Raw genomic sequence first — 60,715 nt, forward strand, 5'->3', positions numbered from 1 at the left:
CCTGCCCCTCTTCCAGAATATTCTCCCTGGAAGCAGACCTCAGAACTAGAGCACAGGTGGTCACACCCACTGCTACACTAACCACTCCCTGCCCCCCAGATCAAAACAGACAGGCCTAGCTTAAAGCATAGGCCTGCCTAAATTTACCTGTGCTGACAGTCTCCCTAGTAAAAATCCCATACTAGTACCTACCTATTAGTAGAGGGTGCTACACAATTTTAACTCGGGTTGCAGAGTTTGAGATCAATTCTTTAATTTTACCTTCCCTATTGACTTCAATACATTTAGCTAAAATAGCAAAATTTTGCCTAAATCTCTCATATTTTTATATATAAAATTGGTAAAGGTCTCTTTATACAGGTAAGTATAAATTATGACCAAGGTAATAGAAAACAGGAGGAGGAGCAGTAAAGGATAAGTAAAAAATTAAAACAAACCACAAATAAAATTCCCATTTCTCCGCCCTCACAGGTACACTTTAAACATAGACATGTGTTTTATGCTCACAAACACTCTGACAATTCTCCAGAAAAATCAATGCAGCATAACAGCAAGCAGCAAACAGCAACACATCTGCAACAAGAAGATAGTTAAGTGACTTCATTATATTGAGTAGTGTCCTAATGGCAACAACGCACACACACAGCTTCGAGTGTCTGCGGGAGCCTCACACTAGTCGTGTCCTGTCTTCCAAGACACACAACCCATAACTAATAGGATTGACTCTGTTTCATTAAATCCCCTTTATCTAGGCCAGATTGGTTTCCAACCCACGTACAAGCGTCTTACCCAACATCTATCATCGCCTGAGGAATGCAGTCAGCTAACAGCCATTGCCATACATCTCGCTGGCTGTGGAGGGCTCCAGGAGAACACCGTGAAGGAGATTAAAAGGTTTTTGGACACCCCGAGTTTTACGCTGTAATGTTGCGGCACTGTGGGGAATTACGTACCTTTTATGTTAAAAAAAATAATTAGTATATGTTTTACTAATGTTTAAATGAAAAATATTAGGTGCTTATATGCTATGTTAGCTTTTTTTGTATAATAACAGGTTTACATGCTAGAATGACTTTGGGGGGTTATTTACGAAAGGCAAATCCACTTTGGGGGTGCAGTCGCTGTGAATCCAAGGGGAACATGCAAGGAAAATTAAAAACAGCATTTTAGCTTGCACATGATTGGATGATAAAATCAGCAGAGCTTCCCCTCATTTCAGATCTACCCCTCAGTGACTGTACTTCCAAGTGCACTTGTAGTGCAAAGTGGATTTGCCTTTCGTAAAAAAAAAACCTTTGTAGAAAGGTGTTATTAGAACGAACTGTTGTTTTTTGGGTCCATGGAATGTCTTGTTGTGGAACATAAAGACAGATAGTCTCCTTGGCCTACAGTGAGATACACTACATTGTCAAAAGTATTGGGACACCTGCCTTTACACGCACATGAACTTTAATGGCATCCCACTCTTAGTCCGTAGGGTTCAATATTGAGTTGGCCCACCCTTTGCAGCTATAACAGCTTCAACTCTTCTGAAAAGGCTGTCCACAAGGTTTAGAAGTGTGTCTATGGGAATGTTTGACCATTCTTCCAGAAGCTCATTTGTGAGGTCAGGCACTGATGTGGATGAGAAGGCCTGGCTCGCAGTGTCTCTGCTCTAATTCATCCCAAAAGTGTTCTATCGAGTTGAGGTCAGGACTCTGTGCAGACCGGTCAAGTTCCTCCACCCCAAACTCCCTCATCCATGTCTTTATGGACCTTGCTTTGCGCACTGATCCAAATCATTTGGTGGAGGGGGGATTATGGTGAGGGGCTATTTTTCAGGGGTTGGGTTTGATCCCTTAGATCCAGTGAAGGAAACTCTTAAGGCATCAGCATACCAAGACATTTTGGACAATTTCATGCTCTCAACTTTGTTGAAACAGTTTGGGGATGGTCCCTTCCTCTTCCAACATTACTGTGCACCAGTGAACAAAGCAAGGTCCATAAAAACATGGATGAGCGAGTTTGGGGTGGAGGAAATTGACTGGCCTGCACAGAGTCCTGACCTCAACCCAGTAGAACACCCATGGGATGAGCAGAGACAGCGAACCAGGCCTTCTCATCCAACATCAGTGCTGACCTCACAAATGCGCTTCTGGAAGAATGGTCAAATATTTCCATAGACACACTCCTAAACCTTGTGGACAGCCTTCCCAGAAGAGTTGAAGCTGGTATAGCTGCAAAGGGTGGGCCAACTCAATATTGAACCCTACGGACTAAGACTGGGATGCCATTAAAGTTCATTTGTGTGTAAAGGCAGGCGCCCCAATACTTTTGACAATATAGTGTATTTGTGAGTCTGGGCCTCAGCCAAGCTGATCAGATGTTCCAAAATATCAGTAATGAATGTCTCTTGTAATTGTTGATCTTCTGCTTGTGCAAATTTGCAAATTTTCAAATGAATGAGTTAACATGTAAAATGTTTATGTTTACAAAGTCCTACATGGTACCTGTCCAGGATTGGACCAAAGCCTTCCCTTTTGACCAAGGGGTCAGATCCTTAGCTTGACACTTGCCTTGTCTAAAGACCTCTGCACACATCTATTGCTCTACTTTCTAAGCTTTACTTTCTCTTTGTAACTCTTCTCTTATAAATTAACTTTAAAACTTTTTACTAAGAGCAGAGGTCGTGATTTCCCTAATAATTTGAAAGGCCAGAGCATAACTTATCTCTTCACGGAAGCCTATCACACATCTAACAATTGAACTTTTATTCTTCCATTCCAAACTTTTCCATTAGCTCATCCCCCACAGTTATTACCTTTTGTACCACTTGCCCCTCCCTATTAGATTGTAAGCTCTTCTAAACAGGGCCCTCTTAACCATCTTGTATTTTATTGCATTGGAACTGTACCATCTCCTTTTAGATTGTAAAGCGCTATTGGTGCTATATAAATCCTGTATAATAATAATAATAACAACAATGAACAGCTGAACTCTAGGCAGATATAAAAGATGCAAATTAATGCAGCTCTGTTTTTAAATGATTAAAGCGGAGTTCCACCCAAAAGTGGAGCTTCTGCTTTAAGGCCACCTCCCCGGCTCCTGTTTGTGAAACTGAGCTTTTTTTTTGGGGGGGGGGCAGGTACCTGAATTTGACAGGTAAAAAGATAAAAAGTTGGATCTGCGCAATTGAATGTAGGTACAGATAAAATGTAGAATGCTGCCTCTACTGGTACCATTCCACCTGAGTGGAGTGTACTGAAATGAGAGTGAGAAAAATGTAGGTGTGGTGCTGTTCTGGCTGAGTGGGTAATTGATGGTGAGCCCACTTTGATAAGATAATTACCAGTAGAATGTGAATGAATCTGAATGGTGTTGCAGCCTCTGGTGGCTGTTTAGCAATGTGATTTCGATAAACAGAGACCATAATTCATTGTGTTACTAGTATTCCGTGTGTGACTTATCCCTGTGAATATGCTAATATTCAGTTTGTATATAAACATGTGCCCAATGTGACATGCCAAGCATAAATAAATCTGATAGAATGTGAATATGAATGTGTTTGAATGGTGTTACAGCCTCTGGTGGCTGTTTAGTGAAGTGGTTGCAGTGACCGAAAAATTAATTCTTAATATTTCTAGTATTCTATTGCGAATATGCTAGTATTCAATTCTCGTTATATATAAAAAAGGTGACTAATATAACATACAATGCATAAGTAAATCTGAAAAAAGTGCAAAATGCAAAAAAGAGCTTAGTGAAAAGAAATGTGCTAATTAGCGACAATAAGCTAGGTAACAAAGTGACTTGTGCTAAAACAAAATGACTTGTGCTGAAACAAAAAGCAAAGAACCAGTCCTTGTTGAGAAAACAATATTGAAGGTCTTATATGCAAAAATGAAAAAATGAAAAAATAAAAGAGGGGGATTAGTCCTTCCAAAATAGACAATATTGTTAAAAACAGATCTTCTTGTTCAAGTACTGGCTTGGTGATAGTGCTTCTTAATCATGCTCCTAATGTACATACACTCACCAGATAGCCTCACCGCTACAGGGGTATTGTGTGATCACAGTATTTGCCACTGTGTAGCAACTTTTGGCAGCTCACGAACTATAAAAATGTGAGTAACAACTCTGCTTATATGCAAAATAAAGCTTTTAAAAACGTTTTTACGCCATGGGCATCCCTTCTCTTCCACATGTTTACAATCCATAAGCAAAATTAAAGACACAAACCAGAGCTGCCAAAAGTTGCTACACAGTGGCAAATACTGTGATTGCGCAATACCCCTGTAGCGGTGAGGCTATCTGGTGAGTGTATGTACATTAGGAGCACGATTAAGAAGCACTATCACCAAGCCAGTACTTGAACAAGATCTGTTTTTAACAATATTGTCTATTTTTGAAGGACTAATCCCCCTCTTTTATTATTTCATTTTTGCATATAATAAGACCTTCAAAAGCAATATTGTTTTCTCAACAAGGACTGGTTCTTTGCTTTTTGTTTCAGCACAAGTCATTTTGTTTTAGCACAAGTCACTTTGTTAACTAGCTTATTGTTGCTAATTAGCACATTTCTTTTCACTAAGCACTTTTTTGCATTTTGCACTTTTTTCTGATTTACTTATGCATTGTATGTTATATTAGTCACCTTTTTTATATATAACGAGAATTGAATACTAGCATATTCGCAATAGAATACTAGAAATATTAAGAATTAATTTTCCGGTCACTGCAACCACTTCACTAAACAGCCGTCAGAGGCTGTAACACCATTCAAACACATTCATATTCACATTCTATCAGATTTATTTATGCTTGGCATGTCACATTGGGCATATGTTTATATACAAACTTAATATTAGCATATTCACAGGGATAAGTCACACACGGAATACTAGTAACACAATGAATTACGGTCTCTGTTTTTAGAAATCACATTGCTAAACAGCCACCAGAGGCTGCAACACCATTCAGATTCATTCACATTCTACTGGTAATTATCTTATCAAAGTGGGCTCACCATCAATTACCCACTCAGCCAGAACAGCGCCACACCTACATTTTTTTCACTCTCACCTGAATTTGACAGGAACCTGCTCCCACTTACGTTCCGGTCGCCTAGGCAACCCGAAGCAGAAGCTCTCCCTCCCAAAGCCTTCTGGGACACATGACAGGTCCTAGAAGACTTCGGGACCAGTCACAGACCATCGCGCCTCTTGCGCATGCGCAGTGGGCACCCAGCTGTGCAGCCTCGGAAGAGTATATGACGTCCTACGCAGACTGGATGGATCGGAAGTACAGGCTGTACTTCATAAAAAGGTAAGTTAGAAGAAATTTTTTTTTTTTTAACCAGCCAAAAACGAGTGGTGGAGAGGTGGTCTTTCATTTAAAACCACCTCTCAAAAGTAGGTGGAACTCTGCTTTAAGTACCTGAATTTGGCTTGGCTTCAGTCTCAGCAGAGCTTAGACTGGGATTTGAAGAAAAACCACAAGCAGCCAATCAGTTGTGCTGCAGTTCTCATGTGCTAACAAGTGACTTGCTGATAGGAGGAGGAAGCAGAGTGACAGAAATAAGCTTATCAGTGTGCTGTTTCTGCCAGTCAAGGCTGTGATGGGTGACATTGTATTGAGATACACTTACAGTAAAATGGTTGCAAACCCTTCCATATAGCCAGTAGAGCTGTACAATTCTGGCCAAAATGAGAATCACGTTTTTTTTGCTTAAAATAAAGATTACGATTCTTCCACGATTCCCATGGCGTAACATCATCTTTCACATTATACAAAAATATTGGGCTAACTTTACTGTTTAATTTTTTTTTTAAATTTATTACAGTGTATTTTTTTTCCACAAAAATTGCATTTGAAAGGCTGCTGCGCAAATACTGTGTGACATAAAATATTGCAACAACCACCATTTTATTCTCTAGGGTCTCTGCTAAAAACAAATATATAATGTTTGGGGGTTCTAAGTAATTTTCTAACAAAAAATACTGATTTTAACTTGAAACCAACATATGTCTTAAAAAGGTTTAATCTTTAAAGTGGACTTCCGCCTGCAAATAAAAAAAAAATTAAAAAAGTCAACAGCTACAAATACTTCAGCTGCTGACTTTTAAAATAAGGGCCTCACCAAAGCCGACCCATCCCTCGGCTCCGGGTGGAGGCGCCGGCATCTTCCGTAAGGGGATCAGGAAGTGAAGCCTTGTGGCTTCAGGACTTGTTTCCTACTGCGCTGCGCGTTCTGAATGGTCCCTGCTGCATTCCGGGACCTGTGTGTCCCAGAAGACAGCAGGGGGGACGAAGGAGGGGCCAGACATGGCGTAGTTCACCGCAGATTCTGTGGCGCTCTTTTGCCGGAAGTGGGAGCAAATACCTGGATTAGACAGGTATCTGCTCCCCCCTCAATTGTGCCAAATGTGACACCAGAGGAGGGGGGGGGATCCAATCAGCGGACGTTCCATTTCTGGGTGGAACTCCGCTTGAAAGTGGAGTTCTAGGCTTTTATTGTTTTTTAAAAGTCAGCAGCTACAAAAAGTTTAGATGCTGACTTTTAATAAACAGACACTCACCTGTCCCACGGTCCAGCAATGCGGCCACACAGAGCCCCACTCCTCTCCCCCTTTTATTCTCGGCATCTCCATTGAAACTGTGGGCACCCGGCCGTGACAGCTTGTGGTCTTGATTCTTAAAAGATTAATCGTGCAGCTCTAATACCCAGTAAAGTGACTGGCCTCAGGTAATACACAGCAATGAAACAAATCCTCCTACATAAGTTGTACCTGTTTATCTGCAGCCAACTCTGTTTAAATTGCTTAACTTATACAACTTGTCTGAGCAGTCAGAAAGCAGGGGGCAAGGAGCTGCCCCGCTGCAGAGCTCAGTGAGGAGAGCTGAGAGATGATTGGAGGGAACAGACACACCTTCCATTACACAGCACACAAGAACAGAGCTGAGGCTGTCAATCACAGGCTATGTGCTGGAGATCCCTCCTCTGTCACCTTTTTACCTCTTGGTGTCAGGAAAGTGACTCATGCTGATAACAGAGGAGGAAGAGCATTGCTGGCCACAACAACAAAAGAAAGTTTGGGGTGCCTATTTCAGATGACTGCAAAATAAGCAAATTGTGGGGCCAGGAGGTGGGAAAAGTGAAATAAATTGTGGGATGCATCACTAGAGAGATAACTACCAGGATGAAGGAGGTCCTGATTCCACTATATAGATCCTGCTAGATTACTTCAGGCTGGCCCCTTTTACAGGTATAGCTATGTAAAACATTACAAATAAGTGCCTATACTGTTAAAAATCCAGTAATCCACTGTCTCACCCTGCTCTGCACATGCTCAGTTGCTCTCTATTTTTAGGCACTGTGCTGAAAATGTAGGGGTCGATCTGCTGACAGCCTAAAGATTTACTGCTGCTCAGGGGCTCTGGGCTTCAGCAAAATGGCAGCCTCCAGCAAGAAGAAACAGTAACAATGCTGGAGGAAATTTACAGCACACTAATTTTGGTAGCAGAAATATTAATATGGAATGTAAGTTCTTTCTAATGAACATTATATTGATCAAGTTGTTATAGGTAAAGTTCCACTTTATTAACATTTGAGGGATCACCAGCAGGAGGTAGGAGGTCCCAACTCCTTTATATCGCTTTTTTAGTTATTACTAGAGTGATTATCAGCAAGGAGAAGGAGATCCTGATTTGATATAGATCTGTATTGATCACTAGAGGGATCCTCAGCAGGAAGAAGAAAGTTCTGATTCCTCTGTATAATATTTAGTTATCACTAGCGGTATTGGCAGCAGGAGGAAGGAGGTCCTGTATTCCCCTATATAGATCTATAATTATCAAGAGAGAGTTCACCAGCAAGTGAAGGGAGGTCCTGATTCCTATATATAGATCTTTAGTTATCACTAGAGTGATCACTAGCTGGTGTAAGGAGGTCCTGATCCTTCTGTATAGATTTTCAGTTATCATTAGAGAGATCACCAGCAGGAGAATGGAGATGTTGATATTCCTATGTAGATCTTTAGTTATCATTAGAGGGATCACCAGCCAAGGGGAAGGAGGTCCTGATTCCTCTATATAGATCTTTAGTTATCAATGGAGAGGTCACCAGCCAGGGGGAAGGAGGTCCTGATTCCTCTATATAGATCTCTAATTATCACTAGAGGGATCACTAGCAGGAGAAAGAAGGTCCTGATTCCTCTATAGAGATCTTTAGTTATCACTAGAGGGGTCAGCAGCAGGAGGAAGGAGGTCCTGATTCCTCTATATAGATCTTTAGTTATCACTAGAGGGATCACTAGCAGGAGGAAGAAGGTCCTGATTCCTCTATATAGATCTTTAGTTATCACCAGAGGGATCACCAGCAGGAGAAAGGGAGGTCCTCATATCCTCATACAGATCTTTAATCAGACCTTATTTAAAATTAATTGTCCAGTTCTGGAGACCTTACAAAAAGATATTGATAAGATGTAACAAGTCCAGAGACAAGCAACAAACATTTTAAAAGGTCTGAGGGACAAAACATATCGGGAGACTGCCAAAAATTAATATGTAAAAGTAGGAAAGAAGAGAAAGGGGGGACGTGACTGAAACTTTTAAATATATGAAGGGTGTAAAGAAGGTTCAGGAGGGCAGGATTTTCCATATGAAGTTAAAATCAAGAACGTGGAGAATGACCTCGAATCAGCAGGAGGAGCGTTCAAAACTAACCTTAGAAAGTATTATTTTACCGAAAAAGAAGTTAATGTTTGGAAAAGACTTTCAGCAGAGGTAGTGGTCAGTCAACAGTAAGTAAATCTTAACATGCTTGGGACAACATAGACAAGAAGGTTAAAAAAAACAAAAAGGGGCAGACTTGATGGACCACTTGGTCTTCTTCTATGTTTCGACAGATGTGCACAAAATTACTGTAGCTGGCTGTCCAGGAGTCCGGGCACCCAAATGGATCACAAATCTTTTGCTCAAGTAGATGTAGGCATACTGCCATTACCTCTGAGTTCGATTTCCTCTGCTTCTTTCTAGACAAACTGATATTAAAAGATGGTTCTGGAAACTTTGACTTTGTACTTTTTGCAGTGATTATTTCACTGTCAGAAGTGACTTTATTTTGTAGCACTACAGTGAGGAAGTTGTAATTATAAGGTACATTATATACGAGTGTGATAGACAATAATCCTAAACTTCATTATGAGGATTTCCAAATCACGGAAATCATCTGGTGACAGTTCCCACCATATGTGACGTTCCAGGATTTAGACCTTGCTCTGTAAGGTGGTATTTTCCTCCTGCTCCCGTATCATGTGTACATCCGCTGCTCTCAGTGAGCATGCCGTGTTTCGGGGGGAGGATGCGTGTTGTTGGCTGTCTACAGGTGACCTGGATGGAGAGCGGTGACAGCGGTGTGAGCAGTGGATGGGAGGCGCTGAGGATTTGCTGGACAGCACTGTGCTGGCGTAACTGGGGGACCCTGACGTGTCAGAAGCCGTCCTCGATTCTGTTGGGGAATCTTCTTCAGCTTCAGTGGATTCCTAATAAAGTACAAAGAATTATACAGTCAGCGACAATATTCAAAAAATCTGAAGAAGTCTTTATAGGCAACTGCAGCCTTTTCTTAAAGTGGAACCAGCATTAGATATATTTATTTCACGTTAAATGCAAGATGCTCAGTGATGTGTCAGCGTAACACTTCCAGGGTCGCCGTCTACATTCCAGACTGAGATGCCAACTTGGAGATCGCACAATCATGTAAACTGGCTGTGTTCACAAATGTCTGACACAGATCAAACTCTGCTGCATCCTCTCACCTTGTGACCTGCTACGAGTTACAATTTTGCATTCTGATCACTGGAGGAGAGGAGACTGAGGAAATGCTTCCTCTTGCCTGCAGCAGATTGATGGCATCCTCTTAGCCTAGTTAGTCACTGCCTGGAGATCAAGGGTGGCTTGTAGGGCCAGGATCATATTGTTGCATTGCACGCTGTCATATGGGTGCTTATAAGCTGATATACTCATGTTGGTAAGCGGTAGGTTTAAAGTGAACCTCTTACTGCATTATGCTTGTACATTGGTAAAAATACCTTACAATAAAAATCAGCACACCATGGCAGTTACAGTTTTATACACAGTATATATACTGGAAATAAGCAATAATCTTCTTTTCTGAAGAATCTTCATTTGTTTGCAAATAGGATAGAATGATGGAATCCCTCTGCTCTAAGAAGAATATACTGTGTTAATCAAAATCAGGCCCATTTGAGATCTTCAACCTCAGAACAGGGGCGCCCTCTAGTGATAACATTTTGCCATTACAACTCTCATAGAGTGATTTGTTTTAGACGCTGTCACTGTTTCTGTCATCACAAACTCCACTAAGAGCGAGATACCATTTTAAGCCTGATTCCAGCAAAAATTCTTCTTTTTAGTATTTAATAAAGATGGGAAGGATATGAGATTTTTGTCAGGTTTATATTGCTGTGTCTGCATCAATTGGGTGATGTGACTTTTAATCATTCTGACAATAATGGGAGGAATGGAGGTCTTGAAGACATGTGTAAATACATGTAAAAGCTATTGGGATTTGAGCACAGGTATATCTTTTTTCTGTTGTAACGCAGGTCAGTGACCAGATCTGAACCTAGTCGCTCTCCCCCACCTGGGGTCTTTATGCCCCATGTTGGCATGGTGTCCACCGTAGCATTTACAGTGTCAAGGCAGTGTAGGACTGGCCAGAAAAGGGAATACTTTGATGCAGTTGGTCAGCTTAAACACGTATTGCTTCTCTTGTGAAAAAAAAAACATGTATTGCAATATATGTGAACTAAGTACTTTATGTTTTACATTGCATAGTTTTCTGGGCAGGGTGTAGCAGTGTGCAGAGGGTCCATCCAGAATTTGTAGTGTTAATATGTGGTCACACCCCTTTAACACCTGATAATTTAAATACATGTACAAGCTATTGGGATTTGAGCACAGGTATATATTTTCTCTCTTGAGGACAGGAAGTCACAGGCAGCAATAGCACCCAACAAACCCTGATTTTGAGGGACTGTCCCTGATTTGGAGCAATGTCCCTCTGTCCCTCTTTCCCCCTCATTTGTCCCTCATTTTGGTCTGATCTATATAGTTTTATATAAAATGCACTTTTTATCTTTCAAAAAGTATTTCCCAGTGCTAAACCTTTCATCCAATTTCTAAATTGCTGCATTTGTGAATTTCAAAAGCCAATATAAAGGAATAGTGGTAAAAAAAAGCCCTTGTGGATTTAATTAACATTTTTTTTCGGTAAATTTTCCTTTAAGGGGGTGTGGCAGGGGGCGTGTCCTATGCCTTCATACATTTGCTAGTAGGTGTCCCTCATTCCCATCTCAAAATGTTGGGAGGTATGCCTAAACTTCGCGGAGGTTCTAACAACCTCTGGCACAGGTAGGCTTGCCACCTTTTCTTTAAGCCAAACCCGAACACTTTAGTGGCGCACTTCATGGCACCCCAACCGCGGTGCGAGTTTGCAGCGATTTGCACCCGACAAATCGCGTCAAAATCACGTAAACAGAATTGTGGGATGCCTCTCACCCAAAAGAAGTTTTGCTTTGTGATTGGGGTGCCATTATCCCCATTCCCTCCTATTACAAATCTTCTTCCCCTACCAGCACAAATCCTCCTCCCTCTAATACCCCCTTGGGGGTATCATGGGGCCCCAGCACACATGGGGGCCCAGACAGCAGGGGGATCAGAGTGGCAGGCAAAACAGAGGAGAGGGGACAATTACAGAGATTGGGGGGGCAATTAGAAGAGGGGGGGGCAATTACAGAGGAGGGGGGTGCAAATACGGATGCAAATACAGAGGAGGGGGGCAATTACAGAGGAGGGGTTGCAAATACAGAGGAGGGTGGGCAATTACAATGGGGGGGTGCGAATACAGAGGAGGGGGGGCAAATAGAGAAGGGGGGTGCAAATACAGAGGAGGGGGGTGCAAATACAGAGGAGGGGGTGGCAAACACAGAGGAGTCAAAACATAAGGGAGAGCAAGGCGACAGGCAGCTGCTGGTGGTGCGGAAGTTTTAATAAAATAAATGCTTAAAAACAATCCACTCACTCTTCATGTCAGAGCTGTATATGTCAGTCTGTGAAGTCGGCTGTCCCATTCTCCCCTCCGATCCATGCTGCTGTTATCACTGAATCGCTGGAGGAAACAGAGAGCCGCGGGAAACTCATGTGAACTGTCAGCCTCTGATGATGGAGGCGTGGTTAAAGCCTCTGGAACGCTCTGATTGGTCACAGCATCCCAGGCTGACAGCTCACTGCATTTTCCCCGTGGCTCTGTATCATTGGCTTCCTCCAGCGATTCAGTGATAACAGCAGCGTGGATCAGAGGGGAGAATGGGGCAGCCGACTTCACAGACTGACAAATACAGCTCTGACATGAAGAGTGAGTGGATTGTTTTTAAGCATTTATTTTATTAAAAACTTCCGCACCATCAGCTTCCTGTCGCCTCTCTCTCCCTTATGTTTTGATTAATCTGTAATTGCTCCCCCTGCCCGCTGCTCCGATCCCCCTGCTGTCAGGGTCCCCTTGTGTGCTGGGGCTCGTAAAAGGAAATGGTGTGAGGCAGAGGGAAACCTGGGCACAGCCTCCTAAACCCGTACTGTCCGGGTCAAAACTGGACAGGTGGCAACCCTAGGCACAGGTGCCCAGATGGGCATATAGTTTGTGCTGGTACCCGCTGCCTTTGGCTGTACAGTATTTGGCCTACTCACCTCCCTGATGTGACTAAAAGCCCACCTGCAACTGAGGACATTGGCGTGCTGGGTAGAAGAAGCCTTCCAACACACCCACAGCACTACCCTGCATTCCTAAAGGTACAGAGTCTGAGGCTTATCTGAGGTGTGAAGGTGCAGGAATTGGGTCTGATCTGAGATCTGAAGGTGCAGGAATTGGGTCTGATCTGGGCAGCGGCGGCCCATCCAATAGGGGTGCACGAGCGCCCCCCCCCCCCCCCCCGTCCGGCCCCCTGATCTACATGCAGCATGCAGGGCCCCAGACGAATGGATTCCAACGGGGGGGGGGGGGTGTTTAAGCACATGATAGAGCCAGGGGCTCTAATAGGCTTCAAAAAAGGGTGGGCTCAGGGAGCAGAGCATTGCGCTCCAAGCTCCCCCAGTTGTGCGACAATAGCGAATTAATGTTCGCTATTGTAACACTGATCCTCCTCCTGGCCAATCAGGAAGCGGGTCTTAAGACCTGTCACTCGATTGGCTGGAAGGAGATCCGAATGGATTGCCCGCCAGGAGGAGGAGGGAGGAGACAGCCCGGATAGAAGCCGATGCCGCCCGGAGTGCAGCTACAAGATGGGGTAAGTGCGGGGCCCCAACCTACTGACTGACCGACCCGGGGGGTTCCGCTTGTGACCCGACCGGGGTGGGTGGTGGGTGCCGTCCTATCCCGACCCGACCGACAGGGGGGTGGCAAATTATCCACCCACCACCTCCCCTCGTGGGTCGCCCCCAAACGATCCATCCACCCGCCCCCTTGTGTGTGACGTCACAAGGGGGCGGGCTCTCTGGGTGACGTCATTAGATGGCCACGCCCCATGGCTACATAAGAGGATACAGACAGCGGGGGATGTCACAACGGAGGAAAACAGCATCAGGACAAGAGCGGACTTTTTGTTTTTAGCAGGTAACCGGCGGCGAGGAAGAAGACAGCGGCGCAGGAGAAGACAGCTCTGGGAGAGACGGTGGTGGGAGAAGACGGTTCAGGGAGAAGACAGAGTTATTTTTTTTTTTTTTTTAAAGGACTTGTCAAAAACTAGTTTTTTTTACATTTCACTGCTTTTTGGTGAATGGGTAGGGGTACGATCAACCTGATACCCATTCACATGGGGGGGGGACCGGGATCTGGGGGCTTCCCTCCCACAGACCCCGACAACCACCAACAACGCCGTTTTTTTCATACATTTTTTTAGCCGGCAATTTTTTTTTTACATTCAGCTGTCAGAGGGGAAGCACGCTGACAGCTGATGACTCATCCGTTGATAAGGATGTGGCGGCTGGCTTCCTGACCCGCTCCCATATAGCGACCAGCTATATACAGTGAATGTAAAAAAAATTCCCTGCATTTCTGCAAAAAGCATCAAACGCATTAGTGTGAGACAAGTTTTAAGGTGAACTTTTTCTTTAAATCTGTAAAATTGATTCCCAAGGGTTACCTAAAAGCAGAAAAATTCTGCAATTGAAAGAACAAGCAAATCTAAATTTGTCTGAAGAATGCATAGTATTCTGTATATGTTAAAGTTGTAAACCCAACCGCAAAAATTTCATAGACACTTTAACATATGAACGCAATTTCAAAAGTAACTTTTAATAAATGTAAATCAGCAGCTTTTATTAAAATAATCCCTGATGATGCTGCTATGAATGTTCTTGTTCATGTTCTTCCTGTTATAGGGTGACAATGCTCTGCCCATGTCTCTTAACTGTGCTTTGTCACCCTGTCACACAGTCATTAGCCATGTTGACACACATTTTATAGGCATATTCTACTGTTAACACCCTCTGGAAATCAGCCCTGAGAAATGCCAAGCAGCCACTACTGGAGTGCATATAGATAGGAGGTGGCTGCAAGGAGGCTGTAGGAGATCAGTGGCACTAAGATGCTACAGAGGAGGAAACAGTAAACAAAATGTCATCCAATTGGAGTTTGTCCTTGTAGATACCACTGAAGTAATACACATATTATAAATTCCCATAAATCATCTGACCTTGTCTTTTAGGATATACAATGAAACCGGATTCTTGCACTCCCGCTCCATGGTCCGTGGGATTTCTTCAACTGTGCAGGCAAGAAGACAAAACACTGTAAGCATAGGATTCCATTCTGCCCTCATCAAAACATACAATGAAGGGGGAAAGTCCATCACTGAACCTTGGCTAGTGCACATATTTGAACTTATTATGTGGGGCTCCCACCATCCCTGATCTATGTTCCTGAGTCTGTACACCTGCTGTTCCCATTATGAGGGGTTCTCACCATTGCTGTGCTGAGTTCCCAAGTCTGCACACCTGCTGCGCCCATTATGAAGCATTCCACCCATCCCCATCCCTGCTAGATTCATTATTTCTTATTATATTATAGAGAATGTATCAGAAGGAGCTGGGACACACAAAGGTGGGCGGGAACGCATAAAACTCTTATGCCGCGTACACACGAGCGGACTTTACGGCAGACTTTGCCCGGCGGACTGGATTTCGTCAGACAATTCGATCGTGTGTGGGCTCCAGAAATCGAGTCCGGTCGAAAAGTCAGCTCGTCTGTATGCTAGTTCGACGGACAAAAAGCCACGCTAGGGCAGCTATTGGCTACTGGCTATGGACTTCCTTGTTTTAGTCCGGTCGTACGTCATCACGTACGAATTTGACGGACTTTGGTGGATTGTGTGCAAAGTCTGCCGTAAAGTCCGACCGTGTGTACGCGGCATTAGGGATACAGAAACATATCTGAGAATTATGGCAGAAAGATCTCCCTGTTGGCGTGTCGAAAACACATAAGCCAAGGACTGATCTATTCCCACTAGGCTCCACCTACATCCATAATCCATATTCCATATTTGGTGTACATAACCAAAGCAAGAAGAAGACTTTGATCTCATTCCTAGTGCTGCCAACATGTTGACTTTTGGCTACAGAAAGGTTTTTAGAGTCACCTTTCCTGTCCTAATGTCATGAAACTTTAAAGGATACGTAAAAGGTTTGTTTTTTTAAAAAACAAACATGTCATACTTACCTCCTCTGTGCAGTTGGTTATGCACAGAGTGGCCCTGATCCTCCTCTTCTGGGGTCCCTCAGCGGCGCTCCTGGCTCCTCCTCTTCTCGAGTGCCCAGTTGGAGAGCCACTCTGACTCGGGGCACTTGTGCAAGCACGCGCCCGTGTCCTGCTGCTGCGTCCATTGACACAGAAAGCAGGACTTAGCCCCTGGCTCCCGCATCATTGTCCCGTGCCGATGGTGCAGAAGAGTCAGAAGGGTATATATACTATACGCGCATTTGTGTCTCCTCCCACCCTTGCACGTCCAATTAAGTATGACCTCTTGTAGCTGGAATTGGACTCCCTGCCCACTTTCTGGATGGTGGACCACCGTGAGCATATCCTGATGGGTTGTGACGTTTTGTCTTTTTGCTCTGGCTATTTAAATATTTTTTATATCAAAGGTAGGACCCTTTGTTATTTTTGAATTCCTGCATATACAGGCTCTTTATTCCCAATGATGATGATGTTATTGATGTCAATATTGCTAATATTCTGTATTAATATGTTATAGATGTCTGTATCCCCCTGAAGATCGTACACAAAATTATGAAACGCGTTGGGATTACTCTAAACAGTAATATCCACAGATATACCATTTGTGGATTTCTTTTTGTAAAACGTTATATAGACATCTAATATGTTTATTTTTGTGTACACCAGAGCTCTTCTTGTTGTTCCTCCTTTTCCACATGTTCCCCTTCCCATCCCCTTTCCTTTTTGTTATTGCTACTTTTATTGATGCAATTTTACTCATTGAAAATAAAAACAATATTTTTATAAAATAAGTATATTTAATTGCTTGTAATCTGTGTATAAGCCATTGGGAGTATCTTGCTTTTTGTTAGATACATTATTGGGCTAGCAGCACGTTGTCTATAATCAGGAGAGATGGGTTCCATATTTTTTGTTTAAAGTATTCACAGCCTTTGCCATGACATTCAAAATTGAGCTCAGGTGCATTCTGTTTCCACTGATCATCCTAGAGATGTTTCTACAACTTGATAGGAGTCCACTTGTAGTAAATTCATTTGATTGGACAAGATTTGAAAGGCACACACCTGTCTGTCACGGAACACCATTGCCCTCCGCTTGAGTGCTTCTGTCAGCATACAGCCTCCTCCAGTCTGAACATCAGATATCAGATATTACAGCCCATATATTGTAACCAAGAACCAGGCAAAACAAGCTCAGTTACACAGCTTGAACATGGAATGATATATTGGACAAGTGTACAGCCTTTTTATACACTTGAAAAGTATGTCAGTCCCCACATACACAATAATCCAAATATTTACCCCAAACATCACACATAGGTTTAGCTAATGAGGTAGGGCTGACCCATGGCTAATCCCATCACAGAGGGTCTTTAATTCCACCTGGATGACTCAGATGTTACATTGCAGAATTCAAGCTAACTGCAGACAATACACATTATCATAAGCATAAACACAGCAAACCTTTAAACAATAGCAGAAGACCTAATTATAAATAACATTACAAACAGTGATCTCCCCCCTCCTCAGCCTAGTAGGCAACTGACTATAGCAGGAGTAGACTGTTCGGTTCCTACACAGTTCTAGAAGCCTGTGACCAGCTCTTTCAATTAACATGTCGAGTTCAGAATCAAACAAACCAAGAATAGTCTTTATATTTATCCTGGGAGATATTATTATTATACAGGATTTATATAGCGCCAACAGTTTACGTAGCGCTTTACAACTTGAGGGTAGACAGTACAAATACAATACACTTTAATGCAGTAGGAATCAGAGGGCCCTGCTCCTTAGAGCTTAAAATCTAAAATATTGTGGATAAATATTACTGTTCCATTTTTAGGTAACCACCTTCTCATTATCCATTAAACAGCTGTCCATCATTTTTCTCAGTTACCCTGTGCCCCTAATAGACACAAGGTGACTTAGACATAGGAGGTGCATGAGGAGCTGAAACAAGGGTTTCCCAACCTCTCCAAGGGATTCTGGTTCCCATGGGCCCCCCGCCCAAATTAACTCCCATCACACTGTCTATATAAGGTCCCACAGTCAACAGTGCATGTCAGAGCACAAACCAGGCCATGAAGTCCAAAGAATTGTCTGTAGACCTCCGAGACAGGATTGTATCGATGTACAGATCTGGGGAAGGATACAGAAAAATTTCTGCAACATTGAAGGTCGCAATGAGCACAGTGGCCTCCATCATCCGTAAACGGAAGAAGTTTGAATCCACCAGGAATCTTCCTAGAGCGGGCTGTCCGGCCAAACTAAATGATTAGGGGAGAAGGGCCTTAGTCAGCGAGTTGACCAAGAACCCGATGGCAGAGCTCCAGCATTTCTCTGTGGAGAGAGAAAAACCTTCCAGAAGAACAACCATCTCTGCAGCACTCCACCGATCAGGCCTGTAGGTTTAGAGTGGCCAGACGGAAGTCACTCCTCAGTAAAAGGCACATGACAGCATTCCTGAAGTTTACCAAAGGCACCTAAAGGACTCTCAGACCATGAAAAACGAAATTCTCTGGTCTGATGAAACAAACATTGAACTCTTTGGCCCGAATGGCAAGCGTCATGTCTACAGGAAACCAGGCACCGCTTATCACCTGGCCAATACCATCCCTACAGTGAAGCATGGTGGTAGCAGCATCATGCTGTGGGGATGTTTTTCAGCGGCAGGAACTGGGAGAGACTAGTCAGGATTCAGGGAAAGATGAATGCAATGTACAGAGACATCCTTAATGAAAACCTGCTCCAGAGCGCTCTGGACCTCAGACTGGGGCGAAGGTTCATCTTCCAACAGAACAACGACCCTAAGCACACAGCCAAGGTAACAAAGGAGTGGCTATGGGCCAACCCTGTGAATGTCCTTGAGTGGCCCATCCAGAGCCCAGACTTGAACCCGATAGAACATCTCTGGAGAGATCGGAAAATGGCTGTATATCGAGGCTCCCCATACAACCTCATGGAGTTTGAGAGGTCCTGCAAAGAAGAATGGGAGAAACTGCCCAAAAATAGGTGTGCCAAGCTTATAGCATCATACTCAAAGACTTGTAATTGGTGTTAAAGGTGCTTCAAAAAAGTATTGATCAAAGGCTGTAAATACTTATGTACATGTGATTATTTTCGTTTTTTATTTTTAATAAATTTGCAACGTTTTCACACAAACTTTTTTCACGTTGCCATTATGGGGTATTGTTTGTAGAATTTTGAGGAAAATAATGAATTTAATCCATTTTGGAATAGGCTGTAACATAACAAAATTTGGAAAAAGTGAAGCACTGTGAATACTTTCCGGATGCACTGTAAATTCATCCAGATTTGTCTCCAAACTCTCTAAATAAAGGGCAAATTGTTGTCCTCTAGACTTTAGAGGAGCCAGACTGAGGCCAGAGGGAGTGGATATTCTCTGGCATCAGTGGGAGTAAACTGTCACATTTGGTATTAGGGGGAGGAAAAACGCTCCATTGTTGGTATCAGTGGGAGAAATGGTGTCCCATTGTTGATGTCAGTTGGCAGAATAGTGTCTAATATCAGTGGGAGGAAGTGGGAGTGTGTATCTGTCAAAACCAGGTACCCACTCTCTGAAAAAAACAAAGCGTTCACTACAGGCAGAGGAGGGAAGGAGGAGGAAAAGCAGAACTTCACTTTTAGGTTAAGTTCTGCTTTAAATATTATAATCTAAATGGTGACTCTGTCCACTAGGCTTCTCCAATGACTTAAATATGACTTTGGGATGGAAGGGGTGGAAGATCCTATCCATGATGTATATAATAGGTTTTTTTTTGCTATTTGTGATCATATCTGACTGATAAAAAGTTCTTTACTGGAGACATATTCTAAAACATTCTTTCTCTTTCTATACAACCTGGTGATGTATAATAACTCCTACAACCATTATGAAGAAACTGCAATACATTCCATTCCTGGAAGGACGACTGTTTTCAAGGACTAGCAAGAAAATAATAATTTCTAAGAATTATCCAGCAGTTGCCAAGCTACAAGAGAAATCCATGTGTCCTTCCAAATTTTCTTGATAAGAGTCTTTGGACAGGAATGTGATCACTTAGGCAGCCCATACATCATGCATTTTTTGCATTTTTTTTTTCATTCAACTGGCTATAGCTGGTGGAACTGATTGTTCAGAAAATCTCAACGGACTTGTTGTACACAAGTCGACTGATAGATTGATTTGTGTACAACCAGCCTGCCCATACATGGATCGGAATTTGGCTGGTTCATCAGGGATTTCAATCCATTTATTCAGGAGCACATGTGGGTGTTACCTAGTGCAGTCTGCATACAAATACAGCCTGCTTGTAAACCCCAACTCCTCCCATGGGGGCATTTTGATATTTGCATAGTTCCTTCTAAGCACTGCTTGCATCAGGTCTCTTGTTAGATCACACTTGTTGAGTGACTGCTGTGGTAAAGTCCTTTTAGAAACTTTATTTTCAAAAAGTCAGACAGATGGATTAGTTGTAGGTTATTCCTCTTTTAGCCATCAGATTTACAACCCTAACTTAGACCCCTTTCACACTGGGGCGGTTTGCAGGCGGTATTGCGCTAAAAATACCGCCTGCAAACCGCCCCTAAACAGCCTCTGCTGTTTGTTCAGTGTGAAAGCCCGAGGGCTTTCACACTGAAGCGGTGCGCTGGCAGGACGGTGAAAAAAGTCCTGCAAACCGCTTCTTTGGAGCGGTGAAGGAGCGGTGTATTCATCGCTCCTAAACCGCTCCTGCCCATTGAAATCAATGGGACAGCACGGCTATACCGCGGCAATACTGCGCTGTACGAGTGATTTTAACCCTTTTTCGGCCGCCAGCGGGGGTTAAAACCGCACCGCTAGCGGCCGAATACAGCTGCAAGAGCGACGGTACAGCAACGCTAAAAATAGCGCTGTTGTACCGCCGACGCCCCCCACCGCCCCAGTGTGATAGGGGCCTTAGAGTAAAGCTGGGTCCAACACATATCAAAATTCAGCCGGTTTAGCAGGAACAGGTCAAATGTCAGTCTATGGGTACCCCTCTCTGTTCAATAGAAGCCGATTAGACCGGCTTCTGTTGAATGGTACTGCTGGAAAACCAGCATTCAATCAGCTGTTGCAGCCAATGGCTAATCAATGTATTCTGATGGGGGGGGGGGGGTCTCTGCTGTCAAAATTAAATAACATAGTGGGAGAGATCCTTGCATCCACATCGCTTTTGTTTACCTACTGGTTGAATGAAAAAAAAAACCTCAAAGTATATACCAAGTTTAAGACGACTGTAAACATTGTGTTATGTACATGAAGTCCAAACCTTCATGTGCTGTGATATGTTCACATTCTGGGTTACATGCTTATTATGTATGTATCAATAAAAAACAGGTGTCACAGCACTAATTGGTTGGTTGCAGCTCACACATTTCTTTTTGGTGTTTTGCTATTTTATAGAGAATCCACATCAGTGCTTTAGTTTTCTTTTTTCACATTATTATGTATGTACTAGTCACCTTCATGTTTAAGAGGATCCTCAGTATGGTCCACATATTCACAAGATGCTTGTGTCTCCAGCTTGTGTTTCTCTCTATAAGAAAATGCAGACATAATCAATAGAGCTTCACTTCCTGTCCCAATGAAACTCTTTCACACCCTAAAACATGGGGTGTCACAAGGACAGGAAGCAAGGCAAATCTGCCACCCATGGGAACATAGACAGTAAATAAATAACTTACTGAGCCACATTTTATCCGATTTTTCAATGGCTGGATTTGAGCTTTAAAGGAGACAAATACCGAGAGAAATAAAAAGAGGCTGTCATTGCTGACCTCCTTCTAAAAAAGCTGCCAGTCTGTCTGTGGTTTTAATACTGTCTATGTAAAAGAGGACCTGTCAGTAAGTTTACAAGTCTGCATGAATAAATTCCTGACAACATGCAGCAACAGTTTTATTTTATTTTTTTCACAGCTCCACCTTTACCATTAAATACCAATCCCCGAGTTTCAGGCATTGACTTTGCCCAGGCTGAGATGATGTTATCAGTCTGCTGCAGGCAGGAGAAAGCATTTCTCAGTCTCCTCTCTTATTCTGATTAGACTGCAATATTGTAACTTTATAGCAAGTCTCAAAGTGAGAGGCTCCAGCAGGGGCTGATCTGTGTCAGGTATCTGTGCAAGAACTGCACAGATACCAGGAGATACATCACTGTGTCATTTCTGAGCCAGCATGACAATCCATGAAGTACAGTGCCTTGAAAAAGTATTCATATCCCTTGAAATTTTCCACATTTTGTCATGTTACCACCAAAAACATAAATGTATTTTATTGGGATTTTATGTGATAGACCAACACGACGTGGCACATAATTATGAAGTGGAAGAAATGTGATAAATGGTTTTCTAATTTTTTTTACAAATAAATGTTAAAAATGTGGCGTGCATTTGTATTCAGCCCCCCTGAGTCAATACTTTGTAGAACCACCTTTCCCTGCAATTACAGCTGCAACTCTTTTTGGGAATGTCTCTACCAGCTTTGCACAGAGAGTGACATTTTTGCCCATTCTTCTTTGCAAAATAGCTCAAGCTCTGTCAGATTGGATGGAGAGTGTCTGTGAACATCAATTTTCAAGTGTTGCCACAGATTCTCTATTCGATTTAGGTCTGGACTTTGACTGGACCATTCTAACACATGAATATGCTTTGATCTAAACCAATCCATTGTAGCTCTGGCTGTATGTTTAGGGTCGTTGTCCTGCTGGAAGGTGAACCTCCGCCCCAGTCTCAAGTCTTTTGCAGACTCTAACAGGTTTTCTTCTAAAGCCTCGTACACACGCTTAGATTTTCGAATGTCCGTTTTTTGTGGCATGCTAGTCTCATGTCGAAAGTGAAGAGGTTACTCACAATGCTAAAATTTGCGTACAACAGAATACAACATCAGAAGTGATGTAACGTGTTGAATAGTTTTGTATATATTCTTTTTGTTTCTGAGCATGCGTAGTATTCCTCTTACCTTTTTTTTGTACGAAAACCATACTAAAGAAACGAAAATTGGACATTGAATTCACATCCATCAAAAATTTTATAGTCTACACATCCAGCTTTTGTCTGACAAAAAAGCGAAATTGGCTGTCGAAAGCACCATACTAACAATCCGAAAATCTACAGACAGCACGTTGTGCAAATTTTTCCAATCTGATTTTCGTATTGTGTGTACGGCCTTAAGATTGCCCTGTATTTGGCTCCATCCATCTTCCCATCAACTCTGAATGGTTTCCTTGTCCTTACTGAAGAAATACATGGTGTGTTCAGGGTGATGTGCAGTGTTAGTTTTCCGCCACACATAGCGTTTTGCTTTTAGGACAAAAAGTTCAATTCTGGTCTCATCTGACTGGAGCACCTTCTTCCACATGTTTGCTGTGTCTCCCACATGGCTTCTCGTAAACTGAAAATGGGACTTCTTACGGCTTTCTTTCAACAATTGTTTTCTTCTTGCCACTCTTCCATAAAGGCCAGATTTGTGGAGTGCACAACTAATAGTTGTCCTGTGGACAGATTCTCCCACCTGAGCTGTGGATCTCTGCAGCTCCTCCAGAGTTACCATGGGCCTCTTGGCTGCTTCTCTGATGAATGCTCTCCTTAACCAGCCTGTCAGTTTAGGTGAACGGCCATGTCTTGGTAGGTTTGCAGTTGTGTCATACTCTTTCCATTTTCGGATGGTGGATTGAACAGTGCTGCGTGAGATGTTGAAAGCTTGGGACTTTTTTTTTTATAACCCCTGCAAACATTTCCACACCCTTATTCCCAACCTCTTTGGTGTGTTCCTTGGCCTTCATGATGCTAGTTGTTTACTAAAGTTCTCTAACAAACCTCTGAGGGCTTCACAGAACATCTGTATTTATATTGAGATTAAATTACACACAGTTGGACTCTATTTACTAATTAGGTGACTTCTGAAGGTAATTGGTTCCACTAGATTTTAGTTAGAGGTATCAGAGTAAAGGGAGCTGAATACAAATGCAAGTCACACTTTTCAGATATTTATTTGTAAAAAAGTTTGAAAACCATTTTCATTTTCCTTCCACTTCACAATTATGTGCCACTTTGTGTTGGTCTATCACATAAAATCCCATTAAAATACATTTATGTTTTTGGTTGTAACATGACAAAATGTGGACAATTTCAAGGGGTATGAATACTTTTTCAAGGCACTGTAGATGGTGAATCTGGATGATGTCTGAACATAAATGGCACCATCCATTTGGGGAGAAAAGCAGACAAGGGCATTGTTGGGGGGCACTAGAAAGTCAGAAAAAAGTTAGAATGTCTGGATCTGCATCTTGTTCCAGTTCAGTGACTTATAAAGTATTACATCTGCTGGATCCGCAGGTAGAAGGCATTATCCAAAGGAGATGTCAACAAAGGCAGCTGATCCTGTATATTCTCTCAGTCTAGGGTTCTTCCAGGCAACCACTCCTAGCCTGATTTGAAATTTAAAACTGTGTGTGGGAATGACTGAAATGTTTTGCAAAAGATGAAAACAAGTATTTACATGTACATAAAGATATATTATTACATTTTATAGCTATTCATTTAACTACTTCCAGTCTGGGCCTTTTCTGGCACTTTTTGTTCACATGTAACAATCATTATTTTTTGCTGGAAAATTACTTAAAACCCCCAAACATTATATATATATATATAGATATATATCTATATATCTATATATATATATATATATATATATATATATATATATATATATATATATATATATATATATATATATATATATATATATATATATATCTATCTATCTATCTATCTATCTATCTATCTATCTATATATATATATATATATATATATATATATATATATATATTTTATTTTTTTCTAAAGTAGAGGCCTTAGAGAATAACTTGGTGGGTTTTGCGATTTTTTTTTTATGTTAGGCGGTATATGCGCAGCAGTTTTTCAAACGCAATTTTTTGGGAAAAAATACACTTTTTTAAAATTTTACTGAAAAAAAACACAATACATAACCCAATCTTTTTGTAAGATATAAAAGATGAAGTTGCGTTGAGTAAATGGATACCAAAACATGTCACGCTTTAAAATTGCGCACGCCTGTGCAACGGCGACAATGACGTAAGTTTTACTATCCATAGGTGAAGCTTTAAAAGCCATTACAGGTTACCACTTTAGATTTACAGAGGACGTCTGGTGCTAGAATTACCGCCCATGATCTGATGTTCGCGTGATACCTCACATATGTGGGACGATTGCTGTTTGCATGCACGTGGGACCAAAGCACAGGTTCGCCTGTGCACACAAGCACGGGGGGCACTTAAAATGTTTGTTTCTTTTTACACTATTGCTTTAATTTTTATTTTTTTTTAAATCGCTTTTATTGCTGTCACAAGATATGTAAACATCCTTGTGACAGCAATAGGCATGTGACAGCCCAATGGTTCTGGATGGTCATGTCATTGCTTCCGGAATACTATTAGGAAGAGTGGATCAAGGCCGATGCTGGCTGGTCACTCAGAACTCCCGGTGGGACGGGAGAGCCCAACAGAGCTGCAGAAGGCGACGGGGGACGTCCCCTCCCGGTTCTTGTAATAGCAATCGAGCAGCTAGTGAGCCGCTCTGATTGCTATTACAAGAGAGGCCGCAGCCGGCTCTAAAAAAAACGGTACAGGGATGATGCCTGCAGCTGCAGGCATCATCCCGGTATAACCACAGAAAGTCCAGTGACGTATGGGTACGTGCTGGACGGGAAGTGATTAATATTTGGTATATGGACTGAAGGGAGGTATTTAAGGTAGGTGTAAACCCAAACACCAAAATCTCATATAAGCTTTAACATGTTCATTTCAAAAGCTGTTTTCAATCTTTAAAAATCTGCAGCTTTCTTTAGAATAATCCCAGCTGACCCTGCCATGAAGGTTCTTGTTCAGGTACTTCCTGTTATAGGGCGACTCTGTCCCTGTCTCCCAACTGTTCTTCTATGGTATCACACACACTTCAAATGGGGACTTCAAGTGGCTGTTTCAACACATTTTACACAGGTATGGTTCACTGTGATCATCATTGCTGGAGTGCACGTCTATGGGAAGGAGCCTTAAAGAGGCTGCAGGAGATCAGCAGCACTGAGATCTACTAAAGAATGAAAAAACAGTGAAGCTGTAGCAAACTAAATGTCATCCAGGGTTTACATTTAATTTTAATTAGCTCGTTCTTATTGACGCATGAATCCTATAAGCTTCTTTCTGTTAGCACAATATAGAAGACATGACTTAGAGGGACACAGATGAGGAACAGAAGGAGAGTCAAAATACTGATATCTGTCACCGTACTTCCTGGATGGCTTCCAACAGGCGCAGACTGTTACCAAGGTAACCAGTAAAAATATCCCTCCCATAGACAGGACGATGTACAAGGAGCTTCTTCCTGCATGAGGCAAAATTTTGCACATTACTACATATATACCGGGAAGAGCAGCAAACTTACAGCATTAGCATTTTATGCATCTGTAATGTAATAGTGTCAGCCAAGTAATAAGGCAACCAACGATGAGCAACCTGATGTGTACTGAATGAATGCAGGATGAAAGGACGATACAGACAGAATAAGAGGAAGTAGCATTGAACAGAGAATAATAGCTATTTCAATAACAGGGATTCTTAGGAATATATATCTCACTTGATCACTAGGTGGCAGCACAATACATTATAATAGTACAGCAGAAAAATCACAAGCAAAACCATCAGGGGTGTGAATACTTTTTAAAGCGACTATATCTCTGAACATCAACCGCTATATAATTTAAGTAGTGCTCATTGTATCTACAGTGCCTTGAAAAAGTATTCATACCCCTTGACATTTTCCACATTTTGTCATGTTACAACCAAAAACGTAAATGTATTTTTATCGGCATTCTATGTAATAGACAATCACAAAGTGGCACATAATTGTGAAGTGGAAGGAAAATGATAAATGGTTTTCACATTTTGCAAATAAATATCTGAAAAGTGTGACCCGTATTTGTATTCCGTCTCCTTTACTCTGATACACCGTACTAAGGCCTGGTTCACACCTATGCATTTTTTCATTGCATTTTCAGTTTTACAGAAACACACTACAGTCCATTTAACATGATTTCCTATGGATGTAGTTCACATCTGTGCATTTTATAGAACGAGCCAGGGACTTTTTTCCTGCTTTTTGGTTCCATAGATTTCAATGGATCAAAAACGTTTATTAAAAAATGCAAACTGGACCTAAAATATGCAAACTGCAACCTGCATAGGTGTGAATCAGGCCTAAAATCTAGTGGAACCAATTGCCTTCAGAAGTCATCTAATTAGTAAATAGAGTCCACCTGTGTGTAATTTAATCTCAGTATAAATACAGCTGTTCTGTGAAGCCCTCAGAGGTTTGTTAGAGAACCTTAGTGAACAAACAGCATCATGAAGGCCAAAGGAACACACCAGACAGGTCCGGGATAAAGTTGTGGAAAAGCTTAAAGCGGGGTTAGGTTATAAAAAATTATCCCAAGCTTTGAATATCTCACGGAGCACTGTTCAATCCATCATCCAAAAATGGAAAGAGTATGGCACAACTGCAAACCTACCAAGACATGGCCGTCCACCTAAACTGACAGGCTGGGCAAGGAGAGCATTAATCAGAGAAGCAGCCAAGAGGCCCATGGTAACTCTGGAGGAGCTGCAGAGATCCACAGCTCAGGTGGGAGAATCTGTCCACAGGACAACTATTAGTTCACAAATCTGACCTTTATGGAAGAGTGGCAAGAAGAAAGCCATTGTTGAAAAAAAGCCATAAGAAGTCCCGTTTGCAGTTTGCGAGAAGCCATGTGGGGGACACAACAAATGTGGAAGAACATGCTCTAGTCAGATGAGACAAAAATTTAACGTTTTGGCCTAAAAGCAAAACGTTATGTGTGGTGGAAAACTAACACTGCATATAAGCCTGAACACACCATCCCCACTGTGAAACATGGTGGTGGTAGCATCATGTGGGGATGCTTTTCTTCAGCAGGGACAGGGAAGCTGGTCAGAGTTGATGGGAAGATGGATGCAGCCAAATTCATGGCAATCTTAGAAGAAATCCTGTTAGAGTCTGCAAAAGACTTGAGACTGGGGCGGAGGTTCACCTTCCAGCAGGACAACGACCCTAAACATACAGCCAGAGCTACAATGGAATGGTTTATATCAAAGCATATTCATGTGTAATGCCCCGTACACACGGTCGGATTTGCCGATGGAAAATGTCCGATCGGAGCGTGTTGTCAGAAATTCCGACCGTGTGTGGGCTCCATCGGACATTTTCCATCGGATTTTCCGACACACAAAGTTTGAGAGCAGGCTACAAAATTTTCCGACAACAAAATCCGTTGTCGGAAATTCCGATCGTGTGTACACAAATCTGACGGACAAAGTGCCACGCATGCTCAGAATACATAAAGAGATGAAAGCTATTGGCCACTGCCCCATTTATAGTCCCGACGTACGTGTTTTACGTCACCGCGTTTAGAACGATCGGATTTTCCGACAACTTTGTGTGACCGTGTGTATGCAAGACAAGTTTGAGCCAACATCTGTTGGAAAAAATCCTAGGATTTTGTTGTCGGAATGTCCGAACAAAGTCCGACCGTGTGTACGGGGCATTAGAATGACCCAGTCAAAGTCCAGACCTAAATCCAACTGAGAATCTGTGGTAAGGCTTGAAAATTGCTGTTCACAGACGCTCTCCATCCAATCTGACAGAGCTTGAGATATTTTGCAAAGAAGAATGAGCAAAAATGTCACTCTCTAGATGTGCAAAGCTGGTAGAGACATCCCCAAAAATACTTGCAGTTGTAATTGCAGGGAAAAGTGGGTCTACAAATTATAGACTCAGGGGGGCACGCCACACTTTTCACATATTTATTTTAAAAAAAAAAAAAAAATGTAAAACCACTTATTTTCCTTCACATAAATCCCAATAAAATACATTTATGTTTTTGGTTGTAACATGACAAAAAATGGAAAATTTCAAGGGATATGAATACTTTTTCAAGGTACTATATTTCTGAACATCAACCGCTATATGTTTTAAGTGGTGCTCATTGTACCTATGTATATGCATCTATTTCTGGTGGTGTGATTTAACAGTGGAGTGAATAGCTTGGATATTTGTACCTATTGTATAAGTATGTATATGCCTAATGCCCCGCGGGTTTAAATGTTGGCTTTGAGAGAAAAAAACTAGACAGGTGTTGTGCTGTTTTTGGATTGCTGTGCTGCCAGACTGGCAACTCTAATGCCGCGTATACACGGTCGGAATTTCCGACAACAAATGTTCGATGTGAGCTTGTTGTCGGAAATTCCGACCCTGTGTAGGCTCCATCGGACATTTGTTGTTGGAATTTCCGACAACAAAAATTTGAGAGCTGGTTCTCAAATTTTCCGACAACAAAATCCGTTGTCGGAAATTCCGATCGTGTGTACACAATTACAACGCACAAAATTCCACGCATGCTCGGAATCAAGCAAAAGAGCCGTACTGGCTATTGAACTTCATTTTTCTCGCCTCATCATACGTGTTGTAAGTCACCGCGTTCTTGACGTTCGGAATTTCCAACAATATTTGTGCGACCGTGTGTATGCAAAACAAGTTTGAGCCAACATCCGTCGGAAATAAATCCAGGATTTTGTTGTCGGAATGTCCGATCGTGTGTTACGCGGCAATAGAATCATGATCTCTGCACTTTTCTGCAATATTTTATAGTTACCCTGAAACATATACTACTAAAAACTGTACATTATAGTTCTAATCATAATAAATAAAATATATACAAAACCAGTGTACATTTATTCCCTTTAACAGCCATAAACAATATTATAAAGAATATTTATCCTTTTGCTTACGGTAGACAGTGAGCTTAAAAGGAGTGCTGCGCCCGCTGCTGATAGGATTTTCCACCAAGCAAATGTAGACGTCATCATCGGTCATGGTGACCTTGGAGATGGTCAGCACTCGGTGGTCGGGGGATAGTAGTATCCTGGAGTCATTGGCCAGGGTCTTCCCCCCCTTCAGCCAGGTGTACAGGGGCTTTGTGCCATTATCATGAAAGCAGCTCAGTGTGAAGTTGTCTGCGAGCTCCAGGACCGCGGATGATGGGACCGAGACACGGGGCTTGGATATCGGTACTGCAAGGAACATAGAGATGGTACATTCTCCTTTCTGTTATGTGGAAATTTACTGAAAACAAAAACGAAGATTGTCCATTTTAAAAGATTCTTTTATCTTTTGGGGACTTTTACATAATGGAACGTACAGTGGTAAGTGAGACTCCATGGTGGCCGTAGATAGAGAAAAAAAATCATCATATATAGAACCAAATTTATACTTCCTGCCCACCTAAGCCCAATTATCTTGTAGATTTCTGCTTTACTGCTGTTCCAGTGACAACTCAAAAAAATTTGATTTTCTCTCACTCTAGGTCCTTGTGACAATTCTCACATATAAAACAAAAAAGGGGTTCTGAGCGTAGTAGTGGCAAAATCAACAGGTAAAAGTTTAAAAAAGTAAAGCCAGCCATAGATGGATCGAATCTTTGCTGGTACAACAGGGACTGGCCGAAATTCAATCCAACTATGGGCAGGCTGATTGTACCCAAGTTGCGTATAACCAGCTTATCAGATTTTTAGCATGCGATTATTGTCAGCGATAACATTGCTTCCTTATTGAGAAATGGTCCCCTGAGGTCTACTGGAAAACTGACACTTGGGGGAGTGTAAATTTCCTGGGTCCCCCTCAGATCTTAGGCAGACCATACATGGTGAAAATGTATTTCCTGCAGCCACGGGTTGCAGGAATTAAATTTGCACAATTCCCCCATCAACACAGACAGTGCTGACAGGGGAATCTCCCCTGCCGAGCAATTGTCTGCTCCCAGCAGGGGCAGGCGGGGGAAGCGGTCCTTGCCAGGAGAAGACAGTAATTAAAGCTAGCAACTTTAGCAGCCGCTAGCAATAATCGTAAGAGAATCCGGGAGGCTTGGTACCTTCAGCCTGCCCATTAACGGTTTGAATCTTGGCCGGTTCCTGTCGAGTTTTGAACCATATATGGCAGGCCTTAGTGGTTCACCCTGCTAGCTCGGTATTAAAACATAGGTAACATAGTTCTCTTAACTGTTGATCCTGCCAGAAAATGAAATACAGTAGATTGTAAAATGTGTTAGCTGGAGTTGGAAATTACCTTGTCTCTTACTTAAAGTGCATTTAAAACTTTATTATCTAAATGAGATTTAAGGTTTAGTGAATGAACAGGATAAATTGGCAATGCAAACAAGATGGTAATGGGGGTATGCAACAAACACAGGACAAACAAAAACAGGCAATGTAACAATTACAATAACAGGGGCTGCCTGAGGAGCAGTTTTTAAATAACGGCACTAGGTGGCAGCACAGCACAGTCTATGAGACACTCAGAGAAACAATAAGAGCACTAAAGGTACAAACAATTACTTGCATTTCTCTTGAGCAAAACTTCTCTCACAAGGGCACGCCATAGACTTTCTCTGATGGTCCAGGTAGCTGGCTAGAGGGTTTCCTGGACCTGTTTCACAGGCAAAGAGGCATGAAGAGTTTCTGGTCTGGCCACATAAGTAAATGGCTGTGGGCGGAGAAACACCCCACTGAAAGCTCAGCACCCTGTACACAGTTGAAGCAAGGTCCTCTGCAGTGCCTATGTCTTCTACTGAAGCTGAGTAATATTAAGCACCGAACTGGCTGCCCAGTCCCAGATAAAAGGGTCTGAAGCCAGATTCCTCTGCTCATCAGACGTGACCTCTTGGGGCTGAAGAAGCTGGGGACCAGAGAAGCGTATATTCTCCGGGTAGAAACTCTAAAGATTGTGAAAATGGAATCAAAGGAACCTGCACCTGCTGCCGAAAAGGTGAGTAGAGAATAGAGCTCTTCCAAACTAATTTCTAGCTGAACTCTGAACTTGTGGTCTTTTTTAACTCCAATAAGCTGTGGGCTAGGCTAGCATGCCGCGCAGCCCACCTCTTTGTTTACATGAGATGTGGGGGCGGGACTGACCCAGCCTGAAGCTCACTGGTGTAAAAAAAGAGCATGAGTTCAGAGTTCGGCTAGAGATGAACTTGGATGTCGCCCAAGCTCATCTATAATAAAGTTGATGGGGACAAGGGCCTCTTCCCGACAACCCTGGCTGGTGATTGTCGTGGTCTGCAGGTGAAAAACAAGAGCCGGTTTTTGACAATTCCTTTAATAATAGCTCTGTCTTCTCCCGGTGCCGTTCTCTCCACCGCTGTCTCTTCCTGCTGTCGTCTTCTCCTGCTGTCTGTCCCACCACCGTCTTTTCCTGCCGTCACTCCCAGTGCCTTCTCTCCCGCCGCCGTCTTCTTCTTCGCCACCAGTTACCCGCTAAAAAAAAAAAGTCAAAAGCCGCCGGCCAGGGTTGTCGGGAAGAGGCCCTTGTCCCCATCAACATGGGGGCAAGGTGCTTTGGGGTGGGGGGCGCTTGTCCCTTTTCTGACCTGCCGGGCTGCCTGCTCAGAAAAGGGTCTGGTATGGAAAAAAGAAGTAAAAAGGGTTTTCTTCCATCATAAAAAACGGAGCTTAGCAGAGACCCATGTTAGCAGAAGTCAGCGGATGATCTTCCACTAACGTCCGCTATCCCATAGCGATACATGTATGTTTTTCATCCGTCAATGGATGGATGAAAAACGGACATATGGAACACGCCCATGTGAAAGGGGCCTAAATTGCCGAAGATTATAGGATGACTTTTCTTTTTTTTCTTCTTTTTTAGCCCAAAACCTTCATATCCTGCTTCTTATCTTTGGGGGTCTCCTTTGGTCAAGCTTCTGCTGCTGGCAATGTCAACATTCAGTCTTTACCATTGCATCTTGGAGCCATTGAAGACCTGATTATAGATACATTGTCCACTGATATATTGGGAGCATGCAATCATATAAGAATACCATATGGATGCTTCTTTCTTCAATAGATGGGACACTAAATGCTATTTTATAATATGACTGCTCTACTGATGCAAATTAGAATCATTGAGCCTATCAGAATGACCCCTTGCAGCCCTCCCCTCTCTATGGGATCTTCATTACACAAAAGTATGGTAAAGATTCCTTGGATTCTTGTAAAAAACGATACCTCCTATTATCCCTATGTCTGCACACCTGATGTGCCCATCAAAATGGGTGTCTGTGAGCAGGGGCAGGTCATGGATGACAGGGTGGTCATCACGTCCTCCATGCTCCTCTCCTTGTTGGGCACCAAGCAAGGGTCACATGAGAGGCCTAACCCGAGGTGGGTTCTTCTGGGCTATGCTAGACACTTTGTACAGGGTCACTACCATACACACAAGGAGGGTCGGCGCAAGGATTTTCGTCTGCACAGGTGAAGGTGCACTTTGTAGCTCGTGCCTCTCTCCTACTGGGCACAGCGTGGAAGTTTTAGTTTGCCTGCTGGGGCATAGTTTTTTTAAAAAGTCCTAATTCCTAACAACTGGCTGTGGATCTGAATTTTACTGCCCTTCAGCCCAGTGCCCTAAGGCGGATGCCTAGGTTGCCTTATGGTGGTGCAGGGTATCTTTACTTAAGTCACACTCACAGCCCGGTAAATGGCAAATATGAACGAACTCTAGTTAACTCTCTTGATGTATTCTTCATCACTGCGGTTACTTGTGCATTTAGGAGGGACACGCAGAGCCAATGCCCTCTCCACCTGTCCAACGTATTACCGCTACCTCACTCCCAGTAACTTTATGGGATCCCGCCATGCACTTATGTGCACTTCACTTAACTCGTTCTCTTCCATACCTGTGTACAGGTTGAGGGCCTCTGTGTTTCACATCTGCTCCTGTTGCTATGAGAGATAAATCATGTCTGAAGGAGTGCTAATAACATTTTATCTGCCATATGTGCACACTTACGACAGGATACTAGAGAAATCTTCATTACCCTTGGTAACCACTTGTATCTTCACATTGTTATAACTTTTGTACTGATATCGCCATACCCAAATGTGTTTGAGTGACCCAAGCTGTAACTATATGTGCTGGTTACTTACATTGCACCCCTTCAGTAATTTCAGACCGGGCAAGGGCACAGTTTTAAACATTTTACTGGAGGAATCAATTAACGTGATGACAGCAACATTTGACAGTCCAAGATAAAGCGCAAACATTCCCTAAAATTCCTAGTCCCTAACTACAGGCTTGTGGCTGCCCTAGTATATCTGTTTAAGCAAAGTCCAATGTTGGCTGAGTCTATGTCTGGAATTTAGCTCCGGCAGGACACAGGTTATTCTGACTCTGGCAATAGCGTCAGGCAGAGAACCCTCTCTGAGTGTGCGTAGATTCGCCAACTGCTCTTGTCCCTTTTGTAGCACACAGGACCAGAGGGGCGCACCCAAGAAAAACCCAGAAGAACAGTTATTGTTTAACTTACCGCTGGGGCAGCAGTAACCACTATCTGCCTACACACCCACCATCTCTGTGCTCTGTTCTCAGGCTTGCAAACCTGCTGTACCCATTATGAGAGGTCCCCACCATCCCTGTGCTTAGTTCCCAGGTCTTCACACCTGCTGTACCCATTATGAGGGGCTCCCACCAACTCTGAGCTAAGTTTCCTGGTCTGCACAATTGCTGTGCCCATTATGAGGGGTTCCCACCATTCCAAAATGTAACAAAAGGAACTGGAACACAACTAGGTGAGTGTAGGACACCCACAACTTCTAGATGTATATAAACATATCTGAGCAATATGGCAGAGAGATATCTATGTCCAGAACACATAAGAAGTCAGGTACTGATTTATCCCCCCAAGGCTCTACCTGTGACTAAAATATTACTTGGTTGCGCTGATCCTTAAAGCTGGCTTCCACATCTTTGGTGTACATAACCAAAGCATAACTTTGATCTCATTCCCAGTGAGGCCAACATGTTGACTTTCAACTACAGAAAGGACTTTTATATAGATATTATTATTAGATATTCACCTAATAAGAGGAGCCATAACACATAAAAGGTGGATGGGAACAGACAAAATTCTTTGGTGGACAGGAACAGTTAGAAATTATGGTAGATCTGACTCAGACCAGTATGATTCACCTGTAACAAAACTATATAATTTTGGATGAACTAACCCTTTAACACATACCGTCCACAGTAAGGTTGATGGTCTTTTCTCCTGTAAACGTATCGTCAGTGATGGACACCTCCACCCCGTAGGTCCCCTCATCAGACAGAAGGAGGTTACTGATTAGCAGAGAGCCATTCTCAAAAACCTGTATCCGGTCCTTGTAGTCCGCACGTAGGTTCCCAATGATGTCTGCACCCACTGACTGCACCACGGTGATGGGTTTTTCTCGCTTTAGCTGCCATTTTACCACAGGTTTGTCACTGCTTGAGCTTCTGTACTGAACTGAGAGGAGAGCTGAATGTCCATATGTGCCATGGATATGCTGAATGTGGCTTGTGATGTTTACAGCCTCCGTTGGATCTGAGAGCAGAAGAGAAAAGTCAGGTTTTTCTCACTATTTATTATTATCACTATTATTAACATATATACCACCTATCAAATTCAATAGCCATAACCCCAAAAAGCCATCATGATGGTGGAAGGCACGAGAGACCCCCCTACCCTGGGACACTGTGCTGGGTGGGGGTGCTTCTGGGGCAAGAGAGGCACTCTCTTAGGACATCGTGATGGGGGGCTTCTGGGGAAGGACAGGTAATCCTAGGACACTGTGCTAAGGGGTGAGGGGGGCTTCTGGGAAAAGAGAGGCACCCTCCTAGGACATCATGCTAGGGGGGTGGGGGGCACCTGGAGCAGAACAGGTATCCTCCTAGGACACCACGCTAGGGGGGTAGGGGGCTTCTAGGACAGGAGAGGCACCCTCCTAGGACACCATGCTAGAGGGGTGGGGGGCTTCGGGAGCAGGGGAGGCACCCTCCTAGAGCACCATGCTAGGGGGGTGGGTGGCTTCTGGGGCAGGAGAGGCACCCTCCTAGGACACCATGCTAGTGGCGCTTCCAGGGCGGGACATTCAATCTTCTAGGAAACCATGCAAAGGGGATGGGGGCTTCTGGAACAAGACAGGCAATCTCCTTGGACACAGCGCTAGTGAACAGCTGAGGGATTCTGGGGCAGAAGCTTCTTGCCTCTGCACTGCCTAGTTAAAAATGCATTTGCCCACACAAATCCCACCCTGCGTGCTGACTCCTAAATTGCTTATCATCATCCACCTCCCAGTCAATCAGAAAAAAAGAAAAGAAATTAGGTGCACTCCAGAATAAAAGGCACAATCTGTGCTTATTGATGTGTTCGATATAGAGCAGACCACCTGAACTCCTCCTACTGACATGTTTTACTTGCAAGGAGGTCAATAACAATAATAAACTGATAAGTTGATGATGGCATGAGTTGATGTGTCATAAATTACTTATGTTCCAAAAAAGAAGAACTAACAATAATGTTAATGGAAACCCAGGTTTGTTTTACCACGATGCTTAGAACTAAATTCCCCTGGTTTAATCATGTGCCCCATCCAGTTTGATTGTCCTTGGACCAAAACCCTAAGCCTGGTGGGCAGCAGCTGTCATTTGTACACCCTTGTGCAGGTAACTGTATGTGTAAGCGCCATCAATTTGGAGGAGAAGGCAGGTTTATTTGGGCATCTTCACCCGTAAATTCGCCTGGGAACCAAAGGACTTTGTCCTGGATGCACTGGATTAAAGGGTTGAATCCAGGAACGCAATCAGAATTTTGAGGCCTGTATAAGATGGATTCTGATTGGCTGACAGGGGTATTAAGATTTCTTACTTTTTGTTGGAATTTTTTTAGGCATGTATATCTTTATTGGGTTTGGAAAAAATAACATTACATAAAGTAAGTGGATGTTACATCAATGCATGGGTTCAAGCAAGGATAAGAAGAATGAGGTTAACAGTAGGTTTATTAGGCAAGCCCAGCAATGTGTGGGCAGGCTCCATTATCAATCAATATTTAACTGCCTGCAACATTAATTTCCAATCTGTATGTGTGTTTTGGAATCAGATGCCAGTGGGTAGAGTCACTTTTCATAGTATTGTTAACGGACTGTTACTTTGCCCCCATTTTTACCTAGTTTCAGACATTCTATTATTGAAGGCTTCTAAGGTCATGTACACACAAATACAGTGTCTTGCAGTGCCTGGCTTTTTACCTATCTTGTTACATTACAGCCTTTAGTTCAATGTATTTTTAATGTGAATTATATGTGATGGATCAGAACACAATAGTCTAAGTTGGTGAAGTAAAATTAGAAAAATATATGCATTAAACTATTTTTCAGAAATAAAAAAATGATAATTGGCATGTGTGTATGTATTCTCCCCCTTTGTTATGAAGCCCATAAAAAGCTCTAGTCAACCAATTACCTTCAGAAGTCACAAAATTTGTGAAATGTCGTCCACCTGTGTGCAATCTAGTGTTACATGATCTGTCATTACATATACACACCTTTTTGAAAGGCCCCAGAGGCTGCAACACCTAAGCAAGAGGTACCACTAATCAAACACTGCCATGAAGACCAAGGAACTCTCCAAACAAGGGACAATGTTGTTGAGAAGTACAAGTCAAGGTTAGGTTATAAAAAAATATCCAAATCTTTGATAATCCCTAAGAGCACCATCAAATCTATCATAATCAAATGGAAAGAACATGACACAACAGCAAACCTGCCAAGAGACGGCCCCACACCAAAACTTACAGACCGGGCAAGGAGGGCATTAATCAGAGAGGCAGCACAGAGACCTAAAGTAACAATGGAGGAGCTGCAGAGTTCCACAGCAGAGACTGGAGTATCTGTACATAGGACGACAATAAACCGTACACTCCATAGAGTTGGGCTTTATGACAGAGTGGCCAGAAGAAAGCCATTACTTTCAGCAAAAAACAAAATGGCATGTTTTGAGTATGCGAAAAGGCATGTGGGAGACTCCCAAAATGTATGGAGGAAGGTGCTAAGGTCTGATGAGACTAAAATTTAACTTTTTGGCCATCAAGGAAACGCTGTCTGGTGCAAACCCAACACATCACATCATCAAAAGAACACCATCCCACAGTGAAACATGGTGGTGGCAGCATCATGCTGTGGGGATGTTTTTCAGCAGTCGGAACTGGGAAACTGGTCAGAGTTGAGGGAAAGATGGATGGTGCTAAATACAGGGATATTATTTAGCAAAACCTGTACCACTCTGTGTGTGATTTGAGGCTAGGACGGAGGTTCACCTTCCAGGAGTACAATGCCCCAAACACACTGCTAAAGCAACACTTGAGTGGTTTAAGGGGAAACATGTAAATGTGTTGGAATGGCCTAGTCAAAGCCCAGACCTCAATCCAATAGAAAATCTGTGGTCAGACTTAAAGATTGCTGTTCACAAGCGCAAACCATCCAACTTGAAGGAGCTGAAGCAGTTTTGCTAGGAAGAATGGGCAAAAATCCCAGTGGTAAGATGTGGCAAGTTCATAGGGACTTATCCAAAGCCACTTGGAGCTGCGATAGCTGCAAAAGGTGGCTCTACAAAGTATTGACTTTTGGGGGGTGAATAGTTATGCACATTGACTTTTTCTGTTATTTTGTCCTATTTGTTGTTTGCTTCACAATAAAAAAAAAACAATCTTCAAAGTTGTGGACATGTTCTGTAAATTAAATGATGGAAATCCTCAAACAATCCATGTTAATTCCAGGTTGTGAGGCAACAAAACATGAAAAATGCCAAGGGGTGAATACTTTTGCAAGGCACTGTATCTAGGTGCTGTTTAGACATGAGCCCCTTTTTCTAATTAAAATAAACCGATACTGAAAAATGAATTACACTTATATATTTGCTCTCCATATAATTACATAGCAGCAGATTATAAAATCTTGCACATGTACTGTAGATGTCTCGGAGGGGAAAAAAAAGACAGCACCTGGATGGGAAATTCCAACCTGGGGCCACCTGGGGGGTTTGGCATAGGCCAGAGCCTGCCCACTGATAGTAGGTGGTCTCCTGATTTGGTTGTAATTTAACAAACTGGAGAATGATCACCACCTCTTACACGCAGGTCATGAAGAATCTACTGCTTGTTTTTTGAGCCAGCACACATATCTCAGTCGCCAGTTCTAGTTGTGACAGCCAGTCCAACAAAGCTACTCTTTATGCTGGTCCCTTCTTGCCCCCTATCATTTCAAGGTTGTCACCCTTCTTGCCTCCTATCATGTCAAGATTGAAACCCTTCTTGCCTCCTATCATTTCAAGGTTGCCACCATTCTTGCCTCCTATCATGTCAAGATTGCTACCCTTCTTGCCTCTTATCATGTTAAGGTTGCTGTCCTTCCTGCCTTCTATCATGTCAAGTTTGCCCCCCCTTTTTTCCTCCTATGTCTGCACTCATTGTAGGACCAGTGACCATATCTTCAGGATGAGATATGGCCGATGGCAGGAGTCTCACATTCTAGTACTAGAAAGTGAGGACCAGACCACAGGCTGTCATAGGTCTTGGAGAAGGGTGTGTATTACAGGATGAAAGCACCAAACCTTTCAAGAATGAGCAATTCATTCTTTATGACTGGATAGGATATGGGTATTTTAGTACTCCTTAACCAATTAAACTCCATAAAGGTTTTATTCCCTTCAAGACCAGACCATTTTTTTGCTATTTAGCACTGTGCTACTTTAACTGGCAACTGCTTGGTCATGCAATACTGTACGCAAATAAAATGTACATATAATTGGCCTAGGTACCATGAGATAGCTGCGGGCCAATCACAGCATCACAGTACTATGTACAGCTGTTTTAACCGCATCCCGACCGCCTCACACAGATATACTGTGGCAGAAGGGCGCGTACAGACAGATTAACGTACCTGTACGTTGCCCTTTAAGAGGCAGCTTGTGGGCACACCTGCCGGGAGCTCCGTGACCGTGATCGCGGGTCCTGAGCACTCAATGTCCACGGGGATACCTGCAATCGTCTCACGGTGAGGAAGAACGGGGAGATGCTAATGTAAACAAGCATCTCCCCGTTCTGCCTGATGACACTCTCACTGATCACCGCTCCCTGTAATCGGGAGCTGTGATCAGTGTAGTGTCACACACAGCCCCTCCCCCCCACAGTTAGAATCACTCCCTAGGACACACTTAGCCCCTACAGCGCCACCTAGTGGTTAACCCCTTCACTGCCAGTCACATTTACACAATAAGCAATGCATTTTTAATCGCACTGATCGCTGTATAAATGTGAATGGTCTCAAAATAGCGCCAAAATTGTCCGACGTGTCCGCCATAATGTCGCAGTCATGATAAAAATCGCGGATCGCCGCCATTACTAGTAAAAAAAAAAAATCATCAATAAAAATGCCTTAAAACTATCCCCTACTTTGCAGACACTATAACTTTTGCGCAAACCAATCAATAAACGCTTATTGCGATTTTTTTTACCAACAATATGTAGAAGAATACGTATCGGCCTAAACTGAGGATAAAAAAAAAAATTTTTTATATATTTTTTGGGGATATTTATTATAGCAAAAAGTAAAAAATAATACGTTTTTTTCAAAATTGACGCTATTTTTTTGTTTATAGCACAAAAAATAAAAACCGCAGAGGTGATCAAATACCACCAAAAGAAAGCTCTATTTGTGGGAAAAAAAGGACGTCAATTTTGTTTGGGAGCCATGTCGCACGACCGTGCAATTGTCAGTTAAAGCGACGCAGTGCCGAATCGCAAAAAGTGCTCTGGTCTTTGGCCAGCCAAATGGTCCGGGGCTTAAGTGGTTAAATGAAACACATTCATATCAGGTGTGATTACATTGTGATCATGTGATCGCATAGTAATCACGTGATACTTCGGCCGCTGCAGGAGGCACACCAGTGCGCATGTGCCAGGTGACGTACAGGTACATTGTCTGGCCTGTAGCTGGTTACTGTGGCCAAGTTGAGCATTAACATGTTGGAATCCTACCTTGAGCTGGAGTGTTCCTAGATAAATTTAGCAAGCTTTTGCAGCTAGGCTGTAATCAGATGGAGCTTTGTTTATTTTCTTTGGGTTTCTCCTAAGCTCAGGAGATTTTTACCACACACAGCTATTTTGTGTGTTCCCTGGATAGCCTATGATGTGGGTAGACCTAAGCAGGAGAGATCCTTTTACATGGGCTGCTTAAAGAGGAAGTAAACTTCCTCTGCTTACATTTACCTATAGATAAGCCTATTATAAGGCTTACCTATAGGTAGTGAAAATATCTCCTAAATGTGTACCGTTTAGGAGGTATTTACATTACATGCAGCCAGCGACATCACTGGCGCATGCGCTCTAAAGGAACGGCCACGGATGCCGTTTCTTCTGAGACCCGTGCCGCAGACGGCGGCACCCTCGTGCATGCGAGGGAGTGATGTCATGGCGGCTCTGGCCAATCACAGCGCTGGAGCCCGTGAACCCGGAAGAAACTCCCGGGAAAATGTCAGCCATCTCAGCGGTGTGTGTGGCCGCTGCTGGAACAGCTTCGTTCTGAGGTAAGTATTTCATAATGAGCTAGTATGCAATGCATACTAGCTCATTATGCCTTTGACTTACAAGGTTTTTTTTTTTGCAGAGTTTACAACCTCTTTAAAAGCTGAACGGGACGCAAATAATTTCATTTAATTATTACTCAGCAGCTACAAAGGCTGTAAATCCACTATGTGCACCAAATTCCTCTGCAATCCTTGTTATTACTATATAAAAGTAGTGGTGACATCATGTGTGTGCTGTACACAGCCTGTGCAAACAGAAGAGCTGTGGGAGAGACCCAACAGCTCCACCCACTACAGGCTGCCTGCAGAAAACTACAGGAGGGGGCGGAGATAAGACCAGTCACCCTGCACAAGTAACAGCAGTGACCGGTCTTTATTATAGGAAGCTTCTGCACAGAGGTAATGTCTCCCATTGGATTACTGCACTGATCTGGAAGAAATACACAAAGCACACCAAGATTCAATGAAGAATACACATGACTCTTGCTTTTAGGCAACCATTTTTGTTGATTAGGGATGAGCTCAGGCATGTTCGGATCCCAGTCCAAACCCACCTAAACTATCCTGCCAGCCTAGATGTTCAACACTTCCTCTGATTCCATGCCTTTTGGACTGAGCCATGCTTCCCCCCCCTTAAGAGCATACCCATTGGCGCACTAGCATCTTCAACTCCCAGCATGGAAGCAAACAAGGCATCAGATCTGAACCCTGATCTTCACTTCCGAACGGACTTCCCTCATTGATGCTGTCTATCAAGGAAGATAAGCTGGGAACCATTATCTTTGCTGCGATGCCACTTCGGATGCGGTCATGACACTTTATCCTTAATGAGACCGGTCCCGGTCTGTATAGACACCTCTATTGTTGCATCCCCTCCTCCCCCGCACTTCCCCTGCCACTTTCTCCAGCATCGCCTCGACCCCGGCTGGGGTCGGGGGTTCATATGGACCATTGTAAGTTTTGTGCCCCCGGGGCTCCGGGTGATCCACACCATTTTTTCTCCTTACCGGAACTTAAAGTACACTTATTTTTCTTTGAATTACAGAGGTTGGTTGCCTCTAGTTCACTGCCTCCATGAGCAGCCTTCGGGCTGAAGCAAGTTTGGGGATACAGACCTGCCTCCTGTTTTGGGGGTCGGGTGGGGTGGGGGGAGGTTTGGGGATATTGAGCCGTGTTCCTGGCTCCCAGTTTTTCGTTTTTGATTTTGTTTTTGTTTTATATTTTTTGACAGTGCTGTATTTGCTTTCTGTACTTAAAGTAATGACAGGCTCTGATTCGCCTCGGGCATTCCCTGTGATGGCTTGTGGCGAATTAGGAAGAGTATATAAGTTGTATCCTGCTTTTCTTATAAATGAGATGTATACATGACTAACCTAGATATCCTCTCCTGGAACACACGTGGCTTAAATTCTCCACTGAAGCGCTCTTTAGTGTTTCAATTTATAAAGAAGCATAATCCCCATATCTGTGTGTTACAGGAGACGCATCTGATTGGTAGCAAAACTCTTAGTCTGAAAAAACCGTGGGTGGGTCATCACTACCACTCTACTTACTCCAATTTTGCAAGGGGGGTTAGTGTTTTGGTCCTGAAAACTCTCCCTTTTAAGCTCCTTGATCTAGTCCTGGATCCTGATGGGAGATATGTATTAATACATGCCTTGATTTATGACTCACCTTGGGTGTTGGTGGGAGTATATCTGCCCCCCCCGGCCTCCTTCAGAATCCTCAATTTGATCTCGGGGGTGCTGGCTCACTTCCCCCCGGATAACGTTGTATTGATGGGTGACTTTAACCTTGTTCCGGACTCTGGGTTGGACAAGAGCACGGTGGGAGACACTACACGCCGTGACTTGGCGGACTGGGCTGACACGTACGGCCTGGTGGATGTATGGAGGTGGAAGAACCCTCAGGCCAGGGCCTTTACTTGCCATTCCGCCACTCATAGATCCTTCTCTCGCATAGACCTGGCCTACGTCGCGGCGCCTGTCCTCCCCAGAGTTCGGGACATAGGCATACTTCCGCAGGGGATTTCGGACCACGCCCCGTTGTTGTTATCCCTGGAACTGGCGGTGGACCCGTCGGATAGACTCTGGCGGTTGTCCAGGTTCTGGATATCCGACGCAGATGTCGACTCTCAGTTTCGGGAAACGGTGCAGCAATTTTGGGAGGTCAATCCGGGGTCTGCCTCTGATAATGTGGTTTGGGAAGCCTTTAAGGCCTCATCAAGGGGGCATTACCAATGTATTATTGCTAAGGTGAGGAGACTTCGTAGGGCGGAGCTTACCAGACTAGAGACTGAGGCGATCAGACAGGAAGCCCTATATGTCCGTTCCCGTGACCCACGAGACTACATAGCACTCCAATCTCTTACCCAACAATCCCTACTGCTACAGACCTCCCTGACACAAAAAAAGCTGTTATACCAGTCCCAACGCATATTCGAGCAGGGGGAAAAGACAGGTCATCTTTTGGCCTGGCTATCCAGGAAACAATCTGGGGTAACGGCAATAGCGCAGATTCGTGACAGAGATGGGACACTTCATTCTTCCCCAGCGGAAATTAATCGATGTTTCACTAACTTCTACCAGCACTTATATAGCTCACGAGTAATATATGATCAACAAGACCTTACTGACTACTTGGAAGAAATTGACATTCCAGTTCTCACACAATCTGCAGCTAACACACTAGACGCCCCCATTCAATTAGAGGAGATACAAAAAGCCCTCAAAATGATGCAGGCAGGGAAGACCCCGGGTCCGGATGGATTCCCGGTGGAATTCTAAAAGGCTTACATGGAAGAGATAACCCCTAGATTGCAGACGGTTTTTGCCTCAGCTTTAAAAACTGGGACTCTCCCGGCCTCGATGAGCGAGGCGGTTATAGTACTCATCCCTAAGCCGGGGAAGGACCCTACCCTCTGCGCATCCTACCGCCCTATCTCTCTCCTAAATGTTGACGCAAAGGTCCTAGCCAAGATCTTAGCCATCCGTTTAAACAAAGTTGTCACTGCCCTAACACATCCAGATCAAACGGGGTTCATGCCCGGAAGAGGCACGGATATAAATATACGTAGACTACACACTCACATCGCAGTGGCTAATCCGGGGAGCCCTGGGGTGGTGGCCTCACTCGACGCAGAGAAAGCCTTCGACTCGGTCGAGTGGGGCTACCTGTGGAGGGTCCTTTCCAGATTTGGCTTTGGCCCAGTCTTCCTCACATGGATTCAAATGTTGTATGCGCAGCCTAGGGCTCGTATACGCACGGGCAGCACCCTGTCGGAGCCCTTCCTTTTGGAGAGGGGAACCCGGCAGGGATGTCCCCTGTCCCCGGCATTATTTGCCTTGGCCTTGGAGCCCTTGGCGGCCCACATTAGGAAAGACAGAACTATTAAAGGCATTAGAGTAGGTCCGTTAGAGGAGAAATTGTCCCTTTATGCCGATGACTCCCTCCTTTATTTGGCTGATGCATCTGACTCCCTGAGGGCTGCCTTGTCTCAGTTTGATACTTTCAGCCGTTTTTCAGGAGTTCGAATCAACTGGGACAAATCGGTCCTCTTTCCACTTCACCCTTCCATGCTTCGTATCGACACCCAAACACCTCTCCAATGGGTCGAAGAGTTCACATACTTGGGCATAAGGGTAGCCTTGTCCCTGGACAAATACCTCGACCGTAATCTAACTCCAGTGTTGGACAAACTTACCAAGCAGTGCACAACCTGGCGTAGACTTCCACTTACGCCAGTGGGCAGAGGGAATTTAATCAAAATGGTGTACTTACCCAAATTGTTATATTTCTTTCGTCACACCCCCGTCCATATTCCCCGGTCAGTGTTCCGGAGACTCGACAGTATTGTGAGCGACTTTGTCTGGGCTGGGAGGCCTCCGAGAGTGGCCAGACGGACCCTCTATCTTCTCCTCTCTGGCGGAGGTCTGGCCCTTCCGAACTTCCTTATATACTACTGGGCTGCGGTCTTGGTTACCGTCCGCTGGTGGTTCTCCCAGCCCAGACAGAACCCAGCGGTCACCCTAGAGGCAGCAATACTTGGTTCATATGCAGCCCTTTCTAACTTAGTCTTCAGGGGGTGTAAGGCACATCCGGGCGTCACGATCCCTATGAAAACCACGATTCGGGCTTGGCAATGTTCGCGGGTGGCCCTCCGGGATCCTTTGGTGGTCTCCCCTCACACTCCCCTATGGGGCAATCCCCTTCTTCCCCACCTAAATACAGTGCCTGATCCGGCGGCGTGGGCAACGAGGGGTATTGTTACCCTCAAGCAAGTAATGCCAGGTGGGAAGATTCTAACATTCCTAGAATTAAGACAAGCATTTAAACTCCCCCGTTCCTTCCAATTTAGATACTGGCAGCTCCGGCATGCTCTCGCCGCCCAGTTCCCTACCCCAATTACTTTAAATTCAGATTCTATCGAGCGACTTCTCACTTCGGAGCTCCTGCTCAAACCACTCTCCACCCTATACATGTATCTCACAGTAGCTCTTGATACGGACACCTCACACCTGCTGGCCAAATGGAAGATAGATATCCCCGACCTAGACGAAGACACATGGGAGGAGTGCGTCTCTACATTTATTTCCTCTATGATAGCCTCTAGAGACCGTTTTATCCAATTGAAATTTCTGCACAGGGCATACTATACCCCACAAAGGTTGGCTTCCATCTACCCCTCTCTCAGCCCACTTTGCACGAGATGCTCCACTGAGAGGGGCTCCTTTTTCCACATGGTCTGGACTTGTAACAAGATCCAACCCTACTGGAGAGGGGTAGCGGACGTATTGACAGACATTTGCGGCGCCCCGTTGACACTGGACCCTCTCGTCTTTCTGCTCAGTCACCTTGGGGACGTGGAGGGTGACCGTTATACTAAACTAGGTTTGACTTTTGCCCTCTACTATGCTAGGAGAGAAATCCTCCTGAGATGGAAGGGTACTGATCTCCCTACAGTAGCCTCATGGAAAAGTGCAATTAATAAAGTCCTTCCTTTATATAAGATCACATATGAAAGTAGGAACTGCCCCGCGAAATTTGAGAAAATATGGTCACATTGGTCTGACGTTTGATTAAACTCCTAATTTATACAAATATGATTGTATCGTATATACTAGCTAATAGGAGGCTAGGAGTGGATGTGGAGAGGCCGGTGGGCTTTTCGCCGCCTCCCCCCTTCCTCCCCCCCCCCCGGCTGAAAATACTTTCCATTCTCCATACTTCTGGCAGTGGAATGGTGGGATCAATCTTGGCTCTATTCAGGACTACTGTCCGCTCCATAGAATATATACATCCCTCTTTTTGTTTTGTACTGTTTTATTGCTTACCTGTAACTAGCTGTAGACATACTTCACATCACAGGCTGTCTTCCACCCTTGGGTACCCCGACCTCAATGCTGCCTGGTAATGAATACCTTATCAAATGATGTAATCTGATTGCAAATACTGTACTGTTCATGCTATTGCTGTTTTGTATTCTTATGATTTCTGAATAAATAAAAAACTCTTACTGTCAAAAAAAAACTATCCTGCCAGGAAGCTGTAACAGCACACTGACAATCATAAGCCATTATACAGTGTCTTGAAAAAGTATTCACACCCCTTTAAATTTTCCACATTTCATGTGTCATGTTACAACCAAAACCATAAATGTATTTTATTGGGAATTTATGTGATAGACCAACACAAAGTGGAACATAATTGTGAAGTGGAAGAAAAATGATAAATGGTTTTCAACATTTTGTACAAATATCTGAAAAGTGTGGCATGCATTTGTATTCAGCCCCCTTTATTCTGATACCCCTAACTAAAATCTAGTTGAACCAATTGCCTTCAGAAGTCACCTAATTAGTATATAGAGTCCACCTGTGTGTAATTGAATCTCAGTATAAATACAGCTTTTTTGTAAAGCCACCAGAGGTTTGTTAGAGAACCTTAGTGAACAAACAGAATCATGAAGGCCAAGGAACACACCAGACAGGTTGTGGAGAAGTTTAAAAGCAGGGTTATGTCTTTTAAAAAAAAAAAACAAAAAAAAAACAAGCTTTGAACATCTCATGTGGCACTGTTCAATCCTCAATCCGAAAATGGAAAGAGTATGACACAACTGCAAACCTACCAAGACATGACCGTCCACTTAAACTGACAAGGCGGGCAAGGAGAGCATTCATCAGAGAAGCAGCCAAGAGGCCCATGATAACTCTGGAGGAGCTGCAGAGATCAACAGCTCAGGTGGGAGAATCTGTCCACAGGACAACTATTAGTTGTGCACTCCACAAATCTGGCCTTTATGGAAGAGTGGCAAGAAGAAAGCCATTGTTTAAAAAAAGCCATAAGAAGTCCCTTTTGCAGTTTGCAGGAAGCAATGTGGGGGACAGAGCAAACATGTAGAAGAAGGTGCTCTGGTCAGATGAGACAAAAATTTAACTTTTTGGCCTAAAAGCAAAACACTGTGTGTTGTGTGGCAGAAAACTAACACTGCACATCACCCTGAATACACCATCCCCACCGTGAAACATGGTGGTGCCAGCATCATGTTGTGGGGATGTTTTTCTTCAGCGGGGACAGAGAAGCTGGTCAGAGTTGATGGATGGAGCCAAACAGGGCAATCTTAGAAGAAAACCTGTTATGCCGCGTACACGCGACCGGACTTTTCGGCATCAAAGCTCCAACGGAACAAATCCGTCGGACAATTCGATCATGTGTGGGCTTCATCGGACCTTTTCTGTCGAAAAATCTGAGGGACCTTAGAAATAGAACAAGTTTCAAATCTTTCCGACGGACTCAATTCCTATCAAACAAACCGTTCATCTGTATGCTAGTCTGATGGACCAAAAACTACGCAAGGGCAGCTATTGGCTACTGGCTGTTGAACTTCCTTTTCTAGTCCGGTCATACGTCATCACGTTCGAAACGATCGGACTTTGGTGTGATCGTGTGTAGGCAAGTCCATTTTGTTGGAACTCCGTCGGAACTGCATTGAAAAGTCCTTTGGAGTTGAGTACGGCGGAGGTTCACCTTCCAGAAGGACAACAACCCTAAACATACAGCCAGAGCTACAAGGGAATGGTTTAGATCAAAGCATATTTATGTGTTAGAATGGCCCAGTCAAAGTCCAGACCTAAATCCAATTGAGAATCTGTGGCAAGACTTGAAAATTGCTGTTCACAGACGCTCTCCATCCAATCTGACACAGTTTGAGCTATTTTGCAAAGAAGAACGGGCAAAAATGTCACTCTCTAGATGTGCAAAGCTGGTAGAGACATCCCCAAAAAGACTTGCAGCTGTAATTGCAGGGAAAGTTGGTTCTACAAAGTATTGGCTCAGGCAGTGTTAATTTTGTAGACAAAAACATTTTAGTCTACTAAAATACGACTAAAACTAAAAAGTAAATCAATTGGGATGACTAAAATACAACTAAAACTAATATGGCATTTTAGTCAAAAGACTAAAATGGGGCTAAAACTAAAATGCCATTTTAGTCAAAAGACTAATGCCCCGTACACAGGATCGGATTTTCCAACAACAAATGTTGGATGTAAGCTTGTTGGCGGAAAGTCCGACCGTGTGTGTATGCTTCATCGAACATTTGTTGTCGTACTTTCCGCCAACAAATGTTAGCTAGCAGGTTCTCAAATTTTCCGCCAACAAATTTTGTTGTCAGACTTTCCAATCGTGTGTACACAAGTCCATCACATAAGTCCACATGCTCGGAATCAATGCTCACCAAACACAACATTAGCAGAAGGAGCCCAAAGGGTGGCGCACGACTATTAAACTTCCTTTTTATTGGCTCGCCGTGCGTCTTGTACGTCACTACATTCAGAACTGTTGACCAACATTTGTGTGACCGTGTGTATGCAAGACAAGTTTGAGCCAACAACCTTCGAACAAAAGTCCAATGTTTTGTTGTCGGAAAGTCCGATCGTGTGTACAGGGCATATGACTAAAACTAAATTGAAATTTGACGTCAAAATTAACACTGGTCTGTAGTGCATGTTCATACCTCAATAACATAAATAATAACATATTCGATTTTTCACCCCAGCAGTATATAACGAGTTTGGAAATTGTAGAGAAATGCTTAACTAATACATTACAATTTAACTACACCCATTCGATTTTAGATGACTAAAATAATTTTAGTTGACTAAAATGTACTGAAGATTTAGTCAACTAAATACAACTAAAACAATTGCAGAAGACTAAAATGGGACTAAAACTTAAATGCCATTTTAGTGCCAAGACTAAAACTAAATCGAAATGTTCTGCCAAAATTAACACTGGACTCGGGGGTTTGGGGGGGGCTGAATACAAATGCACCCTACACAATTTTTTGGATATTTATTTGTAAAAAAAAATTTGAAAACCATTTATCATTTTCCTACCACGTCACAATTATGTGCCACTTTGTGTTGGTCTATCACATAAAATCCCAATAAAATACATTTACGTTTTTGATTGTAATATGACAAAATGTGGAAAATTTCAAGGAGTATGAATACTTTTTCAAGGCACTGTATGTGTGTCTGTGGGACTGGGAAGTCCTCGGCCACTTATGATTGGCGCTGTTCAGTAACTGCTTCCTAGTTGGATAGCTCAAGTGAGTTTCGTCTAGGATCTGAATACCCCTGAGCTCATCCCTGTTGTAGATGATGTCACTGCTACTTTTACAAGGTAATATCAGGGCTTGTGCAGGCATTTGGTGCACACAAAGTAGATTTTTATCCTTTGTGATTAATGCTTAATATAATTGAAAAAAAAGTTTTGTTCCTAGAATTCAGCTTTAAATCTTATTGGTATAAAAAGGTCCTAGCAGGATTTGTATTTTTCTAGAGAAGGAAGCCTCTGTGGCCCTTGCAGTGGGCCCCTCCTGTTGGGGGGTATGTTGCAGTCTTTAACAATTGAGTCAGCACAGTCAGGGAGGTGTATACGCAGAACATTTTTACTTGGCAGTCAGTGAAGGAAATCGCAGGAGCTTATCCAGGGAAAACACATTTTAAAGACAGTGACACAATAGTCCCAACAAAGCAATATATCAAGTGGCTACAAAACAAGACAGCGGGGTGCCGGAACAACCGGACAGAACCAGCAGCAGCGACCTCTTCCCTGGGCCTCAATACCTCATCTCGGGTGATGAGGAACAAAATAAAACAGACACAACTGTAAAACGTGTGATCGCTTCGGCGGTTTTTGTTCAAAGCTGCCCAGACCCGAATTATCCAAACACACTGACAGCCTCAGTCCACCCAGAACTGACTTGTAACTAGAATCTGAGAATTTACAAGAATCTGTATATTCATTGTACAGGCTTATTTCTGATTTATATTTGCTCCCTTAGATACAGTAATTTATTTCCCTGACTCTTCAGGATGAAAAGGATAGGGGTCACCAAAAAATATGACAGTGGCTGTCCTATCAATTGTCTGAGCTCACACGCTGCTTCCCAGCATCTACATGTGCATAACATTGTCAAATAACAGGACACAATAGTAATTCACAATCCTATTAGCTACAAGGCTCTGGTATTTGATGCTGTTATGCATACACAGAAGCTGGGGTGGCAGATGTGTGGCTAGAGAAAGAAACCATGATACTTCAAGTTACCTCTGACCCCTGATGTCTTAACCTAAGATGGCCCGCTACTGCTGCTATAATTGCCATCAGACTTGATAGTAAAATGGGACTTGTCAATGTTATCAATAGGGAAGAGACCACAAGAACATATTTTTTTTACTGGAAAATGTGGCAACCTTAGCCGCTGCAGGGAGAAGAGGGCCGAGTACATCAGGAGATTGATTTATAGGTATGTACATGGGATAGTTTTAACAGGACATATTGAGGTGTGTGTGACATACAACATGATAGATAGATAGATAGATAGATAGATAGATAGATAGATAGATAGATAGATAGATAGATAGATAGATAGATAGATAGATAGATAGATAGATAGATAGATAGATAGATAGATAGGATAGATAGATATCTTCAAGAAAGAAGGAAAGATAATGGGTGGATAGATAAATAAGATTAGGACAGACAGATAGATGGATTGATAGATGGTAGGTGAATAGATTCCTTCTATTTCTTCCTTCAATATTCTATACATAAATCTCTATAGACAATTATCACAGGTACGTACCACTAAGGCTATAAACAGCCATGAAATAAAAGTCGGAGTCTGACCACCATGTTTTTGTAGAATGACTAGAACGTCAGCTTGCACAGTTTTTTTCAGCTCAGCATGGATGTTTATGTAAGGAACAGGCATCCCTTGTGCCAGCTGATCTAAAGGGACAATGACAACTGTCTGGGAGAATCTGTTTCCGATGATCAACTCTTCACTGGGATTGGTCAGGAAGGGTGTCTTGGGAAGTCCCATAGGACCCATATATGGTTGTATAATGCAGACACAACCTAGAATCTAATGCCCCGTACACACTCTCGGATTTTCCGATGGAAAATGTCCAATCGGAGCGTGTTGTCGGAAATTCCGACCGTGTGTGGGCTCCATCGGACATTTTCCATCGGATTATCCGACACACAAAGTTGGACAGCAGGAGATAAAATTTTCCGACAACAAAATCCGTTGTCGGAAATTCCGATCGTGTGTACACAAATCCGACGGACAAAGTGCCACGCATGCTCAGAATAAATAAAGAGATGAAAGCTATTGGCTACTGCCCCGTTTATAGTCCCGACGTACGTGTTTTACGTCACCGCGTTCAGAAAGATCGGATTTTACGACAACTTTGTGTGACCGTGTGTATGCAAGACAAGTTTGAGCCAACATCCGTCGGAAAAAATCCTAGGATTTTGTTGTCGGAATGTCCGAACAAAGTCCGACCGTGTGTACGCCCTATAAGGCTGGTTTAAAAAAATAGAACTATTTGCCTAAAGGGTAATTTAATAGAATAAGTACATGTCAGATATCAAAATGTTTGGTTACTTCTATAGGCAGGAAATAAATGGTGGCTCAATGAAGGTCTCGTATCGTCCGTTTGTCCACATAAACACAACCACTGTGTTCCCAGACCTTCACATTGACAGTCTGGATTAAAAATACAGCATGTTGCAGTTTTGATCCTGCTGGTTTCCTTTTCCCCTTTCACTTTGAGAAGCACATGAAAGCCATGAGAAGGACTGAAAAATGGAATGATGGGTGAATTAAACTGCAAATGTTGTTTAAAAGAAGGATTAAAAACTTGTTAAAGGAAAATCAAAGTTGTAGTGTTGTTTTCTTTCAGCTTCTACACATAGCCTAATGTCATTGTAATGTATGGATACTGTAGATCAGCCTTGATCAACCATTTAACATTGGAGGAACATTTGAAATAATTCAATTTTTAATGAAAAAATGTATTATATTGACAGCTCACCTCACTGTACATTGGCATGAACAGTAATTTGTATTTTAAAAAAAGAAATAGGGACAATAAAACGGAACGTGGCACACCTAGGGTATTTGACACAATTGGGTTCATTTACTAAAACTGGAGAGTGCAAAATCTGGTGCAGCTGTGCATGGTAGCCAATCAGCTTCTAACCTCAGTTTGTTCAATTAAGCATTGACAAAAAAACCTGGAAGCTGATTGGTTTCTATGCAGAGCTGCACCAAATTTTGCACTCTTCAATTTTAGTAAATCAACCCTGCAGCATGGATTGCTTTTTAACACCATCCTGTTCTATACAGAAAAAAACTTTTTCTGTAATAAAAATGAAATGAAAAAAAATAGTAATTGCCAGAAATGAAGCACAGACAGTGGAAATTGTAGTTTCTGTGTTACATTGGTGGTGGCAGATTTAACAGCGGTCAGTGGAAAATCGCCTCCTGTTCATTAGGGGGTAGTCAGTAGTAGAGGTGTACACTGGTGGTCAATGCGGTGCCCCCTTTCGTTCTGTGTAGAATGTTCCCCGTACATTGGTGGTTATTAAAGAAGTCCCACTTACATTGACGGTCAATGGAGAACTCCCCCCCCCTTACATTGGTGTTCAGTGAACAATTGCATGCCTTATGCCGCGTACACATGAGCGGACTTTTCGACCGGACTGGTCCGACGGACAATTCGACCGTGTGTGGGCTTCATCAAACTTTTTCGGTCGAAAATCTGACGGACTTTAGATTTGGAACATGTTTCAAATCTTTCCGATGGACTAGAGTCCGGTCGTACGTCATCACATACAAATCCGTCGGATTTTGATGTGATCGTGTGTAAACAAGTCTGGTGGAAGTCCGCCGAAAGTCCGTCGGACCAGTCCGGTTGAAAAGTCCGCTTGTGTGTACGCGGCATTACACTGATTGTCAGTGGAGAAGGCCCCCCTTACATTGACAGTCAGTGGAGAAGGTTTGCCTTTCATTGTTGGTTAGGGGAGAATTGCACCCCTTACACTGATGGTCAGTGAAGCCCCCCCACCATAAATTAACCATCAATGGAGAAGGTCCCCCTTGCATTGATGCTTAATGCAGAAGAACCCCCCCTTACACTGATGGTAAGTGGAGAACTGCACCCCATACATTAGTGGTCAGTGGATAATTGCACCCCTTACATTGATTGTCAGTGGAGAAGGTCCCCCTTACCTTGACGGTCAGCGGATAAGGTCCATCTTGCACTGATGGTCAGTGGAGAATTGCACCCTTTACACTAATGGTACTGGAGAAGGCCCCCCTTACACAGACGGTCAGTGGAAAAGGTCACTCTTACATTGACAGTCAGTGCAGAAGTATCCTCCTTTCATTGATGGTCAGTGGAGAAGTATCTCACTTATACTGATGATCAGTGGAGAAGAGTCCCCTTTATTACAATTGTCACTGGAGAAGTGTCCCTCTTACACTGGTGGGTGGTGGAGAAGGTCTCCCATACAGTGATGATCAGTGGAGACTAGAGAAGTCCCTACCTACATTGGAGGTCAGGGGAGATGATCCCCCACTGGCATGGGACCACTCTGATAGGGGATATTGACTTCAAAACTATTTAGGCACCATCAGACAGGAAATCAATCATCGCTACTAATTACTCAAGGAACCCCTAGCAACCTCTGTCAAAAAATATGACAGGGGTTTCTAATCATTCCCAACTCTATCCAAACAAAAAGTTTTGATTGAAAATACATTTTAAATACATTTTTAAAATTTGGATAGTGACTGTTTGCCCAAAATTGTATAGTTTGAAGATGTGCAAGGGATCATCCATACAGAATATATATTATACAGAGTTTATAGAAGTCTCACCTGTGTATATAGCCAGCAGCCAGAGCAGGTGAAGAAGAGCAGAGGAGCTGAAAGTCCGTAAATCGCCCGTTCGCCGTGTCTTCATCTTGGTAGAAGAACTCTGTCCTGGAGGTGATTTGCATGTTTTGTCCACGCTGGGCACGTCCCTCGGCACTGCTTGGTGTTCCGTGCCAATGTCTTCTGAATAGAGCCGACTCTGTTCTTTGTTCTCCTTTTCGCTCTGTCCACTGGCTTTTCTCCTGGACAAACTCTTCATAAAAAACAACATTTACCCCGACAACTAACACTCAGAGACTTCACATCTTCATAGAGAAGGACGTATATCAGTGTTCTGCAGCCAGACAGAAATATCGCAAGGGCATATAGGAAGGGCACTGACTGGCAGAAGCTGGCAGAGATGGTGGTCCAGATGTGGTGGAGCGGAAGTCGCACTGGAATGAATAGAGCTGTCAGGCCAGCATGGTAATCTAATTAAATGTTGATTTGTTTTGTAAAGAGGCCCTTCTTTAATTATTTACTGTACCATTACTGGCAAAAAGTGCTGATATCATTAGAGTGGACCTGTCAGTAACTATACCACCCTGCATGAAAGCATTCCTGACATGTCACAATATAAAACAGAATATTTTTCAGAAAAGCTTCACCTGTCATTGAGCTGCAGTCCGTTACTCCACCTAGGTTGAGATGATGTAATCAGTCTGTTGCAGGCAGGAATAAGAATTTCCTCAGTCTCCTCTCTCGCAGTGATCAGACTGTACATTGTAACTTTTTAGCAGGGGCAGGGGCTGATCTTCTTCAGACATTGGTGAACACAGGCAAGAACTGCACATGATTTAAATGATTGTCTCATCTCTGAGTCGGTATCTTAAACTAGAAAGAAGATGGTGACCCTAGATGAATCTTGAACAAAGGTGGTGCCATCCTCCTGGAGGGAAAAGCAGATGAAGCAATTGCTAGGGGGATTACTGTAATCTCACTATAATAATAAATATATTTAAGTGATGCAAGTTACTTATCATGCCTGTACTTAAAGTGGTTGTAACGGATCAACTGGTAAAACAACCGATTTAGTTTAAAATAGAAATGAAAGGTAGCAAGTAGCATTTACTTCCTGGAATTCATCTGCCCTTAACTGAGGCATGCATGTAGAAGAGTGTGCTTAGCTGAGAAAACCTCTCCCCCTCTCCTCTTGGGATGTATGGCTTCCAACCAGGAAGTAAAGAAATGTAAAAAAAAAGTGTTAAAACAAGTAAAATGATATACATTCCTATCTATTTACTAATGCTAGCAGCATGATTGGGAGAACAATAGTGCAACCCACTTGTTTAAATACTTACCTTCCTTCTCAATCCAGCGACCCTCACTGTGTGGCCCTGTCAAGCACTCCACAGGCCTTCCAGGAAAAATGACCCTGCCAAATCTATGAACCTATGAATGTGCATGTGCTGAAGCTCCATTCATTTTTATGGGTAAGTACTCATGGCGGCTTTCAGCAATCCAGCAAAGGGGGGGGGGGGGGAGTGTTCTTTCACTCCAATTAGCGCTCAGAGCTCTGCTCACTGGGAGCTCTGCTCGGCTCTAAGCCCCATTTTCTGAAAGCTCAGACAGGCTGTATAAATTATGTACTTGGATGTAGAGAATGGAGGCCTGCAGATAAACAGGTACACCTTATCTAGGAGGATTTGTTTAATCTCTGTGTATCACCCGAGGCCAGTGACTTCACTGGGTATATGAAGGGTTTACAACCACCTTTGGTCCAATTTTGAGAGCACCACAGATCAAATATAAATCCATTAAAACCTTATTGCACATGACAAGTGGTCACAAGAAAAAGCCAACATGTTTCAGAGACTTAATCCCCCTCCCCTTCATCAGGGCTGACAAATTAGATCACATAAAATAACATAAGAAAAAAGATCTAGAAAAGGCTCTTTTAATGCAACTATAGATACAATGTTATATAAAGAGTAATTATGTGTACATAATATATAACATAAACAAAGCAATAATAATAATAACAACCATAATCATTTACTAGAACTACAATAATATTATAAATACAATAATATTCTGCTCACAAAATGTAGTGAAATCATGAAGCGTCATAAACTAAAATAGGATGAAAAATGTAAATAAAAGGGGTTGATTTACTAAAACTGGAGAGTGCAAAATCTGGTGCAGCTGTTCATGGTAGCCAATCAGCTTCTAACTTCAGCTTGTTCAATTAAGCTTTGACAATAAGCCCGCATTCACACTGAGGGCTGGTTTGAAATCATGCAAGTTCAGCTGAACTCGCACAATTTCAAACCGGCATTTCAGTCCAACTTCGGGGGCGATTTGACAGACATCTGTGGGGATTCATGCACAGATGTCTATTCAAATCCTCCCCAAAGTCGCCAAAAGTAGTACAGGAACTACTTTTGGGAAGCAGTGCGGTGCTGCAAAGTCGGCGTCGCACCGATTTGGACTGTGCCGTTGCCGGCAATAGGTGGCGATTTGACATGCGATGGGACATGTCACATTATTATTATTATACAGGATTTATATAGCGCCAACAGTTTGCGCAGCGCTTTACAACATGAGGGCAGACAGTACACTTACAATACAAATCAATACAGGAGGGATCAGAGGCCCCTGCTCGTTAGAGCTTACAATCTAGAAGGGAGGGTCAAGTGGAAACAATGCAGTGACATTGTTGCATGTCAAATTGCATGCATCGCATGTCAAATCGACCCAATGTGAACATGGGCTTAAACCTGGCAGCTGATTGGTTTCAAAGCACAGCTGCACCAGAATCTGCACTCTCCAGTTTTAGTAAATCAAGCCCAAAGTGTCAATTATGCATTCCAAGTAATATTCAATAAAAGGTATATAAAATTATTCACATACCCTGTAATGAAAATGATTGCCATAACTCATATAAAATATAACTTTTTATATAAACATCAAAGTTAAATGATTATTTAGATTATTATTTATGTCTACTCAGGGAGGATCTTACCATTTTTATCGACTTTCCGACTGCCCCATAGCAGATTTACTGCTATGGGGCAGCCATTCTGTGCATATATTCACGTGATTCTGCACTTCCTGGTAGGGGGTGCATAAACACCACTGGCACGCCGCTTCTTCTGTGATTAGTCACAGCAGAAGCCAATCAGCGAGTGCCAGCCAATGAATATCCACTGATCATTGAGGTGAGAGGCTTGACAGAGCTCTGGATATGTAAACAAGGCAGAGCTCTGTCCTGACAGTGGTGATGTGATGATTTTTCTTTCCCTGCAAAGCAGAGAAAGCACACCTAGTACATATAAACACTGGCTAGGTTTAACCCCTTCCCAGCCAGCACCATTAGTACAGTGACAGTGCAAATGTTTAGCATTGATCACTGTATTAGTGTCACTGGTTCCCACAAAGTGCCTAAAGTGTCAGTGTCATATTGTCCGCCACAATATCGCAGTCCCACTATAAGCGGCTGATCACCGCCATTACTAGTATAAAAAAAAACAAAAAACTCCAGTATATCCCCCATAGCTTGTAGACACTGTAACTTTTGCGTAAACCAATACGTTTATTGGGATTTTTTTTACCAAAAGTATGTAGCAGAATACACACTGGCCTAAATTTATGAAGAACTTGATTTTTAAAATTTTTTTTATTGGATATGACTTATAGCAGAAAGCTTTTTGTTTATAGCGCAAAAAAAATAAAAAACCCTGGTGGCAAGCAAATACCACCAAAAGAAAGCTCTATTTGTGGGGAAAAAAATGATATCAATTTCAGTTGGGTACAGCGTTGAATGACTGTGCAATTGTCAGTTAAAGTAACGCAGTGCCGTATCACAAAAAATGGTCTGGACATGAAGGGGGGTAAATCTTCCGCAGGTCATATGGATATAGTCGTTTATAAATCTAAAGCTGTCCATTTATTTTATAATCTGTCAAATCTTCTTTTGATGTATCAAAGATATAAAGCACAAGGGTCGACTCTACCTAAACATTCTGTTGAGTTTTGTATCCAAACTGGGAGGCCCTTCAACTACATAGTTGTTGCTAAATCCAAAAGATCAAATTTTTTCTGAACTTAAAAAATCAAATCAAATATTAACATGTGTGGTTGGCTTTAAAGAAGATTGTACAATAAGACTACAAATAAGAGTTAGGTTAAAGTCAGAGGGTGTAGCATTGGCTCTTTTTTTAAATTCTACTGAACACCTTAATCGCCACATTATCACATTAACACCAAAACCCAATGTACCACTAAAATAGTTTGCCTCAGCTGTAAATGGCCATAGCAGAGAAGGAGTGAATGATTGTTGGGAGGCCGCCCTGTGCCCTGTCCCATTCACAGGGTGATTTGTGTCTGGGAAAACACTGCAGGGCCCATTGTCCCATGTGGAGGCCTCGGTCATAGGCACATTGGTGTATTTCTTCTGAAACACAAAAACAACACTTATGGGAACTGACAGAGAGAGGCTGAGCCTCCTGTCCCTCGCTGGGTCCATGGATGATTTATTGAAAGAGGCTGAGCTTCCTGTCCCCTGCTGGGCCCATACATGATTTACTGAGACATACAAGTCAGAAAGACATCATGTTGTGGAATACAGTGCCATACTTAATCTCACTCGCTTATAATAATCCTTCTTTTATGATTGTTCCAGGTTGAGTTTTGTGCGCTACAATCAATAATGATCACTTTCACGTTTATATAGAAATCCACAAAACCACTGGGACTTAAAGAGAACCTGTCAGCCATTTAAAACATTTAAAGTGGACCTGACTATGACTAGGTTCATTGGAGAGCAGAGTCTATGGGGATTGATGGTGTTCACCAGGTTCCCCTTCACAGGGGTTTGGACCCAGTTCACTCCACTGGATACTAGACGTAGTAGAAGTCGATGTACTAAGGAGACTCCAGTGAAATGGGGCAGGTGACCAGTGAGGAATCAAAGGAAGCCAGTAGGAAAAACTGGTTGACTATTGAGGAAACAGAGGAAGCCATTTGACAGGGGTTACAACCTCCCTTACTTTATTTAGGTTGTAGAGGTTGAAAAAAAAAAAAAAGAGAGAGAGCAGATCTTGTTCTTTTAAAGCATATTAAACAGCATAGTTCTTGTGCGGTGTGATTTTTTTCCTTTTCTATGCTGTACAAATCCTGGTTGATCCTGCCTGTTCTCCTGTGTCCCCCTGTGTGTGCTAACCATGGTAATCATGGCTGCTGATCCATGATTACCGTGGACAGGTTACATGCCTCCGTCATCCCGCTGCTTTCCTCTCTCCCCTCTCCCCCTGCCTGTCAGCTCCCTCCTAACTCTGTTCCGAGTGGCAGTAAAGTTACTGCTTGCAAATACTGCCAGCCCCTCTGCCATTACAAAATGTACTACACATTGGGGAAGATTTAGTAAAACTGGAGCACTCAGAATCTGGTGCAGCTGTGCATGGTAACCAATCAGCTTCTAACTTCAGCTTGTTCAATTAAGCTTTGACAATAAAACCTGGAAGCAGGTTGGTTCACCAGATTCTGTGTGCACCAATTTTAGTAAATCACCCCCATTGTCTTTGTTTTTATTCTCCTGCTAAATACCTTATTCCACCTCGCCGATCTGCGGTCACGTGACCACCCAGCAGAGGTCAGAGCCCCTCTCTCTCTAGTCCATAGATCAGTGAAGGAGAGCAGCGGGCGGTCAAGTGACCGCAGATCGGCGAGGTGGAATAAGGTATTTAACAGGAGAATTTTTAAAAAAGACACTGTGTAGTACATTTTGTCATAGCAAAGGGGCTGGCAGTAATTGTGAGCACTGCCTTTACAACCACTTTAATGCCTAGGTCCCAACAATGATGTTGGATGATTTGGTTGATGTTTGCAGTCACTAGGAAACCACCAAATGCTCACGTAACTGAATGCAATGTAATTTTAATTTTTTAGCGATTTCAAACCTGCGAAAAAGTCACGGTCAATTTTATGGTGACAGCATATTCACTTTCATTTTATACTGTATTGTAGTAGCAATGTAAAAGTAGTTATCTTTCATAATCCAATAAAAGCTTACTTGGAAGAAAAACGTCCATTTTGAGTGCCGGCTGTCCTCACCATCTTTTCCCACAACTTTCTGTATTCCCTGCATGCTT

The 60,715-nt window shown here is 43.0% G+C and overlaps 1 protein-coding gene and 1 long non-coding RNA gene across 2 annotated transcripts; one reads left to right on the forward strand and one right to left on the reverse strand.

The window, feature by feature from the left end:
• Positions 1-8,380: 8,380 nt before the first annotated feature.
• On the reverse strand, positions 8,381-55,500 carry HEPACAM (hepatic and glial cell adhesion molecule). The gene is made up of 7 exons (XM_073603241.1): positions 54,588-55,500; positions 34,971-35,312; positions 29,692-29,973; positions 26,119-26,212; positions 21,277-21,350; positions 14,751-14,821; positions 8,381-9,521 (listed from the first exon to the last, which is right to left on the reverse strand). The coding sequence occupies exons 1-7, from the start codon at positions 54,853-54,855 to the stop codon at positions 9,246-9,248; spliced, it is 1,407 nt and encodes a 468-aa protein (XP_073459342.1). The 5' UTR covers positions 54,856-55,500; the 3' UTR covers positions 8,381-9,245.
• LOC141111185 (uncharacterized) lies at positions 54,802-59,901 on the forward strand. Its single transcript, XR_012236395.1, has 3 exons — positions 54,802-55,049; positions 55,942-56,056; positions 59,248-59,901. It is a non-coding gene; the product is annotated as an uncharacterized lncRNA (long non-coding RNA).
• Positions 59,902-60,715: the final 814 nt, after the last annotated feature.

This window comes from Aquarana catesbeiana, linkage group LG10 (assembly GCF_042186555.1).
Source record: "Aquarana catesbeiana isolate 2022-GZ linkage group LG10, ASM4218655v1, whole genome shotgun sequence".
In the NCBI taxonomy this organism is placed as follows: Eukaryota; Metazoa; Chordata; class Amphibia; order Anura; family Ranidae; genus Aquarana; species Aquarana catesbeiana.

Excerpts from the sequence above, each read along its gene's own strand:
- HEPACAM (XM_073603241.1), bottom strand. The coding sequence starts at position 54,855 with ATGTTGTTTTTTATGAAGAGTTTGTCCAGGAGAAAAGCCAGTGGACAG. Across the intron at positions 29,974-34,970 it reads CATCAACCTTACTGTGGACG|TACCGATATCCAAGCCCCGT; the intron begins GTATGTGTTAAA and ends TGTTCCTTGCAG. Across the intron at positions 9,522-14,750 it reads TGTATATCCTAAAAGACAAG|GAATCCACTGAAGCTGAAGA; the intron begins GTCAGATGATTT and ends GTACTTTATTAG.